This window comes from Thalia democratica, chromosome 3, assembly GCF_965202585.1.
Source record: "Thalia democratica chromosome 3, ktThaDemo2.hap1.1, whole genome shotgun sequence".
NCBI lineage: Eukaryota > Metazoa > Chordata > Thaliacea > Salpida > Salpidae > Thalia > Thalia democratica.
Window position 1 is genome coordinate 21238141 of NC_139167.1, and position 72089 is coordinate 21310229.

At 24.7% G+C, this 72089-nt stretch overlaps 3 protein-coding genes across 3 annotated transcripts; all 3 read left to right on the forward strand.

Annotated features, from left to right (window-relative positions):
• The first annotated feature begins 1986 nt into the window (after nt 1–1986).
• On the forward strand, nt 1987–6579 carry LOC145832113 (FAS-associated factor 1-like). Its single transcript, XM_082939469.1, has 9 exons — nt 1987–1999; nt 2674–2835; nt 3119–3260; nt 3763–3896; nt 4399–4487; nt 4790–4870; nt 5242–5388; nt 6125–6280; nt 6472–6579. The coding sequence occupies exons 1-9, from the start codon at nt 1987–1989 to the stop codon at nt 6577–6579; spliced, it is 1032 nt and encodes a 343-aa protein (XP_082795595.1).
• Nucleotides 6580–13670: 7091 nt separating this feature from the next.
• Nucleotides 13671–15585, forward strand: LOC145831667 (ubiquitin-conjugating enzyme E2 E1-like). The gene has a single exon (XM_082938978.1). It carries the CDS (start codon nt 13694–13696, stop codon nt 14381–14383), a length of 690 nt encoding a protein of 229 aa, XP_082795104.1. The 5' UTR covers nt 13671–13693; the 3' UTR covers nt 14384–15585.
• A 10881-nt stretch (nt 15586–26466) lies between these two features.
• LOC145831617 (uncharacterized) lies at nt 26467–36868 on the forward strand. The gene is made up of 5 exons (XM_082938922.1): nt 26467–26648; nt 27763–27991; nt 34438–34578; nt 34933–35829; nt 36355–36868. The coding sequence occupies exons 1-5, from the start codon at nt 26488–26490 to the stop codon at nt 36544–36546; spliced, it is 1620 nt and encodes a 539-aa protein (XP_082795048.1). The 5' UTR covers nt 26467–26487; the 3' UTR covers nt 36547–36868.
• Nucleotides 36869–72089: the final 35221 nt, after the last annotated feature.

The following is a 72089-nucleotide window of genomic DNA, read 5'->3' on the forward strand; positions in this document are numbered from 1 at the left end:
CTGCAAGTAGTTAATAATACAATCTTAAAGTTTATTCCTTTGGATCTAAATCTTTTAAAAGTCTTGACAACATTTAAAGCACTTTAAAAAGTATGATGTTCTTTACATATTTATTGGTGCTTGCATCTGTTCTTTGATAAAATATACATCTACTTGTCATACCTAGCTTATATTGTCATACCTAGCAGGGTTTCCCAAAGGGGGCCATGAGTAGCAAAGGGGCCAAAGGATGAAGTCCTAAGTGATTTTAATGCTAGTTTTTAAACTTACTAGATATTCTTAAGTTGTTGATGTAGAGGAATAAAAAAAGTATCAAGTGTTTTGAATGAAATTTTTTGAACAATCTTGTTGGTGGAGACCATAGCTTTTTTAATTTCTATAAAGAAGGCCATTTGAAAAAAGAAACCCTTAATATAGACTAGCCCTAAGTATTATTCATTATTAGTATTAGTGAGGTTTAAGTTATCAATTAATTGTTATGGTTATTACTGTGGAAGTTAAGTTTACTATAATCACATAAGTTTATCTCTGAAGTAACCCTCATTCTATGTAAGTTATAACAGGCGTCTTTTCACCAGTCTTTTAGATAACAATTAAATAATACCAAAACAGTATTTTACCCAAAAAAAATTACTTGTATATTACGTTTTACTTTTAAGGCAGAATTCATCATATTTTAATCTAACATTCTAATTTTTTTTGTTTCATACTGCATTTTGTTTAACATTAGAATTAGAAGACTTTACCATTAAAGCTGGCATATTATTTTTAAATTTAACAGTCATGTTTATTATGTGCCTCTTTTAAAAAACCTTCGGGTTTAACAAAAACCAAAAAGACATAAGCATGAACCAACACCAATAGAGGTGCATATTGAACAAATTACCATAGAGAAATTAAATAAGTCACAAAGATGTTATTAGATTTTTAGTTCCAACAAGTCACAGAAAGTTGGCGACAAACTAAAAGTCAAATAAGTCACAAAGAGTATTGGCCCAGTGTAAGTCCTAATAATTCACAAAAAGTTTTAAAAAGTTAAAGTCCACAAAATCACATTAGAACTGACAAAGTATAAGTCCGAAAAGTCACAATAGAACTAACAAAATATAAGTCCACGTAGTCACATTAGAGCTGACAAAGTGTAAGTCCAAATAAGTTCTAAGAGTATTAACTAAGTATGTGTAAAAATAAGCACAAAAAATAGTGAGCAATTTTAAGTCACTGTGAATCATGTTTAGTTCTATGTAAGGCTCTTAAATTTTAATAGCACATCAGAATAAAGCAATATTTATTAGTAAACAAGACAGTAAAGACCAATAACATGCTGAAAATTTTAAGGAATCTGTATTATAGGGGTTTGCATAGGCATGACAGTTGAGTGATACTTTTATATTAAAAAGTTATTTCCATTTTAATGTTGGTTTTATTTTTTTGCCTCTTTATTGAAAATCCTTGATTGTTAATCATTCTGAAATTTTTTTAGACAATTTTCAGTAGTAATAATTTTTTTTTAACTCAGAACTTTAAAACCATTACTTAAAAAGATTTTCTTTTCTTATTAATATCTACTTAATTACTTCATCTTAAAAAAGTTTAACAAAAAATTAAATTTTTTGTATGTACTTATAAACTGCTGTTCCACTTAGTTGAACATCAAATACTATATAATCAGTCAACTAGAAAGCAAGTTGATGTAGCTATATAAACCAGCCGCAGACTTAATAGATAGAGTTCCATAACTGAACTTATTTTTATGTTATTTTTTGTTGTAAAGTTCTTTTTAAAATAATGTTTATTACTGTATAATGCTTTTTTGATTAGAACTCCTAGTAGTTAATTATACATTCTTAAAGTGTATTCCTGTTAGATTTAATTGTTGTGTAAAAGTTTTAACCTCATTTTAAGTATTTTATAATGTATGATGTTCTTTACATATCTATTAGTGTTTGTATCTGTTCTTTGATACAATTCATTCAATTATTTGTCATGCCAATTATTTGTCAGTTTATATAGAATAGCCTTTAATTTTAATTTTTATCTGTATTATAAGAAATATGTTATAGAAATATGTTATAATTTATATTCTATGGTTAACACTGTAGGTGTAAAACCAAATAAGTTTATTTTCTGAAGTAACCTACAATCATCGTAGGTTATAACGCAATAAAATGTATAATAAATAAAAGTTTAACTTATTTACAGAAGAAAGAAAACTTATATAACAAAATGAAACTAAAATTTGAAAAGCTCAGAAAATTTTTTAGAAGGAAAAAACCTTTTAAAAAGTCCGATAATGACGTCATAAAGAAACAAAAACTAAGTAAGTAAAAGTTACATAATTGCATTCGACGAAGTTATATAAAATTGTTTCTCGATAAAATAAGATTTATATTAACTTTTACCATTTAATCAAAGATATTTTTTTTTGTAAAATATATTTTTTTTTAATTTTATTCTTAAAGTTAAATCTGTCTTCTTTCTCTAATTTTATTAATAAAATATAGTGTAAGATGAACCAACTAATCTAAGTAACAAATGTTTTATAAAAAACATGTTTTTTAGTTTTACCTCTAAAATTAAATTATTTTCATTTTTTTTATTTTTACTAATTAATAACTTAATACTAATTCTTAGTTTAATTTCTTTTTTTTTATTTCTATAAACAAATCACAGTGCCAGATGTAGTAGAAGATGAAAGTTCTGCGTTGAACCAGTTCAAAACAGAGTTCACACGCAGGTATTGCCAAGATTGTGAACCCAATTTCACTACCAATTCGTTCAGAGATACTTTAGTTGAAGCATTTCGCGGGGCAACCTCAACTAGAAAAGCATTAGGTGAAAATTATTCAAACATACCAGTAATAAAGTTAAATAAAACACTTAATTTTATTTACTTTATTTTTTTTTTGTTTTGCCGATAAATATCTCTGAATTATATTTTATTTGTTTAAACCAAAAATGACTTAACAACAACATTTGCCAAAAAAAAAAGTGTTTCTTAAACACAAAAATGATATAAGCATTTAATTTTCCTCTACACTATTGACGAAACTTTGTGTTGTTATTACTTTATATTATTTCTAATTAATTTTGTTTAAATTGTATGTTTTTATAACAGCAATTTACCTGCATTATGAAAAAAGCACCATTTCTGATGAATTCTGTTCCAAGGTTTTGTGCGATGAAAGAGTATCTGAAGTTTTAAATGACAACTTCATTTGTTTCGGATGGGATGTGACTACCTTTGATAATAAAAACAAGTTTGAACTGTTTATGAAGTTTTGTAGAGTGTAGTAAAATAAACGGAATATTTAATAAAAGATAACAATATTATGAATGATTAATAAACGGAAAAAGGTAATACACACATGTATTATTGTAAAAAAGCTCTTTACTTTACAGCACATTGAGCTATATTTTTTAATTAAGATAAATAACTAAATAACATATAGTCTGTAAACAATTATGGAGTTTTGATTTACATTAATCTAGTTATTTTGTATTATTATTATACTAAGGTTGTTGTTATAAAAGTGTGACAAAAAAATAAAAAGATAATTTTGTTTTAACTTTTAATAAATAAAATTTATAGAGCATAGTTATTAAGTAACAAAAAAATAATGAACTTTATTATACTTGACAAACTTAAACTCATTAATCCCTTCTATACAGTAAGACATATACTTGATTAATTTTACAATACTTGAAAAACTTGTTAAACTTCTTTAGACATAACAAGTTCTAATACAAATAACAAAATAGATTTTTGGAGATGTGTTATGAACACTGTGAAGACATGTTTAACCAAGTATCAACTACAAAACATAAAAAGAAACCCATTCTTATTTTGCTCTCTGGTAAAGGGTCAAATATTAGAGTTCATGAACTCATTGAAGGTACTGTGTTTATGTATGTTTAGTAAAAATAACATACTAAAACATAAATTTATTATAAGGTAAAAGCTCTAATTAAAACTTTTGGGTGTACTTTTATTTGTTTAGCTATTTTTAATATTAAGAAAGGGTAATTTGTCACTCAAAACATAAAATATTTTACTCAATTAATATCTCAAAACCTGTGCTAAAACATATACATTTTCTTAGCAAAATCGATTTAACTTTTAATTTCTTTGTAATTTTAACATAATAAATATATATATAAGTTGTTTAAGTTGATAATTTAAATCTTTCACACTGAGCCCACCTTAAGGGCTTTAATAATAAAAAGGTTTTTTACAAGATGTAAAACTCAAAGGACTCGAGTTTCGTTCCTATGCACTCATCAGCTTCAAAACAAGTTTAAAATCTAAATTATAAATAAATAATTTAAATAGTAATTTATGTTATAAGTAAGCACAAAACTTTTTAGAAATGTTAATATTTTTGTGAACATTTACAGGTAGTTTGGATGCAGATACTGTGTACGAGTTAATAAAGGAAGTTAAAGAAACCGTAGACAAAGAGCGGAATGATGACATTAAAATAAAGGTAAAAGACTAAGTTTTTGTAAAATATTACTTAAAATTTAAGTTTTTGTCATAATCGTTTGGTTTAAAAAAAGTATTTATAAAAGTTATAAACTATAACATTGAATATAACTCATTTTAATATTAACCCTTTCCAATTTTAAACTCCGCAATTACAATTACACAATTACACTTAGAATAAAAGATTGATTATAAAATAAATTTCTCAGAAAAAATATCTTTTTTAATCTTAGCGTTTTTCAAAAAACTGTTTGTAAAATGGTATAATACTGTTTTGGTTAATAAAGTTTTTTTATATTGCAGATAGAAAGAATGGAACGTGAAATGATCATAAAAGAGCAAAACGGAGAATACGAAAGATCTCTTGCAATTGATAGAGCAAAAGTTCTTTTTAATAAAAATAATTAATTATACTTGTTTATTAAAATTTGGTTCACATAAATTGTTGTCTAAAACATTATTTTTGGTATTACCTCTTAGACTACTATTAATTTTTAATTAAATTTTTAGTACTTTTTTTACGAAACTTTACCTGGTTTTGAACTATAAAAATCAATTTATTTATTTTGATATGTTAACTAAAGCAAATATTATTTACTCATATCCGTCTTTTTATGTCTAAACTTTTTATTTATGGCATCTCATGAAAAAGCAACGGGTTGAAAAATTTAGTTTAAGTATAATTCTTTTATAACAACTAAGATCTTATCAAAATAATCTGTTAGCTAGCTTGTGTTCTATTTTATCTTTCACAGAAACTCGAAAAAGAAAAGAAGAAACAAGAAGAACTTGAACGAAAATTGGAAACGGAAAAATTAAAAAAAGAGATTGAAAACAAAAGAGTAGAAGAAATTTCTAAATTTAAATTACTTCTAAAACCTGAACCTTCTAAAGACAAAGATGTTTGTTTCATAACATGTTTAATTAATGAGTATTCTAATTTAATTAGTCTTTTTTATTTTAATTTTAAACACTAGCTGGTGACAAAATATTAACACATTATAAATCAGAACTAATAACCTCTTAAAAATATAAGTACCGAATAATAATGAATTCTATTACTAAAATAAAATAAAAAGAGTTACGATTAGTTAAACATTTTTACTTTAACAGAAAATAAAACTAAAAGAGTATTTCATAACTTTTTTTATTGATTATTACAAATTTATTTGTTATGCCTTGGGTGTTATAAAGTTAAATACACTTGTCAAATGTTTTTTTAGGGCCCCTTCTTTATCTTGTACAAAGAAATTATTTTTATAAGAACAAACAAAAACAAAACATGTTTTTTACTAGAGTAAAACAAGTTTTCTAAATTTTCAGTTCAGCAATTTGAATAATAATACTATAGGAAATACTAGCTAAACTGCTATTAACTTAGTTTTTTCTCAATGTACATCGTAAATCAATAAAAAGTATTGCTTTCATTTTTGACAAAACTATACTTTATCACATTGATTTAAAGACTAAAAGTTACGTGGTATTTATTATATAATTAAAGCTGGATGTAAGTTGTATAGATGATAGATAAGTTTTATTTAAAGTACTGTATCAAACTTTTTTTCTCTAGTTATTGTTCGATGAAAAAAATAAATTAAAATATGAATTAACTAACTCAATCAAATTTACTTTTCACAGACTTGCACAATAAGATTTCGCCTGCCAACAGGAGAAATGATCACAAGAAAATTTCTTCATTCTACAGACACCTTGCAGTCAATTGTCAATTTCGTCGCATCTTTGGGGTACCTTCCGAACGATTATGCCGTCATAAGATGTTTTCCAAAACAAAACGTGAGTAAAACTCGCTGTTAATCCAATTTGTTTTGTTGTTATTTACTAAAGGCATTGTAAAACATTTTATACACTAAAAATAAGTCGTAAAATTACAAAAAATCCTAGCGTTTATAAAGTTGTGTAAACAAATACAAAAGTACTTTTTTAATTCTTTTTACTATTGCTAAAATTAACAACACTTTATTTAGGTGTCGCATCAGGATTTGAGGCAGTCAATTAAAGAAAGTGGAATATCATTGAGAGAACAACTGATTGTCGAAGAAGTGTTTAGCGTAACTGGTGATGAAGAATTTTAGCCTAAAACTTCTAAACTTATTTCTATTTCGATCATTTGTAATGTCGTTTGTCTGCTAAAAGCATAGGTGTTTTTTTAAGCGTCATAGAAATATAATAAATTTCTTATGTATAATATTCTAATAAAACGCTATAGTATAATACGTCACAATTCATTTTTAAAAATTCATGTATATACATAATGTAAAACATATAAATTTAACGAATATTATCCGAATTTAGTTTGGTAAAAGTTTTAATTTCAACTTTTCTCAAAGATTTTGAAAGTTATTTAAAACAATGTTAAGAATGCACAAAGTTCATATTTAGAATATATATAGATAGTTCTAGAAAAACTCATAATCTAGAAAAGTTTATTTTTACTTTTTAGTTATAAGTAAGATTAAAAAAAGTTTTTTTTTTCATTTTAGCTTTGTTATGATTAACTAAAATAAGATCTAAAATGTGTTTTTTACTTTGTTTTCATTGGTTTAGAATATAGAGTAATTTAGTTGCTTAGTAATTTATACAACTAATTTGTTTTTTGAACGACAAAAAGCGCTCGAAAAATTTAGTCAAAGGACAGGACAGTAGGAAAGGTGTATAAAAAAACTTTCGGTTATCGAGTCACGGATACAACTTAAATTTTTGTCTAGTAAAATTTGCTGTAAACAATATTCTAAGCAACAATAAAAATTTTTTATAAATAATTTTAATATTACGATGAGTTTTTATATTTTATCCAATGCTTCCCGTGATTTATTGTTTAATATAAATTTAACTACAATTTATACAATAGTACTCTGCACAAAAACATTTAAGTATTGGCCTTTAAAATTTTTTTTAAGACCATTTTTACTCTTTAAGTTGGTTGACTAAATAGATATTTGTTTTATTTCAACAAGTTAAATCGTGAAATGTGCTACATTTTATTAAAAATTTTGATTTATAAGTAAAAATGTATAAAAGTACATTTTATTAACCAAATTGTAAACTATATTTTCCCAAAAATATTAAAAACTTTCTAATATAGAATTTTAAGTCATACACATAAACAATTACAACACTAACAACAGGAGCACATTGAAAGTTTTTATAACATTAAAAACTATAAACTTTCAGTGTTCAGGTTTGACTGCATTCCACATAAAAAAGGTAACTTTATTTATTGAATTGAAACAAAGTTCTCTAAATATCTAAAGATTTAACAGATTTTTTTGTTATCATGTATTCCCCCTCTTAGCAACTACAAGTTTACATACAGCTTTACCATAATTATTTTGCAGACTGTATTTTTTGTACTTTGTCTTTTATATTTCTTCATACTATTTCAAAGGTAATTTTTTATTAAACCATAAAGCTTTTACCATTTAATAAATGTTTGCATTCAGCTTTAGTTTAGTTTTTTAACTTTTAGTTAGTTTCCTGACCGCAATTATAAAGATAAAATTCTAAACTAAGCAGTATAGCACACTTGCTTACAGTTTCGCGGTCGAATATAAGTTTGTTTTCAAAAACTAGTCCTTAACTACGAAGCATCTTTACACATAGCGGTCATAAAATACATGCATTTTTGCACTTAATTCTTGCAGACTAACAATTTAAAGAGATAGCTAGATATAGGAAAAGTAAAATAATGGTAGTTATACTCTGCTCACTCTAACACGGCTGTTTCTATGAAAAATTTAAAACTAAGTTCACTTGCAGAAGGTTAAGAGAAAAAAGGCTACTTTAGCCAAACCGAAAAGTATATGTAAAAATTTTATAAAGCCAGTTATAAGAATTAATAAACACCACTAAAAATAAAATGTTAAAAGAAGTAAATTAAATTAAAAATAAAATATGACGTATTTTAAAAGTTATTTGTGCATAAAAATAAGTAATAATAAGATTATGTAAACTCATATTAAATGATATTTACACAAAATAAAAGTAAACATTCTATTTTTTTGAAAGATATAACAATGCTTGGTTTTATTATAAAAAACTAAGTATTGAATTTATGACTAAAAAAATTTATAAATTCAGCTTTAGTATTAAACAATAAGCTGTCTTTTTTTGTATAACTGTATTAAATGTACTTTATTTCGTACTATTAAAGTTAACATTAATAAAACTATTAAATTATACAATTAAAAAGTGACAAAATTTTGTCGAAAAAATTATACCGATGTTATAAAAAGCTCAGTTCTTTAGATATATTTTAAAAAAAGTATTACGGTTTTAAATCAAAGAGTTTTTGTAAATTTTTTAAAGTGATTTTTGCATTTACAAACTTTTTATTCTGAAATTAATCTGAGATTTTTTTACCGGAACCTGATAAAATTATTTCAACAATTTGTACTTTGATAAGTTTTGTTGTGGTTTTGACTATCTTGCAAATTTCAACTCAAAACTGACTTTTGCTGTATGCAAATGAAAGTGAAATTGAAATTGATAGAAAGTTGCAATATAATTGAAAATATATTTTTGAAATACACAAAAAAATATACAAGCAAGCTGTTGTTTAAAACTTTATAAGTAGATTATAATATTTAATATTTTAATTTCAATCTACCATAAAAAAATCCATATTCAACTATTATTACAATAATTCAATTATTAATTGGAATATTTATATTTAAACTAATAATTTTTATTACTAATAAATACCTATTTGTCAAAGAGAGCTGATTTATATATTGATTGAGTCAAATTACACATTTTTATGTTAAGTGGTAGTTTTATAAAGGATAAATGAAAAACAAAAATTGAAAAAAATATGTTGTAATCACTATTTAGCCCTAAGCTAATATATTAAAGAAAGTCATTATTCAATTATGACCTCAATATAATTATTTTTAACATAGTATGTTGCTCATTTTTTCTCCTGCTACTTTCTTATTTATTACAGCTGGACAGGGTTGCCAAAAATCTTGAAACCTGAAATGACCTGGAATTTGACAATTTAGGCTTAAATGCCTAGAATTTTGATCAAAAGACACTTAAAAACCAGGAAAAACCTGGAAATTTTAACAATTTTAACTTGTTAATAAGTAAAATTTTGATTTGAGCCAAAAAATCTATCATACAAATCAGTTTTTTTGTCCTTATCAAAAACTTTTTCTATTAAAAAACACATTAAAAGTAGCTTTAGAGTATCTATTCAATGTTTTTATACTATTTAACACAGTTTCTTGCCTTAAACTTAACTTTATACTAAATTTATACCCAAAAAAGTGTACTTTAGAAAACCTGGAGGAAATTTTGAAAACCTAGAAAAAATTTGCCAAAAACATTTGGCAACCCTAAAATGGAGATGCATAACATGTTGATTATGCTTTCCTTTTAATTTAAAAATGCATATAATCAGAAGGTAAAAAGAGAGATTTAAAATGTGTTGGAATTAAACATTTCCTTAGCATGTTTTGTTTTAAATTTTGTTGTTTTAATTTTGAGTTTGAACTCAGATCATTTAGGGCAGTTTGATATTTATAAACATCTCAGGATAGTTTTAAGATTTTAAAAAAATCTCAGGGCATATTTTTTCTAGATCTAGAATGAGATTTAGTTGATCAAGGTTAAATATTTTATTATTATATAACCAATTTTGATCAAGAATATGATTTAAAATGCTCAAATATTTTTTTTTTAGCCTTAACAACATTTTAGTTTTTTTCTTTTAAATCTGAAATTAATATTTGTCATGATTTGAATTTATACAACAAACAATTCAGAGCAGGGTTTCCAAAACTGTTTTTTCAAATGGCCCCCTTTAAAGAAATAGAAAAAGCTATGACCCTTTTCAACAAGATTACTCAAAAAACTACCATTAAAAATACCTGAGGCCTTTTTTTGCACTTTATCATCAACTCCAGAATACCTAGTGTAAGTTTCAAATTCTGACCTCTGTGTCTCCTTTACTGCTCTTTCCCCCTCATTTGCTACTTATGGCCCACTTGGGAAACCCTGATTTATAGATACATAAGTTAAACTACACACTAAAAAGTTTAATATATTTTTTAGTTTAAATTTTAGTTTACTTAAACTATATAGCTTTATACTTCCTTAATTCTTAGATAAAGTTCTTAATTAAAATTTTTAAATAGTTGTTTTTAATAAAAAAAGAAACTAAAAATGAGTATAGGCTAGTTTTGTCTAATCTTCAAATACAACCTTAAAAGTTTTAGTATAGCTTATTGTTGTATACTGGAACTAGAAATTGTAAAATTGGAATTCTAAAAAGGTATTCCAAGTCAATGATTTGGTTATCCATAATTCATTCCATGCAATATAAGAATTTTTAATTAATTGATTTATGTAAACAACATATCCAATGCATTTATTAACATCAACAAGTTATTACAATTAGAAGTCAAACATAAAAAAATAGGGCTACTTCATTGCCAAAAACATACATGCATTAGTAATTATCTCAGTGAATCACAGGCTTTATCTCTATGAATTAGATAAGCTAAAATATTCAACCTTTAAGTTCATGTTTTAGCTAGAAAGAAAATAAATTTCAAAAACATCACAAAAATACATTTGAAAAAATGAGTGGCAACCCTGTATGTAGCACTAAAGTTTTTATGTTTGACTTCTAATTATAAATATCAATGTGATTTTTTAGATATCCACAAACACTTTTCCAATAACATTTTTCCATTAATTTGTATGAAAACATTTTGCTAAAATCTTTTCATATACAAAAAGAGCTAAACAACAATACAGAACAATGAAAAAAAACTAAATAAATTATAGGATAAAGTAAATTTATTATTTGCATCTGTCTCATTTACTTTTACATGAAATATCAACTTTTCATAAGCACCTTAACCCTATTTTAACAATTTGTTTAAGATATATATTCTATAACTTTTGCAAAATGCTCAAGTTTTGTAAGTTGTATTAAGCCTCTTTTTGAAAACTGTTTTTTTTGTTTATTTTTTGTATAAAATTTTTATATTTTAATTTTTTAAAAATTCCTTTTGACAGAATTTTCTAAATATATCAAGGAACATTTCCTGAAAGTTTGAGGTAGTTATTTCAAAAAACGTAGGAGAAGATAGATTTTTAGTGAAATAGTCTATTTTTGCTGTTTTAGTTTGCGCCTCCCATAAGGATCCTATTGTTGACTTCAACTTTGACCGGCTTTATCTCAAAAACTATTTTGATTTTTTTAAATCTGTAAAAAGCATCTTGTAGCTTAGTAAAAACTATATAAAATAAGATCAAAAACCAAAAAAGGGTGTTTACCCCCCTCCCCCCCTATGCCCTTAAAGAACTCATCTGTCAGATGAACAATTTGTTTACTAATTGTTAAAATTGTATTTAGTTAAGTATTTTGTTAAGAAGTCCATAAAAATTTTTGCGATGCAGTGGGTACAGACTTAATGGATATTGTTTCAAGGCTCACAAAATTTTCTGCTAAACAACTTGGAAAACTGTGTAATTAAAATGAGACAACAATATCAGGGTTACTACTACTTTAAAAAACTCTGTAGTAGGTAATTTTTATTAAAAGAACTAGATAAACTTGGAAAATTGTTAAAACACAAGAAATACAGAATTTTACTTTGTCTTTCAGAGGTGGACTTTTTTATTAATTTTATACAGTCGATTATACAAAAAAATATGTAATCAAATGTACTTTTAAGTTTATGTTTAAAATATTAGGTTATCACTATCAACTTGGATAAACTAAGGAGATAGTTTACAAGAACTCAAGATTTTAAAACAGGCTTTTTGTTATAGAATTAAACTTTACATTTTTGATAATAACAGAATGATAATATCCTTTAATGGTCTGGGTGCACCACTATTAAAATTTGGACAATTAAAATTCCTACAAATCAAATTCTTGAAAAATATCTGAGAGGCCATATCTCAAAAATTATATTTATTTCTAAAAAACAAAAAGTGTGGTTGTAACCTTTACTTAATACCTATAAACTTTTATTTTGTAAGACGTTTAATATTTTTCAAGATATGACTAAAATAAGTTTTAAAGTACATTGTTTTTACAAATTAAAAATATTTCTCTTTTTTTTGCAAAAAAAATAGTTTGTTGATAATAAATAAGGCTACAAAACTTGTTTTATTAAATTTAGAAAATATATATATTGCTTTTTGAATTAAATAGGGTTACCACTTATTTGGAAGCCTGGAAAAACCTGAGATTTGACATTTTAAGCAAAAAAAAAACTTATAATTTTAAAATATTATAATTTTTTTTCTTTAAATATTGTATTTTATTTTACAGCTGTTTGAATCATTGAAAATGTCAATAAATGATAAAAGCCTTGAACACTAGTTTGGTTTATTGTTTCATTGGTCAACTATGCTTTGTGCTCTAATAGCAATTATGAATTTTTCAAATTTTGTTTTATATAAGTTGTCTGACAATATATTCTTCATTGTACATAAAAGCTAACCTAGTTTAGAAAAGGCATCAAATAAAATTGAACATTCATTTATTAGTTTATGAAGTACAGCATAGTTATAGCTTCTAGCAAAAATTAAACTTGGTACTATTATTATTAACTATAATGCTAAATTAAAAAAAAACTAATGTTTTTTTTTTGTTTAAAATTACAGAAAGAAAACTTAAACAGCTACTATATAATAGATCATAATTTCTTAAACTCATTGTCAATTTTTCTTTGATGGCAAAAAAATCACTCCTTTACTAGTTTAATACTTAATTGCATTTTTACTTCTTTACTAGTTATTACCCTTTGGTAGTCAAAATCGGTCACTTTGAGAAACCTTGTATTGGATTTTCTTATATAAATAAACAATTTTATAAACATTGTTGCGTTTACAATTTTACATATTACTTTTTCTTTGACTTGTAACAGATCAAAAAACTAACTTTAAAAAAAATTTTTATTTTAAATGTGTACAATCAAATTAAAAGATATTAAAACAATTTTTCTGTACTGACACTGTTCTTTATTTACATTTTCAAGTTTCCAAACAATAAAAATGATTTATTTCACAGTTTACATTTGTTTAAGCACAAAAATGTCATCAGCTTCCAGCAATTATTTTTATTTTTTTAATCTTAGCTTTTCTCAAACAATTGTAATGTAGTCAAACAACAACTAAATCAGTTTTATTTTGCAGTTTACATTTATTTGAATAAATACAAAAATGTCATCAGCTTCTGCAAGCAAACCAGAGGCTCAGAACCCGCCAACAGCGGACATCCAGGCCACCTCTTCATCAGCCTCAAAATCACCAACAAAACCTGCTGAGGCTCCCATCAAAAAACCCCAGGAGCCCAAAAAGGAGGCGGAGAAGCCGCAGCAGTCAAGGAAGAGACCGGCGCCTTCTTCAAGCACCCAACAGGCCCAGGCTTCAAAGCTCTGGTTGTCAAAATCACCCAGGGGGCTTTCGTCCAGCGCCAAAAGGCTCCAGAAAGAGCTGGCAGAGATCACTCTTGACCCGCCGCCAAACTGCAGTGCGGGTCCCAAGGGTGACAACTTGTACGAGTGGGTCTCAACCATACTGGGCCCCCCAGGGTCGGTGTACGAGGGCGGGGTGTTCTTCTTGGACATCCACTTCACCCCCGAGTACCCCTTTAAGCCCCCCAAAGTGACTTTCAAGACCCGCATCTACCACTGCAACATCAACTCCCAGGGAATGATCTGCCTTGACATCTTGAAGGACAACTGGTCGCCCGCGTTGACAGTGTCAAAAGTGCTGCTGAGCATTTCGTCGTTGCTGGCTGATTGCAACCCCGCTGACCCGCTGGTTGCTTCCATAGCGACGCAGTACGTCAGCAACAGGGAAGAGCATGACAGGATGTCAAAGTTGTGGACCAAGAAGTACGCCACATGAAGTATGATGTCATAGTTGATTGTGACGTCATTGTTGTGTAGTCACAAAGATGTCTGTGGATATTTTTAGGGACTTCTCATGAGATTTAGTGTTTTTAAATGTAAATTAGTTCACTTTCAATATTTATCAGTCTTTTCTTAATTTAACTAATACTTGTATAGTTTGGTATATTATTCTATCATAAAACTGTTATCTTAGGGCTTTTTGGGGACTTTTTGTTAAAAAAAACTGTAAAAAATGATACATGATTTTGTTTTGTTTTTGTGATAATAATCCATTAAAAAAACTTTATAATTGCTAGCTTGAATAACTTCAAACTTATAAATAAAACTCATAACTTTAATTTACATCCTTTTAATCCATGTTTCCAAGTTACTTTTCTAGTAATTTATTTTTAGTGCAGTTGCTGTCAATATGTGTGTTATTAATCCAACTAATTTCTCTTGTTAATATTACTAAGTAGTTATGATATTAATTTTTGAAATGTGTTTTTATGTCTGTTTTAAGGTTAGCAGTTTTGTGGTAGTTGTTATGAGTAATTAGTAATGTTTTCATTGGTTTTATTTAAAGTAATGAGTTTTTCTATCAGGAATAAAGTAATAGGGTTTTAAATTGTTTTAGGATTTTTTTTCAATATTTTCACAGATTTTCACATTAGATATATAGTTCAATATTTTAGACGTGGTTTAAAAGTTGCATTCCTTCGGGTTAAGAGTTAAAAATTAGTTGCATAAGGTATTTGGAAAAGATTGGCAATTTTCTAAAAATTGTTTAAAATAAAGTTTTTATTTAGGGGAAAATGAACTTAAGATTTTTGTGCTAAAAAGTTTTCAGAAGTTAACTTTTATACAGCTTGGGTGTAACAAATACTATTAAATAGATCAGTAGATAAATTAAACAAAAATTATTCATACATTATAAATATTATTAACACTTACTTTATCAATAATACCTTGATGGAAAACTGTATCATGAAAAGTAATAAGAAACAAACTACTATCTTTACATGTTTTGATTATTGTTGTTTTTTTTTAAAAGAGTCAACAAACTGTTTTGCACCACGGTATTTTAAAACATTTCTAAACTTGATCAGTTTTTTTGAATTATCTTTGATAACTTATATTTGTTTCTAACTTATTGCTAATGAACTGTTTTCTTGATGAAATTTTAACACTTTCTACATTGTACATTAAAATAGTTGTTGAACTCACAGTGTTGTTTTTCTACTAATAATAATTATACATTTGTTTTTTTTTCACAGGTTTTAAACAACTTAAATTTAATTTTCAATTAAAAGTTCAATGCATTTCAGTACCTTACCGTTTGGAGAAAAAATAAAGGTAAAAATTAATATTTAAATTATTTTAAATAATAGTTACTAGTTGAGTGAAACTGAAATATATATTAACTCGATTTATTCAATATGTTGCAACATTTACGATAGAAATTCAATATTTGTATGTTATTATGTTACACCAGAAGCGATTTGGTAATAAAGTTTAGTGAAGCTGTTTTTAAGTTTTTTAGAGAAAAAAATAGGTCCGACGCTTTCTTGGATTGATTTTTGCCACTTTTTGAAAACTCAATGTATGCACTATGAGACCCATTTCACAAAAAATGAGTTAAATTTTTGAGATATATTTAGTTTTGTGAAAAGTTTATTATACAAAAGTAATGTTTTTTTTTGAATTATTTTCTTAAAATTTATAAAACTTAACCAAAGATTTATCTCTCCCTTCATTTTTGTCGTATTTCAGGAAATCATCCTTGCAACGTTTTATTAATTGTATTGAGATAAAAAAAAAACGGAGTAGAATTAAAACGTTTTTTGGCAAAATAATTTAAAGCTTTAAAACAATAACTCAAAAATGTAGGGGAAACTGGTTTTAAATGAAATATTTATTTATATTTTACTTTGTTCTTTAAAGTTCTAAAAAATCTCTTAATTTTATTGCTTAGATTTCAAAAGTCACTAAAAAATAAGAAGTGAGCAGAAACTGATATTTTTATTACATTTGTTAATGAAAACAGGGATGCCAAAAAGTCTTGAATTCTGGAAAATTGTGGAATTTGAGGAAAAAAACCTGAAATTTTGAAAAAGAATCACTAAAGAACCTGGAAAAAACTGGAACTTTAAACAATTGTTACATATTAAGTAGTAAAATGTTAATATTACACGAAAAATCTATCATATTGATAAGTTTTTTGTCATGATCGAAGTTGTTTTATATATATTATTTATATGTTTAAAAACTTAATTAAAGTAGCTTTACAATATCTTTACAATGTTGTTATACTACTTAACACAGCTTTCAACCTTAATCTTAGCTTTAAAATAAAAATAAAGCGGATACTTTCAAAAAACCTATAACAAAGTTATCAAAAAAAATTGGCTACCCTGTGTAAAGTATAGGACCGTATATAAAAGTGATTTGCCCCTAATGGTTCTAACACCATATGACCGATAAGTTAACGAAAGTATAAACTTTTCAAATGACTGTTTGTTAGCAAATTAACCTTGGTTTACAACCTACAACATAAGTATGCAGCAATTGTCCTATTGTTCAAGTAAAAATAAATATGGAGATAGTAGGAGTAGGCAGTACTTGGGCGATGTTTGCTGGACTTATGAGTACATATGATTTGGATGTGTTTTTGCTTTATTTAGAAGAATCTGAAAAAAAAAAAAAACTTTCAAAAAAAAGTTTGCCGCCCAAAAACCAATTTCAACCCCAAAATTCACATACTTTTTGAGTTTTTTACTTTAACAGTAATAAAATCACTTATACATGTGCTAGACTTATAATTTATGTCTTAAATGAAAGCTTATACTTTTGACATATATTAAAATACATATTAACTGCTTTAGATATATTATGACGCCATATTCACCCTAAATTTAAAAAGTTGTCTGTAAAATGTAGGGGTAGGGAGTACATCACATTTTTTTGGTCATATTGTATAATTCGAATAAGTACATATGACTCGAATGTGTTTTAGCTTACTCAAAAAGAATCTAAAAAAATTTTATAGTTTTTCAAAAAAAAAATTTGCTGCCCAAAAAACTGATTTCAACCCAAAAAATTACATACTTTTTGAATTTTTGACTTCAACAGTAATCAAATTACTTTTACATGTTCTAGACTTATAATTTATATCTTAAATAAAAGCTTATAATTGTAGGCATATATTAATGAAATTTCAACTAATTTTATTGTTTTATGACGTCATTATTACACTAAATATGCAAACTTTGTCTTTAAAGTTGTACTAAATTTTCTAATACAAAAAGCAAATTCTTCTGCTTTTTTACTTAAAGTTTTTTGATTTAGAATACAAAATGTGTTGGAGCTAGGCAGAAAGATATTAGTGATGTAATGTCATTTCAATTGCATGTTAATATATATATAAAATACATTTTAAATCACTTTCCTTTATTAGAAATTATGATTATTGAGAGCATTTTATATAAGTAAATACAATAACAATTAACTGCTATGAATTTAAAATTAAAATGTATTTGATAAAAAGCTTTTTAATTAGAGAATTAAAACATTTAAACAAAATAACAAGTTAAGTTTTAATTTATTTAGATGTACAATACTTTATAAAATTTAATTAATAGTATTTTGAAAACAATAACATACTTAAAGCTACATAAAATTAATACAGATAAACATTTATTGTTTAATATAATAAACATTCTTAAATTTAAAGAACAAAATTACACTAATTTTAATAAATTTACATGTGTTTACTATGGTATATAAGTCTAGATCTTTTACTCTTAAACAGGTGCTCTCAAAGTGATTTAAAATGTATTATATATATATATATATCAACATGCAATTGAAATGACATTACATCACTAATATCTTTCTGCCTAGCTCCAACACATTTTATATTCTATATCAAAAATCTTAAAACAAAACGGCAGAAGAATTTGCTTTTTGTAGTAGAAAAAACAAAGTACAATTTTACTGACAAAATTTGCTGTTTAGTGTAATAATGACATCATAATACAGCAAAATCAGTTGAAATATCTATAATTTATGCCTAGAATTATAAACTTTCATTTAAAATATAAATTATAAGTCTAGGACATGTATCAGTAACTTTGTTACTGTTGAAGTAGAAAAATCAATAAGTATGTAATTTTTGGGGCTGAAATCAGTTTTTTGGGCAGCAACTTTTTTTTTTGCAAAATTATAACTTTTTTAGATTCTTTTTAAGTAAGCAAAAACACATTTAGATCATATGTATTTATTTTAATTTTACAATATGACCAAAAAAATGTACTGTACTCCCTACCCCTACATTTTACAGACAAATTTTGCACATTTAGGGTGATTATGACATCATAATTTATTAAAAGCAGTTAATATGTCTTTAAATATATGTCAATAAGTATAAGCTTTTGTTTAAGACATAAATTATAAGTCTAGGACATGTATAAGTGATTTTATTACTGTTAAAATAAAAAAATCGAAAAGTATGTGATTTTTGGGATTGAAATTGGTTTTTTGGGCGGCAACTTTTTTTTTTTAAATAACATTTTTTTTTTTCAGATTCAGCAAAAACACATCCAAATCATATGTAGTTGAATGAATATTACAATATGACCAAAAAAACGTGCTGTACTTCCTTAGAATTAGATAATAATGTGTTTTCTAACAGAGATCTATACAAGAAACTAACCATAGATAAAGTATTTTTCGAATGAAAACAACTAAGACAATACATATGTAGTACATCACGGCAAGCCCATATTTAATTTTTTTATTAAGTTTTTTTTTTCAGTCCTACGACCCTTTTTTGACAAGCTTTCATTTATTTCAACAGTTAAGTATAAGTTGTGCAAATTTCTTAAAATTTTATAGTGGTGTTTTGGATTTTGGTCATGTTATTAAGCTTTAGTTATTTTACAAAATATATTTTGGAAAAATCAGACATTTAGTGTCAAATTGTCTACTCTCTACATTTTTTTCTATTTTTTTTGATTTTTTACTTTTAATCATAAAGAAAACAAGCAACTATTATTGGTCATAAGGTTTTAATATTTTCAAAGAATTTTGTTTCACTTAGTTTTTTAAGTATTGCAAGTAAATATTTTTGGAAAGTTTGAGGTTAATTGCTTAGAAAAGGTAGGATGAAATAGAATTTCAGTGCTTTTATTTAAATTTAGGGAAAACTGGCTAAGAAAAATTTCTCTCCCATAGGTTTTGTAAAACTAACTATGTCTCAAAAGTTAATTATAACTTTATGTTCTAATAAAAAAAGTCTTATAATATATGCAGGGTGGCCACATAATCTTGAATTCTGGAATAACCAGGAATTTGACAATTTGTGCTAAAAAACCTGGAGTTAAAGAAATTTTAAAGAGACCAGTAATTTTGAACAAAAATCACTGAAAAACCTGGTAAAACATATAATTTTAAACTATTTTTACATTTTTAATAGTAAAATATTGATTTAACATTAATAATCTATCATAACAATAAATTTTTGTGTCATCATAATTTTTTTTTCATTAAAATCGTATTAAAAGCAGCTTTACTACTTAGCTTTACTATTTTCAATGTTATAATACTTTTTAACACTGTTTTTTACCTCAAACTAAATTTTAAACTAAAAATAGATCCAAAAACGTGTACTTTTAAAAACTCAGAAAAATTTTTGAAAATCTTGGAAAAACTTCTCAAAAACAGTTGGCCACCTTGTATATATTTGAAGCTAAATGCATTCTAATGTTAATTTTGTATAGAAGACTTTGTAATCTTAATTTGGGTATACTGTTAAACAAAAATAAAGTTATTTAGTTTCAAGTACATTATACTTGAGTTTAAACATAAAATAAGTAAAAAAAAGGTGTAGAAAATAAAAATAAAAATACATTTAATACACTATCATTACAATTAATGAAATATTTACAAGATAATTGAAAGTTTAATATTTTTCAACAGTGTTTGAAGATAAACAATATTCCAGATATTTTTTAAAGAAAGGTAGTTGAATTAAGTAAAGTAAAACATATATTATTTACAATAACCAGTAGTATTTAAAAGTTATCTACTGAGATGGTTACATTTTAGCCATTTTTTATTTATTTTGAAAATGGTTAGAGTTATATAAATAATTTATAAAGTTGTATAACTTTATATGGTTTATACATGTTTAGAAAATGATTCAAATTTTCAAATATTAAGTAAAACAATAATAACTAGTTGTTGTAATTTTGCTAAATATAAATTAGAAATTGTTGGATGTAGGTCTTACAATAATAGTTGTGTTATTAAGGTTTTTTTGTAATTAAATTACTATGTACTTGAAAAAAAAAGTTTTAAAATAACTTTGGATATAAATAAATTTTGATTAGAACAATTAAAAAGTTAGCTACAAATCTGATTTAAAACTTTTAAGTTCATTTACAAAATGTGATTATTAATTTTTGATAATTTATAGTATTTATAATTTATTGTTGATGGTTTTTTTAAACGATATATTTGAAAGAATTAGGAAATAGTTTAGTCTTAAATAAATCAATTAAAAAAATGTTTTATTTTAACCAATTTATTCAAAAGCACCCTTTTTATTAAAAGAAAAAATTGAATTAATTTAAAACAAAAAATATTACAATTTTTTAATTAAGTCTGATTGAATTAGTTTGCTACTATTTTTTTGTACACTTTTGAGTTTAAGCTTTCCTTTTTTAATATATAATTTAATCTAAACTGTTTTGTACCCGATCGTAAAACAAGTTTTTGTGTTTTTATCATTAAATTTTTTGGCAAAAGTTGACTGTACAAAGTTAGTTAGGTTGATAATAGTTTCTAACATTTATTCCACAAAAGTTTGTCTTAAAACATAAAACTAAAAACCAAATAATGGGTTTTATTATTATTATTTACAGTATTTATTTTCTAGTTATATCTTGATATTTATATAAACATATTTTGAATTTTGTTTCAATGTTTTATAAAAAGAAATTGCAAAATCTTGTGTATACAATTTTTTATATGTAAAACTAATTTTCACATGTGTATTGTACAAATTTTTGTTTATGTTTATTTGAATAGTACATATTGTTTTTAATCTAAAACTAAAAACCAAATGATGGGTTTTATTATTATTATTATTAACATTATTTATTTGTTCTAGTTTCATCTTAATATTTATTTAAACATAGTTTGAATTTCGTTTCAATGTATGACTTGAAAACAATTAGCAAAACATTTCGTATACAATTTTTGTTGTAAAAAAGTTTACACATATGTATTACAAATTTTATGTTGTACAATTTTTTTTAAATATTTATTTGAACAGTACATATTGTTTATATTTTTTGCAAGCTTCAGCATTTTAAGGCTTTGAATAGAAGAAGTTATACTGTTCATATAAAAGAGGTTTTGCATAAGCATAAAAGTAAATAAAACTTTTAAACCACAATTTTACATATTTTTTCAATTACACAAACTTATGTTTAAAAAGAACAAAATACTAAAAATATAAACAATGGGCTTTACATAATTGATGGTTTTTACCAATTAATTTGTTTGAAATAATAAGTAGTTTCATTCCATTACATAAATAATCAAAACTGACATTTCAATTTCTAAAAAGGATGCAGCAACAACTAGGTTCTCAAAGTTTAAATATAGTTATAATTTTGTTACATTCGTTTTTGAAATAGAATGCTTCACAAAAATTAGTTGCAATATTTTCTCATAAAATAATTGAATCTGCCAATTATTATGCCTTCATTTTAATCAATAAACACTAAAAAGTTATGTAAATCGAAAATTTTTTTATTGTTTTCAATTTTTTTTGTTGTGGATTTGTTACATTTGTTCTCGAAATAGGATGTTAATAAAAAAAAATTAAACTTATGTTCTCACTCTAAATATTTTGTCCTGTTAGTTTTAATTTTGCTTGAATTACAAACACAAAAAGTACAATTTAAAAAGTACACTTGGTTACATAAAACATTTTTTAATTTGTATTTGTTGTAAGATTTTTACATTAATTTTTGAAATTAACTACTGAACTTAAATTAAATAAAAACGCTAAAATAAAATGTTTAAGTCAAGTAGTCTCATTGCCAAATTTTAAACAAAAAAAAATAATGATTACATAAAGCCTGTTACTTAAACAGTGTTGTGATAATAAAATGAATTTGATATGTTTAATCCGTGGAGTTTAAAAACTTGCTTTGTTATATAAAGCAATTCTGTTTGACTAGCTTTGATTTCAACTTGTATTTTATTTGTAAGCTTGTAGCTTAGAGCAAAGAAGGTTATTGAAACTAAATATTAAGCCAATAATTTTTTATTTAAAAGTGTTCTCTGTGTTCATTTCTTTAAAAAAAACGTTAATTTACAGTTTATATCTAATACTATTGCAAAAAATGAAGCATAGAAAAAAAAAGATAATTCTCACTTCAATCAATATTGAAAGCAAACACTTAGTGTCAATCTCAATACTTTACAAACTTTATCAATTACGTAAAAAGCTTAGTTTTTCAACAAAGTAGATACCCTTCGACACAATAGATGAATTATAACAATAAATTTAACACTTTTTTTCGTTACATAACCCAGAAAAAACCAGCATTCACTTTTGCTTTAGAATTTTCTTTTTATTGTTTCTGTTAAATTTAAAATTGAATTTTATCTTACATAAAGCGCTTTGTTAAATTTCTTCCTGGCCAGTTAGTAATAAATACTTTATTTACGCAGATTTTTGGTTACATAAAGCATTTTTTTGATCAGTTTTTAAAATTATCAAATAGTATTTTGTTTATAGTGAAAATGAAGATTACTTTTAGAGTTTAAAATACTATATTATTATTTTCTAATTCTTAATTTCGATACAAAAAACCTAATAATGACTAAAATAAAATAAATTTTTGGTTGCAAAAAACTCTTTACTGAACTATTTTAAACTAACATTTATTATAATAGTAAACATCATTTGTAAATAATTTTAACAACTTTTTTGTTACATAAAAGTTTATACTGTATTGGTTTTACTCATAAGGTTTTTCTTCAAAACAAGTTGACTATCTAATATATTTTATAAGTTTTACAGTTGCATAAAAATATAATTTTATACAAAATTCAATTACATACTCTAAATTTAAAACATAGCAAAGAATCTTTTTTATTTAGCTTTATGTACATACTTGAGAAGTTTTATTTAATTCATTTTCACTAAGAAGCTTTTTCTTTAAAATAGATTGCCTATCTAATATATGTTTTAAGTTTTATAGATGCATAAAAATTTGATTTTATACAATATTCAATTACACACTATAACTTAAAAATATATCAAAGAAACTTTTAGTAACATATTATATGAATGCACAAAAAGTTTTATTTAATTCATTTTACATTGTACTTTGATTTGTTTGATGTAGTGTAATTTATTGAATATTTGGATGAAATATTTTCCTTGATGTATTTATGCAATGTTAAAAAAAACATTTGAATAAAATCTTAACAAATATGTTTTTAAAGTGTTTTGTTTTTTGGAACTGTTTAAGGGTAATTAAAACTATATCTATATATATATACTATATATATATATAAACTACAGTAAATGTTTTATGTAGTATCTACGTGATTATATCTAATGTACTTGCTTTTGAAAGTTAAAGTTAATAAAAAGTTAAATAATTAATGCTTAGAACCACATTTGGAAAAATAAGAAGTAAAAAATATCCAATTTTTTACATGCATGTTCATGTTTAACACACTTATTAGTCTGGCGTAAGTTGCTTATCTTTAATTTTTTTTATTATTTTTTTTAACTTTTTACACAGTTTATAAGAAACTAATTAGTTTTTTAGTTATCGAGAAGTTTCTTTATTGCCATGAATTTTTTTGAAGAAGGTTTTAAATAAAGTTTTAGATCAGAGTTTCTCAAACGTTTTTCAAAAGGCCCCCTTGAAAGAAATTAAACAAGCTATGGTCCTCCCCAACAGAATTTCTCAAAAGTCTACCTTTAAAACAGTTAAGACCTTTTTTTTGTTCTATATCATCAACTCCAGAATATTTAGTGTATGTTTCAATCAATGACCTCATGGCCCCCCTGTGGCTCCTTTACTGCGTCAACAAATATATGTTTTTTTGTATTTGTAATAATGTCATAAACTTTTATTTTATTTTTCATTAAGTTTTTATTATTTAATTTTATTAGTTGACTTATTAAATAAATAAATTTAATTAATTTTTTTTTGTATGTTTGTTCAACGAAAATGATTAAAAACTTTTAAAAATCATTGTTTTATTCATGATGTGGTAATTTTACTGTATATTTCAAAAGTTACTACTTTATAACTTGATATATGATTTTAAAATTCAATTCATTCAAAGCATACTTGGTCATTCTTTCTGTATGTATAGTTTTTTTCACATAATTTTAATCATATGTACCAAAAAGCTGCAGTAAGGTTTTAACTTCTATTTTTAGTAGAACTTGTAAAAGCTTTTATAGAGCTTGTTAACAAATTTTATAATACTAACAAGTTTATTCAGTAATATAATATAAATAAATTTTGATAATATATTATTATGGTATGTTATAAAAACTACTACTAAGTTTTGTTGTGTTTAGAAGAGTAAAATAAATCTTGAAGTTTTTTAAGATAAAACATGTATTTTTATAGCACATAAATAATTGTTTGATGGTTTAAAATTGTAAACAAAAGATTGAAATATTTAAATTATTTTTGTGTACAGTAACCTCTCGCTTATTTACGCACATTGTGTCCACAGAAAAAGTGCGTAAAGATATGAGAGATCGTAAAGAAACAAGAGGTACCAAATATACTCACTAAAATGGCTGTTTTTTAATATTACTTCTAGTTAAAAGCAGACTGGGAACTTTCCCACTTTTAACAATTTGATTACTTTATTTATAAATATGAAAACAACAGATAAAACTATACATATATTAAAAAAAAGGATTGGAATTTCTATAAAATAATAATACGAGTAGAAATAATTTTACTATTTTAATAATAAGCAGAAATTATCTTTATCTTTATTCATATGTGACATTTATATTCTATTCTACTTAGCAAATTCAATTTATAATTAAGCATTTCTTTACAATTATAAAATGGTGTTTATTAATATATAATGCAAGACTGCTGTATTATTTCTTTGTGTTTTAAACTCTCATTATTTCATTATACTTTCATTATTAAAAACAGTCATGTTTATTTCAGAATTTTGATTTAATCTCTTATTGTTTACAAAATTTCTGATATACTGAGGTATAACTAAATGTTTATCAATTAGTCAAGGAACATAAATTTACAAAGTCTAAAGATATAGAGAGGTGTGTTAACATTCAAAAACATATTTTAATTTAAAAATATATATTAAACCTAATTTGTGCAATAATAAAAAAAAAATATTTTTATTTTCTGAATTTTATAGAATTCTGAAATGCGTAACTAAACGAGAGTGCGTAACGTCACGAGTGCGTAAAGATCCGAGAGGTTACTGTACTATAGAGCTATAAGTTCGTAGAACTATATAAATATATTTTTCAATGCATTGTAAATACAAATTTTTAATAGTAATATATTATATAGTATATTTCAAAGTATTTATTTTACTTATTTAATATTTTGTTGTTTTTACTTACATTAATACTTTTAAAAACATTTTTAACATAAAGTAAAACTGCTATTGGAAAAAAAAATTACAGATAGTTATATTAAATAATGTGGAAGTACACAGAGTAGTAATATAAAGTTATCCAAAACAACAATAGCTGTATGAAACTTGCTGAAAGTAATCTAGCAAGTTTATCAGCGTGTAATTATTATATTAATTTAAGTTTTCCATGAACAAATTTCTCAAAAACCTTAGGAACCATGTAATAACTAGCTAATAACTATATTGAAGTAGTTTAGTTTTAATTATTAGTTTTTACTTTCAAATAGAATTTATTAACAAATAATAATTAAAAGGATTAATTTTGGCCATAAAGTATTGGGTGGCTTATAACAATAACTAAAAATCACATTTAAATTTTATGTTTATATTAATTACTTTTGCTTACCAGACAGATATATTTATTAATAATGTAAAATGCCTGAAGTGGCAATAGAAGATCTTTCAATATACTCTGACGAACCGAAGAAGATAGAGAAAGATGTGAAAGTCAGGAGTCACAAAATCATAACATTTCTGAGGGAGTCCAGAGACTGGGTTGTAGAATTGCCACAGAGACCCACTGATGAGAAATTAAGGTTAATTGAGTTTATATGTAAGTTTGTTTATACTAACTACAGGGTTGTCACATATTGAAGCTACACAGGATAACTTGATATAGAATGAATAAAAAAAATCAGGCTTACTTACGGTGTTGAAGATTTTTGCAAAACATAGACTAGTTTTTGACTTAAAATATTTTTTCTTGTAAAGATTATTTTCTATTGTTTTAAAATAAATAGGTAAAGCTTGATTGACATAATTTTTTTTCAGTTTTAATTTTTTTTTAGGAATGAAGTCAGGGTTTCATTTTTAGGAAGCTTGTTAATTCGATTGAAAGCTTGCCAGCTGATGGCATGATCAAAGTTTTATGAAAACTTCTTTATATATAAATATATATATTTGAAACTTGCTAATTTTACTTAAAATTCTTTTTAAAAAGTTTATCAAACTGTATATAAAATTAATTAAGGTATATAGTTTGGTGTTTTTGTTATGGTTTCTTGAAAGTTTGATTGTGTCAATTTATAGTTGTATATTTTAAAAGTTTTGGAAATATGATGGTCTCCCACAAAGAATAACAAAGCAAAATCCTAGTATGTTATAGAAATTAATACTACTGACTTAATTAAGGATATAATTAAAATAAATTGCTAATCATTTCCAAGCCCAATTAAAACGTTTCATAATTAAAAAACTTTATATCACGGTTTTCAAAAGTAGCAATTACAGAAACTTAAAGGGCCATGAGCAGCTAAGGGGCCAAAAGCTGTAAAAGGGGGAGCCTAGAAGCCATAATTCGAAACTTACACTTGATTTTCTGAATTTGTTTTGTAGAGCAAAAATAAAAGGTCTTATGTGTTTTTAATGGTAGTGTTGGAGGCCATAGCTTTTTTAATTTCTATAAAGGGGGCCTTTTGAAAAAAGTTTGGGAAACCCTGCTTTATATCTACTGTAAAAGTTACTAAAAATTCAGGAAATTATTTAAAAGCAACAACTTTAATAGACCCACAGCATAATAACAAAATACTTATGTATAAACAAATAAAAAAAAGCATTTTATCCTAAAACATAGCTCCAAGTTTTAACATTTTATATTAATTGTCTGATCTGCTTGAAATTTTAAGAGGTTGTGAATAAAATTTCCAACAGACTCACAGCTCTCGTAATCTCCCCGCTAGCTGGTGCACTTGCAGTCCGCAACAACCCGAATCTGGCAATAAAGTACCTCACCCCCTTGGTTGCAACGACTACCGTCTCCCTAGCAACGTTCCCCTCCGCAACCATGGCAACGTTGGGTTCATATGTGAAATTGGTAGGTGACGGTTACGATAAGATGGCTCAGAATCAGCAGAGACTTTTGAAAGAGTTGGAAATCATGGTTAGTATAAAAAATAATAAAATAAATTTTTAATGAATTTAGACCAAAAATATATAGTTGTGGTAGCTTCTATTTTTTTATATGTTGTTTAAATGAAGAATTTGAAAATTAAAGCAATAAAATGAAAATTTTTTGTTGTTTACTTGTTAAATGTTTAGTAGGAAATTGTGGTTGGTAGAGTTTTTTGTTTTTAAATAAAATGACTAAAAAAGTTACTGTATAAAGTGACTGATAATTTTTAATTTAGGAATTGGAAGTTGTAGTTAGTTTAAAAATATATTTATTGAAATTTGTTTAGTATAGGTTATTTCGTGGTAATTTAGAATTTATCACTTGTTAGTTTTTATATTGTTGAAGTAATTGTTTACTAGCCGAGTGATTGAAAAATTAATTTCATATTGGCAAATGTTTGTTTAAAAAAAGCTATTAAAGATAGGAAACTATTGTTGGCTTTCTAAAATAATATGTCATATGGTAAATAAGTTGTGTGAATTGTATGCAATGTAAATGAAATGTGTTACGTAAACACCTAAAATAAACTTTTTAAGAACTATGTTTAAATTAATATAATTTATCTTTGACTTTTCACATTTATATTATCAATTTCTGCTTTCATTCGTCTTATAAGTTTTTTTATGAATGACAGTTTCAGACGGTTTAATCTACACGATAGGAATTAAATATACATTTCAGTGAAAAGTTTTTTTAATCATATGATCTGTTTTCTCTTTCGTTCGTCTCACAAGATTTTTTGACGGTTTAGTCCACGCGATGAGAATTTGATATGTCATTCAGTGGCGAGTGTTTTAATTATTAAAAATAGTTGTAGTAGAACCAACTAAATAGTTTATAATCGCATCTTCATTAATTTCTAAATATTTTCAACACTGACTTAAAACTTGAACTTAAAAATTTAAACTTTGTACTAGATGTTTATGATATTTTTTGAGCTTTATTTTTTTATTGAAGACGTTACGTAAGTTAAGGCCATAGGGGGGGGGTCCAACATTTTTTTTACAAAAATTAACTTTGGCTTTTATATAAAAGCTTTAAGTACAAACTACAAGCCAGTTTAATAGAATTCAAAAACGTCATTTAAATTTTAAGATATTTAATTTTTTGTAAAAATGTTCCGATATAAAGGTATGGACCGCAAATTTTTTGGGGTCAATTTTTCTCGGAAATTTTAAAATTCACTAAAAATCTATCTCCTCCTTCATTTTTCAAGCAATCTTCTTCAAATTTTCAGAAAACGTTGCTTATAATAAAGGGAAAAAACGTTACTTTAGAATTTTAGTAATTTAAAACAATAAAAATTTTATCACAAAAATTAAAAAAAAAAGTGTTTTTTTTTTCAAAAAAAACTTTTTACAATTTTTTTTTAAATTCCAAAGTAACGTTTTTTTTGTTATTGTATAATTAGATTAGATTGAAAGTTTAAAGAAGATTGCTTGAAAAATGTAGGAGAAGATAGATTTTAAACTGCTTTTGTTCAGTTTTTGAATTGATTCACAATGAACATAACGCTCAAAACATATCAATATTGAGAAAACGCATGTTAAAGAAGAATAACTGTTTATTAAAAAAAAAATTTTGGATTTAAAAGGCCAGTAAGACTTTTGTTTAATGCTAAACCCGAGTTAAGTTAAATTACATCAAGCTAGTATTGAACGTTTTTGTAAACAAGTTACGTAAATACCCTAAGTAAACTCTCAAGAACTATGCTTAAATTAAGTGTAATTTACTTGTGACTTTTTTTTAAATTATATGATTTATTTTTGCTTTCATTCATCTGATAAGTATTTTACTTAAAATTTAATTTCAAACTAAAAATAGACGAAAAAACATTTCAAAAACCTGGAAGAAGTTCAAAAAACCTGGAAGAAATTTCACAAAAATCAATGGCAACTCTGGTAATTTATGTGTAACTTTTTGAAATTATATGATCAAGTTTTGTTTTATTCGTCTCATGATTTTTTTTTATGAATGACAGTTTCAGACGGTTTAATGATAAGAATTTAACATACCATTTGGTGACAAGCTATTAAATTGTTACAATTAGTTTTACTGGAGCTAACTCAATAATTTTCCATCACATCTTCATCAGTTTCAAAACATTTTCAACATTGACTTTTAAGTCAAACCATGAAATCTATTTTTTTTTGAGCTTTATTGCACTATTTCGCCACAGTCAAGTAAAAAAGTTACGTAAGTGTAATGTTTTGTGCAAAACTGATTTTGTTTAGTTTTTGAATTAGTTTACGATGAATTTAAAGAACATATCAGTATTGAGTAAACACATGTTAAAGGAGAAAAACTGTTTAATTAAAAAATAAATAGTTTTATATGGATATAAAATATAAGTAAGACTTTTGTTTAAGATAAAAGCTGAGTTAAATTGAATTACATTAAGCTGGTATTGAGTCTTCTTGTAAACAAGTTACGTAAAAAAAATGTTTAAAACAGCTTGACTGTAGTTTGAGAAAAGTAAAAAATTCAATATGAATGCGTTATAATTTTTAAACAAAATATTCAAATCAAACATACAAATAAAATGTAAAAGTATGGCTTTAGAGTTTTACAAAGTTGTAAATCAAGTTAGTGCTTTTCTAAAACTGAGTTGTTGTCAGTAACAGTTGAACTAATTCATATATTTTTCTTTAGATTTATTGTTTTTATCAATATTCTGTAAAAAAAGAGAGTGAAACTTACATAATATTTTTTAGTGTACAAATTGAAAACCACAATTGTGGCTTGTTGAAGCATTTTTGACTCTTTCTCTTTTTGACTTCTATCAATATTGCTAGTAAATTTATTTGATAAAATATAAAAAGTTATGATATGTCTAATTTTAATGCTGAGATATCAAATGAAATACTTCTATAATTTTATAAACTTTTTGATTTTTTTTAAATAGCTATCTAAAAACAAAAAAAAACTTCAACATTTATGTAGTTTCTAAAGGAGTATCTTATTATTAATAAGTTGCTAGTTATTTTTTTATTTTAATGAACGAAATTTAACAAGTATAGATTTCATAGTTGTTCAAAAATAAGAGTACATTGTAGGATTTATTTAAAACTTCTATTGAAAATTCAATTGAATATATTTCAAATTAGTTGTTTACAGCATCATGAATTTATAAAAATAGTTTAGAACTTATAGAAATAAAACGCGCTTTGAAAAAGGTCATACGATTTAAGTTTTGTACTGTTCAGGTTTAATAAGAAGTTTGCTAGCTGTACATTCTTTTAACACCAGGGGTGGCAGGTCAAAAAGGAACGTTTTTTTTATGTGCTTTAAAAAACATATTTCAAGACAATTTTTTTGAACAAAAAAAATGTAGGCGATAGAATACCCTTTAAATATAACACTAAAATTTTATTTTTGTGTTTTCGATAGTGTTAGTATATTAAACTAGTTAAATAAAAAATTTATGTGGCCCGCGGGCCGCAGTTTGCCGACCTCTGTTTTAACAGTTGTAAAGTACTAACTAAAATAAAAATTAAAAATACCCTAAGATGGGTGTCAGATGAGGACTGAGTGTCTATTTTGATCAAAGTTTGGTCAACAAATTCAATTTTTATAATAAAGTATTTTTTCATTGAAACAACGTTTTAAAGAAAAAAAGTTTTTAATTTAGAACAGTTAAAGCTCGTGCAAAAGTGACGCTCCGACTCCTATCTATAAAAGTTTTTTTGATAATGATTGTTATGTTGTATTTTTATTTCTGGAAAAACATGTTACTTTTTTTAATTTTTTATATGACTACAAAATAGAGTATAAGGTCAATCAAACACAACTTTTTACTACAAATTGAATTTGATAAAGAAATTTATATGATGTGGAATGTCTACTAAAGTTTACTGAACAACACAATAAAATATAATATTAAATGTACAAATTAAAAAAAAAAACTTTTACTTTAAATACCGAATACTATTACTTTGCGATTTTATTCGATATATATCTCTAAATGCGATTCTACTGTGTGGATAAATCATGTTGTGATATCTAAAAAATGTTCATTCAATAAGTACTTGTTTTTAAGTTTAGAAAAATAGTATTAAGGTTGAATGTTATTGAATATTATATTTATTTTATGGTCGAATTTATAACCTGTAAACTGCTACAAATGTTTTGTTACATTAATTATGTTAAAGTGTTAACAACACTTATGCTATGTTAAACATAACATTATCAACCCATCTAGTTACCAATTTATTTGTAATTGTAAATAGTAATTATTTTTTTTACATATATAATTGTCCAAATTATTTAATAAAATATGCTTAAAACATATTAATTGTAGGTTTATAAACTTTTTACATATTAATTTATTTTGTAGTCATGTTTGTAGCATATTAGTACAAGCGCTGTTTGTATATGTTTATTAATACTTATTTACTTGCTAACTAAAGAAAAGTAATTTTATTTTTTCAAAATATGATTAAATACCTTAAATTAAAATGTTACCAAGCACACAACTTTTTTTTGATAATTATATTTGTGTTTCTTTAATTTAAATTATTTCTAACTCTAGTTTAATTAAATAAAACGTAATTTTTCCAGTTTAAATTAAAACAGACACTGTTTAAAATTGTAGACATGTTATCTAAACATATTAAACAAACATTAAAATTGTTGTTATTAAATGTATGCCAAATGTTAATATAGCCATTGATATATAAGTAACACCAAATATTGATTAATTTAGTTTATGTAAGAAATTATATATATTTTTTTCCTTTTTATTAAATTAAAATACAAGTGTATTTTTTGTTTAATAATTTATAAAGTATTTTTTATTTCTGAGAACTCGTTTAAAGTATTAACTTATAAAAAAATCTCATTAACTCTGCTTTTTTTAGTAACTGTGAGAAAAAAGAACGAAAAAAACTTGTAGAAATTTTAATTCTTTAAACGTGTATAGATACAAAATTCATTCATTTCGTATAACTTTGTTAAATTGAATCAAATGAATAAGGTTTACTTAAGCAAGTTGTTAAACAAAGTTTAAATATATATAATGGTTGTTATACAAAGTTAGAAAAAAATCAAATGTTATTTATTTCTAAGAAAATTAAAATTCTATGTGAAATTTTTTCAATACAAAAGTTTTAAAATAATCTAGAGTAGTTTTTAATTATTATTGCAATAGATCCAAGTTGAAAAACTAATTTCAACATTTTTAAAGTTTGTATCCGGTTAACCTCAATACAATTTTATTATAAACATAACTTTTTTATTAAAAAAAAAACATTTTAGATAGTTTTTAGTCTACCAACTTTATACAGAATAATGCAGTTTTATTTACAAAACATTCCAAGTGATAATATAGCAGTAACTTAATAAGCTGAGATAATTGATTTAAACGGTCTGATGCCTTTCAAAAGAGAAAAAAAAAGTGAACTTTAAACTAAATAATGTAAAAGAAGTACTGTTTAGTTTTCTATATGTTTTTTGATATAATTTGTATTAAATCAATTATGACTTGTTATTTTTGTTTCCAAATTTATATATATAATTATCTTTTTATTTGATAGAAAATATGTTGTAATACTTTTTAGTAGTTAAATTAACTTTTTTTCACTATTAATGAAATTTTACCTGCTTTAGCATTTTCAAAAAAAATATATTGCGAAGTATTAAAAGCCTTTACTAAAGTACTCAAGTAAAAATCAGTAACTACTTAAGTTTTATATAATTCTTTGTAAAATTCTTAAAAAAAAAAAAAAATAAATAAATATTTTTTTTAAGTAATAACAAAGTTTATAACTAAGTAATAATAATAACAATAAATAAAGTTTTAATAAAAGTAATAACTAAAATTTAACTGTGTGCTGATAGAAGATAGCAGTATATTTAAAAGTTGGTTTATTTTCAAACCTACTAAACACATTGAAAAAACTGTACAAACAACAAAAAATTCTAAAGCTGGACAAAAAAAAATTATAAAAATGTTAATTTGTTTAACCAAGAAAGCAATTAGTATTTGAGAATTGTTTAGATTAATTGACAAACGTCAATTAATTTTTTAAAAGGTTTCAAATATTCTAGGAATGTTATATGTTCCAAAGCACTTAGAATTTTAAATTTTTGTACTTATTTAGCTCAAACTTAATTTTCCTTCGACAAAGGTTTAAACTTCTACATAGGTAATTCAAGTTCATAACTTTATTTTATTTTTCTTATTTATAATGATATAAAAAATTCGTTATAATTTTTGAAACTTTTTTTTTTGAGTTGCATTAAAAATTAATCAAAAAGAGTTGATACAAAGTAAACTTTTTATACAACTCTTTTTTTCATTGAAAAAAGTGTATATATGTTAATAATACTTGTACTTAAACAAATTTTTATGCTACCCACATAAATTGTAAAGTGTTTAGATTTGTTTGTTAATTATATTTCTTTTAAATATTTTATAACTTAATATTTTTCAGAAACAAAAACAGTTGGAGCTTCAGCGAGAATTTCAGAGGATTCAGGATGAAATCAATGAGAAGGCAGCCATCGCTGAAGCTGAAAGAGCCGCTAAGGAGGCCGAAATATTGAGAATTGAAGCAGAAAAAGCTGCAGTTGAGGTAGAAATTTTATTTTTAAACGTTGTTTATATACCTAGTTGGAAAAATTTGGAAATTAAATAAATTTTTAAGATAAGTATGTCAATAAAACTTTTTTTTTGAAGCAGAATAAACTGCAGTCATGATAAAAAAAATATAAACCTAAATGACAACTTTGATTTAAAATGTTTTTAGTAAGAAATTATTGATAGTAAACAATTAACAAGAATAACTTTTCAACTTTACACCTTTTAAATATTTCACAAGAAAAAATAGCTAGTAATTCTTTAAGAAAAGTTGCGGCTAAAGTTGTTAAAGTTTTATAGTAAGTTTAAAAACACTATTCAAATGTATAAAAAAATTAAAAACAAACAGGAACAAAAGCAATTGGAATTGCAGAGAATAGCCGAAGCAGAACTTGAAAGAATTCAAGCAGAAAAAGAATTAGCTGAAAAACTTGCTTTAGAAGCAGAGTTAGCTGAAAAAGCTCTCTTGGAACAAGAAACTCTTCAAGAAACTCCTGCTTTAGAAGAACAAACTTCAGAAGCCTTAGAAGTTCAGAATGTTGCGTTTGAAAGGCAAGAACCAAGCGAAGTAGAAGAAGAAGTGATACCCGTCGAAGAACCAACGTCAATAAAGCAAGAAGTAGCAGAAGAGACTGTTTGTGAAACACCTGTACAAGTGGAAAGTTTTGAAGAAACTGCACAAGCTACTGATCATACTGTGAATGAGGTAATTGCAGATGGGGTTGATGAAGAACCACAGTGTCTTTTCATGCAGGAAATTTCAGAAGAAATGTTGTTACAAGATGTATTAGATCAACAAGAAGATGTTGAACTAGACGAATCTTCGTTCGAAACTGTAGAAGCTACACCATTACCTCTGGAAGAACAAGTTGTACAAGATGAAACTCAAACTGCGTCAGAAGAACCACAAATTGATCAGTGCCCTTTCATGCAGGAGGTTTCAGAAGAAAAGCTGTTAGAAGACGTCCTTGAGTTAGACGAGGCTTTGTTCGAGACCGTAGAAGCAACTGACTGTCCCGTAGAAGAAGAAGCCGTGCAAGATGAAACTGCAGTAGTTGCCACACCTGACACTCCAGCAGACTCTCCAGTTGGGGAAATTCCCGATGATGAAAGTAAGAAAGCAGCGGTGGAGCAGCTGAAAATGGATTTGAGGGAAGTGGTGGCCGAGTTTGAGAGGAAAAATTTCGGAGAAGAAACTAAAGTGGCCGAAGTGGCTGCTGCCAGCGAAACTGTAGAAGAAAATGAGGTTTGTAGTTTAAAAGTTTAAATATGTAGTAAAAATAGGTTGTGCTCCAAAATGTTTGAAAAATCATTATTTAATCTAAAACACATTTATAAACTCAAGATATTTTGTATTACAAAAAAACACTTACAAATTTTAGTAAATGAATTAATTTTGTTATAAGTAGTTAAGATAATAAAGCTTATTTTAAGTTAAGTACACTGTTTAAGCTTTGTGGCTTTATTTGCACATTTTTAAAACCAAAAGTAGTAGGAATAAATTTTCTTGAATACTTAATACTTTTTTTTTGCCGTCTAGTAATTTTATAAGCACGTATTTTACTTATAAGTTTTTGTTCAAAGCTTTTTAGAATACATAATACATATTTAAATCACATTTTAATTATACTTTTGTTAGTACATAAGTTCAAAAATTATCTTCAATCAAAATTTTATAGATAAGTTCATAAAGTACAGCATCATGTTATGTACGATTTTAATTCTCACTCAATTAATTTTAATTGAAAAATTATTTTCCTACTTTTATTAGGAGCCTCTAGTTTTAGACGAATCCTTGTTCGAGCAAATACCCCCATCTAGTGACGAAAATGTTTCAACTGAAAATGTTTCGAACGTCTTAGAACAGTTAGTCACACCATCTAGCGGACAGATTTCAAACGTCGACTTCGGACAATCTCTGAGAGAGGACGAAGAACTGTTCCCTGAGAGGTCAAGAGATTAAAAATTAATGTATTGATAAAATATAAACTAATTTTAGTTAAAAGATAATTAGAGTGTTTTAAAATAGTACTATTTTGAAAGTTAAACAATATAAAATTTCTAACTGATTCAGTTTTTTTTATTTATTCAAAAATTTTTCTTTTTTATCTAAACCAAAGAAAACAATTTTGTTCAAGTAAATTATTAATTTTTATTGTAATTTTTTTTGGAAGCATGACACTTAATGCCTTTTATTATTTTAACATTTGTGTTTTTTGATTGTAATTTTTTATTTATTTATTCATGTTTCTTAGACAATTGAAATAAAACACTTTGGATGATGATGTTAAAATAAATTTTGTTTTTATGAAATGCTGTTAATACGTATTTATTATACGGTTTCGTACTCTAAACCAATATTTTGTATTATTAATTTTCAGAGCTGTTTAGTCTAATCTAATTATCAAATGAAGACATAGGTTATGATTACGATAAATACTTTATTCACAATAAAAAATGACTATGTGCTAAAGCAAAATTTATTATTAAGTATCTTAAATATTTTTAAGACACTTACAGGGTTGCCACTCGGTCAGGAAAAGTCAGGAAATCAGAAAAAGTCAGGAAAAGTCAGGAAAAAATTGGGGGTTTTGAAAAAAACTCAGGAAAAATCAGGAAATTTGATGAAATAAAAAAAAAGTCAGATTTTGTCAGTTTAAATTTACAAAATTCCTTGTTTTCCAAAGCCTTCAAATGGTAAAAACTAATCAAAAGTCAGAAAAAAATTCCAAAATTTTCCTAGAAGTTTACAAAAATATTTTATTTTATTTCCAATGCCTTCATCTGGTATATATTAGTAAAATATCCTTTATAAAACTGCACAACTTTTCTATTAACATATTGAACAACTACCCTACTTGAACAAGCAGATTTTGTAAGCTTTTTAGTATTGATGATCTATAGCAAGGACAATATAACTGTGATATATACACAAAAGTTTATCTAGCATAATTTTAGAATCAAAGTGTTTTTTGTTTAAGTAAATAATTGAGTTCTTTATAACTAAGCAGTTAGTTTAGTATTTTATGTAACAAGTTAATGTGTACACTTAACCTCTTTATAATTTTTTCAAAATTGTTAAAATTTATAAAATAAAATATAGTTAAAAATTATAAAATGAGAGGTATATGCCAAGATTAAGTTTACTTATTATTTGTATTTTTTGTAGAGTAACTTAAGTTTTTAAAGTAAATAAGAGTATATTTATTTGTTACAAATTTTATACTAAACGATAGTAAATATAAATGAGTGCCTAAAGAAAAGAAATGAAGCCCACAAGTTGTGGCTTGATTTAGAGAAAAGATTCTCTTCAACAAGTGTAGGGGCAGCGGATGAGAGCAATTTAAATAAAATGAGGCAAATGATTTTAACTGCCAAGAAAATGAAGCCGAATGCAGTTCAGATGAAGGAAACCATATCTTTATTAGATGAAGAAGTTGAAGTGCTAATAAAAAAACGGAGAAAATAAATTTTAGTACATACATTTAAAAAAACAGTATCTGATTAAGTTCTTTTATTGTTTTAAGGTTTCAATTGTAAAATTTTGTTATTTTTTAAGATTTTAGTTGTGAAAGTTCGTTATTAATTCAATGTTTTAATTGCAAAAGTTCCTTATATGTCTTTTGTTTATCTATATACATTTATGCAAGGAAATGCTAAAAAAATTGTGTCTTTTTTCAGACAAGCTGTGTTTATAAGGTAATAATACAAGTACTTTGCTGATAGAGCTGTTTATTACAAACATCATTCATACACAGAATGTTTAAGTGATGTACTGGAAGTTTGATGATACAATTCAGCAAAAAACCTGTATTAAAATTAGATTTAAAGATTTATATAGTTTCAAGTGTTAGATTATGTATTTTAGAATAAGTTTAATTTAAGAGTTTGATTTAGAAAAGTCAGGAAAATTTTGTAAAAAGTCAGGAAAAAGTCAGGGAATTTTTCTCAGCTTGAACAGTGGCAACCATGCTGACTTAAAAGTTACTTAAAATAACTATGTGTTTTACTTTATTTAAGCCATATCTCAAAGGAAAAAAAATGGCTTGTAGATATTAAAAAAACCTTCATATGTATTTCTTATATTTGACAAATATGCATTACTTTTTTACTTGTGGCCCTTTCAATTTATTTTAAGAATTTGAATTGTCCGAATTTGAATAGTCGTGCACCTAAAATAAGCAACAGTAACTAATAATTATTAAGTTAAGAGCCTTATTGTAAGTTTTTTACCATAAATCAATATTTAAACTGTTTTTAAAAGAATGTTTTTGCTTATAAGCACATTGCAGGATAGTCTTTTTTTGTGTGTGGTCGAGAATTTAGCCCGCGTGCTGCAGTTTGCCGATCCTTGCTCTAAATCAGCGGTTCTTGACTTTTTTTCATGTTTTAACCTTTATATAAAGGGTTTGATAATGATACCAAATTTACCCCCAATATACAAAATAGTGTTTAATTTTGAAGAAAAAACTAGATTTTTTGACTTTTATGCTGATTAAATATAAAAAATCTTCAGATTTAAAGAGTTTAATTAACTTTAAAAAACTGAAATGCAGATACTTATAAATAACTTAAAAATTGAAAATATGATTAATTTGCATAACTACTAATAATGAACAATAGTGGTAATTATTAATAGAAAATTATTATTATTTAATTAATTATTCAAAAAGGAGTTTCCTAAAAAGGAAAGTGACATTGCCCTTATTGTTTGGAAAATTTATTTGACCTTGATGCAGTTTGAAACTTTTCATTAAACTTGTAGACAACCAATACATTTTTGGGTTAATAAGGAAAAAAAAGTTTGAAAAATGTTTGAAACTTACAAACTAGATCAGGGATTCCCAGTAATAAATGAGTTAAATCCTATAGGTTTTATATATTAGGGACGTTAGGTAGTAAAGTTAGCTGGTTTGCAAAAAGGGAAGCTATTATTTATGGTTTTTCTGCAAATGCGACTGTAGAAATGTGTTTGTAAATTCTTACTTGAACTATTTTTTAAATCAATACTTAAATTTAAGTTTTTTTAATTCAATAATTTTAATTTCTCTGAAAATTAGATTCTGGTAATTAAAATGTTTAAAATTTTATTTTTAAATTACTAAAAAAATCATTTCAAATTTGTTTAACGGTTGAGTTTAGTGCTTATTATAAGACGAAAACATATCAGCTTGCAAATATGTAGTCTGAATACTGCTACTAGATTTATATATATAATACTGTTGTTTTATTAAACATTTATTCAGCAAGAAACTTCAGTTTGTTCGAAAATTCTGTATACGCACAAAATGACTTTTATAAAAATAGAGACAAAATAATAAAAAAAAACATAAGTTCATACGTGGCTTGTAACACTGTTATTTTACTGTTGTCCTAGATATGATATTACACTGTATGCTTAATGTATGACTCGTAAACCAGAGGGTTTTTCGTACTTCAAATCCTTGGACAAAATTTGTTAAGCGCTTTTTTTCGTTCAACAAAAGATTACTCAGCATAATAAAAAATTTTTTCAAAAAGCCTGTAAAAGCGCCAAATGATATTTATTAAAACAAAATAATCAAAAAAGCATATATACTTACACGGTTTGTTTTCGTCAATTCAAATAAATATTAAATTTATTTTCGAACTTGAACAGAAGTATGAAGTCATTCAAGATCTTTGTTAATCAGAGTTTTATTTACTATATTTAGTTTTTTAGAGTTGAAATGTGTTATACAAGCATTACAAGTCGTGTAAAATATGATTAACATATTTCTATAACATAATACCTTAAACTAGCAATAAAAATGTTTTAAGTATCAAGTGTAACAAATGTTAAGTAATTGTAATATTCACTACCCATAAATGAACACAACAAGAATGTCATAAGAAATAAAACATATTAAAAATAAAAAACTTATTGTAAAATTTAGTGACTTCACAAAAAAAATTACAAATTTCATCTCGAGAAATGTTCTATTTTGTTGTTAAAAATTATTAATACCTGTTAAACTTTAAATAGAGGTTGCAATTAACGATTATACTCTATAAAACTAGATAAAGAACCTAACTCTAGTATAAGATGTTACCAATTTAAATTTAAAAAACAATGAACTTCACCGCACGATTAACAACAACAGCATCCGAGACAATCCTACGACCGGTTTTGTCCTAATTAGAACAACAATGCAAGTTTCTATTTGAACTGCTTTTAAATCTTCTAAAATAAAAATCGCATCCAAACGGTCTGTCTGCAGAGTGAATTCTAATGAGTCTTGTCGTAGTGTAACGGTAATTCCCCTAATACTTGCTGAGTTGGCAAAAAAATTCTTTTTTTTTTACATAATTGTTTTATTTTGAGTTATCAAAAATTTATTTTTTATAAGTACTTTATGTATTTGGGTGAGGATGGTCAGGGATAAGGGTATAAAAAATATTATTATTGAAAATAATAATTTTGCTGACTCAGCTAATGTTAGGGGAAACACTACATTACAATCTGACCCGATTCTGTTTATTTAGGCTGAATTTAGAAGAAAAATTATTTTTGCAAACTTTACATTCATTCAGTCTTATAATCACTTGTTTGTGTTTTTTAAAGCTTTCTTGTAACTTTTTTTCTATGCCTTTTTCTAATTTTGCTTAAAACTAAAATCCCTACTTGATTAAACTATGTATCGTAATAAAAAGATATTGTATAACTATTTACTTGTTACCTAATTTCGTAAATTTAATTTACTTTATTTTCTTTATCTATAATTTAAAATTAATTATCTTTTCATACTTTAAGACTTTTATGTGTGTGTCTAAAAAAAAATTCTTTATTAGAAGTTTATGTTAGGTGTAAAAAAAAACTCGTTATTTGTTCTGTCCTCACATTTATTGTGTTTGTTAATTATTATTAGGTCGAATAATTTACTTAATCTTCAATGAATCAAGTAGTGGAATACTAGTTTAACTATTTTTTTCCACTTTTACACTAAACCAGTGTCATATTCAGTAATTTTGCTGCTAAATAAAACAACAAAAATTAAAATATCAAATGTTTAAAAAATATTTGAACTCTTTACATTTGTCAACATTCAAGATGCTACCTAAAACTGCAATTAAGTTTTAGATTGATTTCAAAAGTCCATTTAAAAAATTAAACTTGGACGTACTTGTATTGAGTTTAAATTAAAACTTACAGTATTTAGAAAAAAACAATTTAAACTACTCCTGAACTAAACAATTTGACTTTACTTTGAAAATATTTAATCTCATATTCTTAATGTTAAAGCATAATAATTTACTTGTAGAAAAATTATGTGCAGTAAAATTATATATGTATGACTTAAATATTAGTTAAGATCAATCAGTTTCTATCTTAAACCTATCTTTAAGAAAATATTTTGTAATAAACTCTAAAATATTAATAACATAAATATTATGCACAAGCCGTTTAGCATGATTTTTGAAAGTTTCAAAATTACGTCATAATCTAGTTATGCTTAAATTTAAACTTTTAAACAAAATTCTGTTTTGTGCTTTATTTTGAACTATTCAGTTGAGGAGTGCATACGCACAAAACTCGAGTCTTGCACGTTTTGCATCTTGAAAAAAATTATATACATATATATATATATATATATATAAATAAAATAAATATATATATTAATGTATATAATAAATAAATATATATATAATAAGAAAATGCTTATAAATCACACTAAAACAGTAATTTTCATTTTCTTTTATTACACCGTACCACTTACTTAATTCAAAATAGTCAACTTTATCTTTGGCTAATTATTAAGAATTACAGTTAAAGAGTTCTCAAAATAAAAATTCTTTGAAAAAAGTAAAAATGTGTAAGGAGAAAATAAAACAATCTATAATAAGTATTTTTAAGCCTTTATTAGACATTTTTTTTATATTTAGTTGTAAATTTTGGAAAATGTACTATATACTCTATAAAATTAGCTTAACATACTTGACTTTATCAAATAATTGAAAACAAAGAAAAAAACAAGAGACCTGAGTTTTAAATAATTTTTACAAAAAATTGTTATAGTATAAGAAACTTGTAATAAACTTTATCTGCAAGCATGTACAGTGGTACAAATGTTAGAGTTAAGAAGTTCTCTAAAACTTGTGGCGACAGATTGGACAGGTCATGTGATATAATCCGCAGTTATCAAACCATCCTTCGATGCAAACTTGACAGAAAGTGTGCTGACCATCACAATCGAGACGCATCATGTTTCTACCGATTTCAATGTCTCCCATGCATATTGCACACTGATTACCAACAAATGACTCATCAGCTGTGAATTGTTCAAACCGCTGAATTATTTGCAGCAAGTCATAAAAATCCCAGAAATCTAGAAATTTTTTGTTAAATTGATCATAAAACTGACAGAAATCTTCTCTTAACAATTTTTTATCACTGTGCCATTTAAACTCGTCTAATGCCTTGGAATGCTCTATAATTTTGGTTTCAAAAACATTTTTTTTCATAAAAGCCAAATCAAAATCCGATGAACTAATATCCCTGGCTTCAATTTTTTCCCGCCAATTTTCGCACAGTTTCCCGAGTTCTTTTTTCAATTCAAAGTAAATAACCTAAATTTGAGTAAAATTAACAACCTTTAAATAGTTAAAATGTACACTTTAATTAAACAGTATTTTACTTTACTATTATTATTACTTTATTATTATTATTACTTCATTACTATAGCTAGTTCGACTAGCTGTCAAACTTGCACGAGCGTACAAAATTGCACAAGGGGAAAAAATTGCACGAGTGCAGAAAATTACATGAATATACTTTTGCACAAAAACACTTTTGCACGAGTGAATAAAATTGCACGAAGATAAAATTGAACGGAGATGTTTTTGCAAGAGTCAATTTTCATTTATTTTTTATTTATTTATTTCCTATTTCTTTTTTTTTTATTTTTTTTTACTATTACTGTAACCCCAAACCCTTACCTTCGGTTGGTGAGTTATTTTCTTAATTAGTCTTTTTTTTTTTTTTTTTAATAATTTTTATTAGTATTTTCTTCTTTCTTATCACTGTTACCCCTAACCCTTACCCTCGGTCAGTATTTTTTATTATTAAATTATCATTTAGTTTTTGTTTTTCTGTTTTTTTACTTTTATTTTTTATTTATTTTTATGAACTTTTTAATCCCGTGAAATATGTAATTCGTGCAAATTCGGTATTATGCAAATTTGGTTCCGTGCAATTTTGTGCACTCGTGCAATTTAGTCCCCTCGTGCAGTTTAGTAACGTGCAATTTTGTCTTCGTGCAATTTAGATCCGTCCATAAACAGTTCACAGAACGACAAGAAATAATTTTTAAATTGTAAAACACTTACTTTTGTCAACTTGGCACATTAAGACACAGGGACGAGTCACTTTTGCATGAGCGTCACTTTAACACGAGGTGACACTTTTGCACGGCGTAATTTTGCACACAAGATCACTTTTGTACGAGTGGACAATTTCGCCTGACAACTCTTTTGCACGACGTCACGTTATTACAGCTACATTTTTGCACGATTATTTTTTTTGCACGGAACATAACTTTTGCTTGCACACCGATAAAATGGTTTTTGCTAATATCGTTTCTGTAACATATAAAAAAACAAAAACTAAATCTTTTTAACAGACTCATATCAAACACAAAAAAACAAAGATCAACAAACGTAAATAATAATAAAAAATGATAGAAATAAAAAATAAACTAAAAGTTAAATTTTTTTTTAATTATCATATCAGGAACAAAAGCTTAAAATTAAAGTATTCAATCTGTTTAAAAAATAAAATCTATAAAATACTAAAAGTTTAAGTAACTTTTTTTAGTTTGTTTTGAATTCTAATTTATCAAATAACGATTTTGCTTTTTTATACATTATAGTTTATTATTACAAGTTTATTGCCCATATGATGTACCTAGGCATCAAAATTTAAGCCACTTAAATCAAAAGACACATAAGAAAAAAATGAAAATAACACAAAAAGTTCATTTTGCATAAAACAAAGATAAAACATATTTAACATTATAATATATATAATTATACATAAAATTTATAAATTATTAACAGCAAAAAACTTAAGCACAAATTTTTACTCATTTACGCTTTGATATAGAACGATCAACGTTAAATATTTTAATGCATTGACTAGCAATAAAAATATAAACCTAAAGCCCCAAGCACATTAACAATAGACTGATTAGGTAAATAATCATTAACATATTGAAAAATGAATCATCATTAATAGATTAAAGGCGATGCTAATAAAATTGAACTATAAGCTAAACGATATTTTAAAGTTAAATAAACGGTGGATAAAAAAATAATTATAAATTATACTAACAAACATTTTATTTCAACCAAACGTTTTTAGCTTTACTCGTAATTTTTCAAATTTTTGCATGAAACTAAGTCACTTGGAAGTTTGTTCTATATTTCAACTGACCGATAAAAAAGTATTGTGCCAATCCTCATTATTGAAAAGATGTTTGCATTTTTTTTTTTCTGCTATATTCTCTCAGTAAGTAATTAGTTCTATAAGGTTCAAAAATTGATTGTAAATTAAAGTAGTTACACCACTAGCTAGTTAAAAAAGTAGTGAGGTAAAAATACCTTTACACTTCATAAATTTTTTTTTTTTTGAAATTTAACCACTTTTTAAAACTATAACAAATTAAAAAACTTTTTTTAAAGAACTATTTAATGCTAATTTTAGCATCAAGATATATAAATAAAAAAAAGTCTCAAGATTCATGTTTTAAAGTCCAAGTAGATTAAATTTATATTTCTGTTTAAAATTTAAATCTTTTTTTTTATTCAAAGTATTCAAAATAGTTTTAATTTAAAATTTAAAAAAATATTAATCCACTTCAACCTTAAAATACATTAAAGTGAAGTTATAAATATGATTAAAGTATCGTAGTACGTTTTTTTATTGTTTTAGCTAAAACTTTACATTAAAATCTAATTTAAAAATCATCACATTTTATTTTAAAATAACTTGTGTTTAAAAGCATATTTCAATTAAGTTGTTAAAAATACAATTTATATTGATTTTATTTAAATTTAATTTAGAACTAGTGATGGACCGGACCCGTATCCGGAATTTTTCAAATTATGATCCAACCGGACCCGGATCCGGACCTTTTTTTCAAATTAAAATCCGGCCGAATCCGGAACCGGATTCTTAATACTCAAAGTTTTAAGTAATGTAAGTAGTATAAAAACTACTATGTACGATAATGCAGTTTTATAAACTAACTACTTACTAAGTATAATTGTGTGAAGTTTATCTTTCATTATTATATCTAACTATATACTTTTGAATTTTTAAAAACTATAGTTTAAAAAAAAGTTAGACTAAAAACTATTAATGTGCTGCTAAAATAATTAAATAATAAGAAAGTTTATGATATGTTATTTAGGTGTGGGCAAGATTAACAGCTAAAAATTGTAGCTTGTATGTTTGCTAATTTTCTGAACTTATTTACATTTAAGTTTTATTAAAATTGAATGAACAAAAGAAAAACTTAAAATTGAAAGAACAGTAAAAACACTTCAAATTTAAAGAACAATAAAAAATACTAAAATATCTTTTTTGCTAAACAAATAAACTTTTCATGATTTTTGGCAACCAGAATATCACCTAATTTTAGCTAATATCAGGGTTGCCACTCTTTGATTCAAAAAAACTAACTTAAGTGGTTATAAACTTTCCTTAGTCAGAATGAGGTTTTGGAAAACCAAAAAAATAATCACTTTAAGCTAATAATCAATAGAACAGCTAGCCACAAGGTTGAACATTTAAGTAATGTTTACAATTAAGGCAATAGGGGATTTGAATACTTTTTTACGAGTTGATCTTATTAAATAGAATACTATCTTAACTACCACATGCTTTTTATAGTTTTACAAAATTCAAAGAAGTTTTTGAGATATAAGCGGTCAAAGCAGGGGAGTTACATAGGGACCTAATGGAAAGTGCAAGCTAAAAACGCGGAAATATCCATTTCACTAAAATCTATTTCCTCCTAGGTATTTTAAGCTAGATACCTCAAACTTTCAAAAAAATATTCCTTACATAGTTTAAAAGCTTTTGAGTGTTGGAATTTTAAATAATTTAAATTTACAAATTTAAGGTCTAAAATTCAAAAAAAAAACCTTTTTTGAAAAAGGGGAATTTTACTCAACATGAAACAAATTCCTACTTTCAAATGATTTAAAATTTATTAAAGAGTAAAAGTTTAATTTAATTTGAATAAGATTGCTTAAAAACTATAAAATGAGATAAATTTTGAAGCAATGGTTTTTTTTTCGCTTTTTTAGTTTGCATCTTCTATAAGGAAGCTATTGAGCTGGCCGGCTTTGACCCCTTGTATCTCGAAAACGATTTTGAAATTTGTTAAGCTGTAAAAAGTATCTGGTGGCTTAGATTAAAATCTATCAAATAAGATTAACTTGTAAAAATCAAGGTGGACACCCCTATAGCCTTACAAATCTAAAATCAGGTAAAATCAAGTTCTTGAACAAAATAAACTAGAAAATCACAAAATATTGAAAACTGGATCATCTCAAACTCATTAAAAATCTTAAAGAAACCTACCCTGAGTTTTTAAAAAATCTTTAAACTAGATTGAGTTTTTAAAAGAATACTAAACTGGCGTGAGGCAGCCTTAGATTTTCAAAAATTCCCAAACATTTTCAAACTAGCAGGGTGCCACTGTTAAAGTCAAAAGAAAACTAGCTAGATTGAGTATAAAATTACTTTAACCTAATAATCATTAGAACAGCTAGCCATAAGGTTGACAATTTGGTAGTAAAGTTTCTAATTTTACAACATAGGTAAAAAGTTGCATTTCTGAAATGTTTTTTTCATTACTTAAACAAATGTAAATTAGTCACTTGTACAAACTGAGCCAATCACGGTAGGTGTTTAATTTTCGAACTTATTTTCTGACGTAAATTAAAGCTATTTAATTTACACAGGGTTTGTTTTTAAAAAAATACTTTTCTGTATGCTCTTTCAACTAACTAGATCTGAATCGGCCGGATCTCTGTTAGGACTTTTTTCTCAATTTAGAAACCGGCCGGAACCGGATCCAGATTTTTTTTTAATCAAGATTCGTCCGGATTCGGACCCGGATAGTGAGTCCGGTACATCACTATTTAAAACATAAAAATCAGAAGCATGCAAAAGTGAAGCTACTTTCAAAATTGATCGATTGTTTGAAATTTTTCCAAAATTTAAATTTTCCCTTGAAATATAATGCCATAAAAGAGTAAAGCATTTCAAAAATGTCGATGTACAAAAATGAAGCAGTGCACAAATGACCCTGCGTGCAAAGGAGTCGCCGTGCAAATGTGACGCCATGCAAAAGTGTTCACTCGTGCAAAAGTGATCCTCCGTGTAAAAGTGTCCTCTTGTGCTATAATGATGCTCGTGCAAAAAAAGTCGCCGTGATAAATTGTCAACTAGTGCAAAAGTGCCCCATCGCGCTAAAGTGTCTGCAAAAGTATCCCCTTATTTAAAAGTGAGTCCACCCCTAGGATTTAAACGTTTATAACATATGAAAATTTTAAACCTTTTTTTTAAACCATAACCTCTGTAAACTTAGGACTAAAAAAACTTTAAAAGTATTATGTAAATTAAGGTCGTTTTAGTCTAAAAATTTGATCTTTATTCTAAGTATCATGCTAATTGTATATTTAAAAATCTAGTTAATATACCATTTAACTTACCTTGTAACTTTTGAGTAGTCTTTTGGCATCTCTTCGTTTTTTGAAATTTTTAAACATTTTCTTTATAGACATATTTATTTTTACTTATGCTGCAAGTTTAAAGATAATTAAAATACTTTTAATTAAACTTATAGTATAGTTATTTTTAATTTTTACTAAAAAAGGAGTAAGTCTAAGTTTACTAAAACTACAAATAGTAATACATTTGGTTCTATTTTTGTTTTGTTTTAAATTTATAAGACATAAGCTTTGACTAGAGTTTCAAACTTTTCTGGTCCATATTTTGCAATCAGCTGAAAAATAGTTGAAATTAAATTTTGATTATGATGTCATAATAAATTCATGAGTTTTATGTTTATTAAACTGAGGAAAAAACGAAAAGTTGCTCAAAAATTTTTGGTTTTAGGACCAGGGTACACAAAAAGACTTATTGGTCATCGAGTTGAACACCCAATTTTAATCAAAAATATAAAAAAATAAAGATGTGAATGCTTACAACTATGGTCAATGGATTGGTATGGTGAATGACTTTTCGGTTAACTAGCTTTACTCCATAAACTTTATAATTTTTTTGAGCAGTTCTACTTAAAAACAATAAAAAAGAAATAAAAGTTCAATGAAATATCAATATCAGTTAAATTATTTGTTCTTCTTTTTTAAATTAAAATTATTTAAATGAACTCAAAACAAAATTGTTTAAAAAAATAAAAATTGGTGTGCACTATTTTTAATATCTATCTGTCAATACTGATTATGGAAACCTAGTCTACCATGGGCATCACACCGTCTCCTCCCTTTAGATTTCAATTTTTACAATTTTGTACGTTCACATATATCTTGTTGTTCTTTTTACAAGACCAAGCGCGAAAAATGCAACAAAAAATTCTATAACAACATAAAAAGGGAGAAGTGGTAGAAATGCTCTGAAAAATAAAAATATATACCTCATCTTTAAATATATAAGTAATAATAAACATGTGTATAAAAAAAAAGTAATTCATACTATACTTTAATAAAATCTGTAAAATTTCTTTAAATGTGCTTAAATTTATTTGAAAAAAAAAATAAAAAAATAGTAGTTCTAAAATATGTTATGACTCAATTATGATGGCTAATTCTTATAGCTATAACTGTTGTAAAAACTTAAGGCAATGTAAATATCTTTATAAGAAGAAATCATATTATTTTAAACAAATAGATTTTGAAGAAAACTTAATAAATATATTATAAATTTTACATCAAAACAAGTTAAAAGTTAAAACTTAATTTATAGAATTAACTTAATAATTGATCAAGTAGAAAAAATATTAATCAAAGAGAATCACAATCAAAATAAATTATGCCATTAAATAATACTGTACATACTTAAAAACTTTTTTTTTGTATAGTGGACTCATCAGCTGTATTTTTTTATATAATATTAATAATCAAACAAGTAAATTTCAAAATATTAAAGATAGTCAAATATAATATTGTATGTCTGTAAAAAAAAACTCTATTCTTATAACTCATGAATGGATATTAGAATTAAGTTAAGTAAAATAAAACTCTATCAAACCTATCTTTAGCTACAATGTCAATGGAGACAAAACAATAACACAAAAAATCTAAAGGTTAAAAAACCAAAACCAAGCCATTTCTGCCCACACCCAGTCAAACCACCATCAACCAGCCCTAAAATAGATTACAAATATACCAATACCAAAAATTTATCTCAATTTTTAAAAAAATATAGAAAATTAAGTTTGACTTCTATCTGATTGATTTTTAAGTTTAGATTTAAAGTTAATAATTTTTTTTTTTAAATATAATTTAAAATAATTTTCAGTTCAAATTGAAAAGCTCCGAGGTAGCTCTGAAATGTTTGGGGTTTTTTGAATTTTTTACCATACTTTACATACAAGATAGGATAATATTTTAGAACCATAAAGACTATTTACTTTAGGGATATAATAATTTGACTCTGAATATCTTGTTGATTGATTATGAATTTTATTAACTCTTGTAAAGTAAGGCTTAAAGTTAACTGACAAAGTATCTTTTTTAAATTTGTGCATAAAAATTCTAACTCATATTTGAATACTCTCGATATACATTCATAATACTCTAACTTGTTTAACAATATATTTATGTCTACACAGTTATATGCCTAACTCAGATCTAACAAAACTACACAAACAGCATTATCTGCATCAAAAGAGGACATGATATAAACATGAAAAAAAAACTTAACAGTTAAAATTAAACTCTAAAACGAATAAGTCTATGAAAAATGAGACTACTAAACTTTACAACATTAAATAAGTTCCTAAACAAAATATAGAAAACAAAGTTTATAACATTAAACACTTACTAACGATATATTGAACTCTTCATTAGAAGGTAAGTATTAATCTGAAATGTTTTCAAATTTAAATTTCTCATTATGTTCACTATATGATTTAGCCTTTTATACATTTTATATGATTAATAAAAATGTTTTAAGGTTTAAAAAGTATGTTTAAGAAGTTATATTTTACCATGAATTTATTTTAACTTATCAAACTATAAAAAACAATAAAACAAAGCTTTAAATTAAAAAAAAAAAAGTTGCTTTAAAACATATATAGTATAACTTTGTTATTTCCAAAAACGTACTATGCTTAAACTAAATAAAAAGGAATAAAATAAATATACCTTTCTAATTGAAACTATTAGTTTTTACAAATTTGAATAAATATATTTTTATAAGAGTTTGACCAAGCCAAAATAATAATGTAAACAAGCACAAAAAACACTTAAAATAGTAAATTAATTTTATTTGTAAGAATAAACAAAAAAATATATTAATCATAAAAATTTCAACCTATTACTAATTTCAAAAGTTGTCAGTAATTTAAGCTTATGATCTAAACATATAACTTTTACTTGGCTAAAATTATATAGAGATAAATAAGTTTATTTACACAGATAAAATGTAGACTATTTAAAAAAAAATTGTTTACTAATGCACTAACAAAGTATAAAAAAAATATACAGGTTACCACTTTCTATAAACTAGACTGGACCAACTCCATTGAAATCCAATTGATATACTCAAAATAATATAAATACCTCAGATTTTATAATATAAAATGAAAAATGAATGTAAACTCTATTTAACTAGTTAATCATGTAATAAATTATCTTTTAATTAAAATGAAATCTTTCAAGATGACTTTGGTCTTGAAAACTAATAAGTAGGTCTGTCAAAGCTTTCTACCTTTGTAACATGGATTATGAGAGCTATACATTGTAGAAGTAAGCTTTCAAATAAAAATATAAACTTTTATAATGAAAGTAGATTTATGTTATAAGTAGTTCAATGATGTTATAATTTTCTTTGAAATTATAAATAAAACTTTAATCTTATATTCAGATATTCTGACATTGATGTTCTTTGATATTATTTTACCTTTAAGTTTTGATTCTTATGGTTAACTAAAAGTTTGTAAGGTTATAGATTACAACCAAACCCAAAACAATATTTAAATTTAAAATTGATTTAGAACTAAATGATACTAAAAGGTATCATATACTACTTATAAAAAGCAGGAATAACTTTTGTTGGTTTTTTAATAATATAAATCATTTCAAAAACCAAAAAAAAAAAGAAAATAACAGTTAAGAAAATACTTTAATATGGTCAAAACTTTTACACAAGAGTTAAATTTAACTGGTAGTTACTAACTATGTATAACTAAACTAAGAAACTTCGAGTTAAAGTGAAAAAATGAACTATAAGTGATAGACATTATATAAAAAAATGTTTACAATATACAATGATTTAACAAATAATTTCAGTTCTGTAATTCCATCTGAAAGGTCTTGGCTAGAATATCATTGCTGGTTAAAAATTTAAACTTGTTCTTTTTATCTAAAATTTAAGTTTTAGTTCTTGTAGTTCACCAGGATTGCCACTCTTTGAGCCAAAAAATCTTCCCTGAGTGACCAAAAATTTCCCTGAGTAACCTTAAATTTCCCTGAGTTTCCCTGAGTATTTTTCAAATCTTAAAAAAAATTTTTCTCTTCTAACACAAATTATTAATACTTCATTCTCATTTTTCTTCTTTAATAATAAAAGGAAGGTTGTATGTGTATGCTTCTGCATTAAACTTATGAAAAAAACTGTTTTCAAAAACTCAATCTTAAAAGGTTTAAACCAATTTTTGCACAACTTTGTGTAAACTTGTTAGTTAACTTTCTACATAAAAGAATAAAGTTTAATTTGTTTGACATTTTAATTGACAAAATTTAATTATACTATAAAAATAATTTCACATGAAGAACTCACTTAAATGCATACATAATAATTTCATTATGACTTGTATGTCTTTCCTAGCAACAATTCTGAATGCAGTAAATAAAACTTAAAAGCTTAACATTATTGTAAAAAAACCTGCAAAAAGAAAGTTTAAAGAAATAGCTAAAGAAATATCTCATATCAAAGTACAACTTAATACCTAACAACTGATACAAAATAATCTAAGATTAAAATTTTTTTTATGTCTTTTAGATGTTCATACACAATCTATTTTAAATAACTGAAAACATAATTTTGATTTTTAAACAATTTCACATTACCTAATAAAAAAATCTTAATACTGTTTTTTTAAGTATGCAATTTCTAAATCAATAGTTTTAATTTTATTTTCAAGTTTATTTGCGTTGTCCTTAGCAACTATTCCTCTTGCTAATAATTCTTTTATTGCTTCTAAATCAGACTGTTTGTTGGCATCTGCAGTATATTTGTCATAGTCTTCATTCAAACATTTGAGTTGCTTTGTAAGTTTACTTTTTTGTTCTCCTAACTTGCTCAAAGCATTACCTTTATTTGGAACATTTTTAGCAAAGCGCTGTTGCTCAAGATATGCCAAATATTGGGCATATCTTGTACAACATAGTGTTTTTTAAACTACATAAGTAACTAAAAACAAAAAGTTTATTAGAACTTTTCAATGAATAGTTAACAACAACTTTCATTTCTCTAAACTGTTTGATTTTACTTAAGTAAATATAAATTTAAAACTTAAAAAAAACTACAATGTTAATACTAAGAATATTGAAGAACTAGCCGCAAGGATAAAAAATTCTAAATAACCACTTAAATAATAAAAATTACTACTTTTGAACAAAATATTAAAACTGGATTAACTAAACCTCATTATAGATCTAGAAAAAAATTTCCCTGAGATTTTCAAAAACTTCCCTGAAATTTAGAGAAAAAATCAAAACTTCCCTGAGTTTCCCTGAGTTAAAAGAAAAATGCCAAAATTCCCTGAGTTTCCCTGAGATTTTCTAAAGTTTGAAAATTCCCTGAGATTCCCTGAGTTCCCTGAGTGCACAGTTACCATAAGTAGCTATAAAGCTATAAATCTTAGTAAAAAAATTGCTTTTTTGGAAGGTGGTAATAAATTAGCTTTTAGCCCTTAAAAAATTGCGATAATTGATTTTACACTATAAGCTTATGGAAAAAAATATTGCCGTTTTGATAAAAAAATTGCTTTTAGAATAAATAAAACCCCCTTTTTTAAAAGATTTAAAATTTTTAAATTCTGGTGACTCAAACATTTAGCTCATCTAGTAATAGCTTCTTGCTCTAAAGTAACCTTTAATAAAGAGTAAAACAGCATAAATAATTAGTAAACTGAAATTAATGTATGAAAATGAAATTTTTTGTCAAAATAAGTTTTAAATTAACTTAAATTTTAGCTTTAAGCTTGTTGAATGATAAAAGTAAAATTATTACAATCAGTTCTTTCCTTAAAAAATATTTAGAAATCTTATTAAAAACTGTCATTAAAAAGGTTAAGTTGATAATAATCTTGTTTGTTAGTTTAAGATAATTAAAATAATTTCATTGTTTGAATAAAATAAGGAGTAGAGTTTGAGACTGATATTTATTCACCATATAGAAAAAATCAAACAGCTCAATTCATAGTATATTAGTTAAAAAAATGTCTATTCCTTTTGATAGAAAGTATTTTATCATTTCATTTTATACATATTATATCTTAAAAATTAACTTTATAAACTTCAAACTAAAATTTCTAGAATATTGTTCTATAAGTAAACATAGCAATGTAAAAAAGCAAATTTTTTTAATTTTTTTTTGCACTCTACATTTTTTTACGTTTTTCATTTAATTTACTTAAATTAAAACAAACTTTATGCTGGTTGGACATGTTAATTGTTTTATTCAATAAAACAAGTTTACAAATCAAGAAAACAGTTAAGCAAATATTTAAAAATTTTACCTACATACATATACAAAATTTTTCTAGACAATATTTGAAATACATGGTGCTCTTAAGTATTATGATTATACTAAACATTTTATTGTAGTGAATTTACTAATTCTTTCCTTTTATTTATTTTTGAGTTATTTATTGCATTTTTTGGTTGCTCTTGTAGAAAGGGAAAAGTAAAATTTAAATGATGTAAAAATCAAAATTTAGGGTAGGAGACAGTTTGGGCGGAGCCCATGGTAGACTATAGTTTCCATGGTCAATATTGGCAGTAATAGGTTAAAAAAAGTGCTTTCCATTTTTTTTATTGTATGTATAAATAGTTGTTAAGTTTTTTGGTTATTTTTTACTTATTATTATTGTTTTTAAATTTAGCTCATAGTATTAGTCACAAGCAAATGGTGCGCAGCCCATTACTGAAAGGTCCTTCTGCACACCAATCCATTGACCTTAGTTGTGAGCTTCACATGTTTTCTTTTTCTATTTTTAATAAATTTTAAGTTATAAATTGAAAATGTGCTTTTTCTCTGGTTGCTAATGGACTTATATTTAAGACAAAATTTGTATGAAGTTTGTGAAGTTGAATTTTTGGTAGATATATTAGTTTAAGATTATAAAATACTAACTGTTTCAAAAGGATAATCTTTAAAGGATATTTTTATAAAAAAAATAGAAAGGATCTGTTTTGATACAGAAGTGGTAAATTTGTTTTTTAAATTCTACCTGTAGATACAATATTGCACATTTTAGTTTTTATAATCAAAGTTAAATGTGTTTAGTGTATACAAGGTTCTCTCTGGCCCAGACTTTTAAAATACCTAATCTCAAAAAACGGAGGAGAAGATAAATTTTTAGTGAAATAATCTATTTTTGCAGTTTTAGTCTGCAACTCCTGTAAGGAACCTATTTTTGCCTCTTACTTTGACTGGCTGTATCTCAAAAATTATTTTGAATTTTTAAAAGCTGTAAAAAGCATTTTGTAGCTTAGTAAAAATATATAAAATAAGATCAAATTGTGAAAAAAGTGTTTTATGATTATATGCCCCATGCCCTTAAATTATTTTCAAAATAATTACAAAAATCACTTCTTGATTTTTTAATGTCATTTTGAAACATTTGCAACTGTTTTGTTCCGTTTGTTGTTTTATATGGTGATTGGAAAATATTGATAAAACAATAGATTTAATTTTGCATAGTGTTGGACTAGTTGTTATATTTTTATATATACAATTTACTTTGATGATTTTTTAAATAGTTCCAGACTAAAAATAAGTTTGATCTGTTTTAGGAGGCTACTAACACTTTGTCATATTATATTGGTTTTCTATATTTGTGCTCCTGCACTTAATTTTACACTGTTTTTTGAAATACTTTTCAATTTGATTATAAACAGGGTTGCCACTATACCTGGAATAACCTGGAATTGGACACTTTAGGCAAAAATAACCTGGAAAAACCTGGAATTTGAGAAATTTTGAAAAAAACCTGGAATTTTGATCAAAAAACCTGGAAAAACCTGGAATTTTTCATAATTTTGATATATTCAGTAGTAAAATTTCAGTTTGACACAAAAAATCTATCATATAAGTAAATTTTTTTTGTCATCATCAAAATTTTTTTTATTAAAATACACATTTGGAGTAACTTTACAGTTTTTTTTCAAAGTTTTTATACTATTTAACACAGTTTCTTATATAAAAATTAACTTAAACTAAAAGTAAGTACTTTTAAAAATCTGGAAGAAATTTGGAAAACCTGGAAAAAAAATTTAAAAACAAGTGGCAACCCTGTATAAAGGTACAACACACTTTATAAAATTTTCTCAAAAACTTTTAAAAGAAAACTTATTTAGTTCCCCATTTTACCTTGAATTTTAAACTAAAAATTTAAACAAGTTCTTTATAAAATGAACTATTATATACTGATAATATGTTTAAATATTTTTCATATTTTTGTTTAATAAAAAAACCATTATATCAAGTAGCTGTATAGTATCTTTTCATTATTTTTTACCTTTAGTTTAATTTTATACTTAAAAAAACATCTAAACTTGTACTTAAAAACTAAAATGTAGAACGAAATCAGATAACCAGAAAGATTTTTTTTTTTAAATCACTGGTTACCCTGTTTATTAAAAATATTTTAACAAGTGGTATGGAATGTAAAACAGACCCAACTAATGAATTATTATAGAAATTATGTAAAACATAAAGATAAACTTTTGACAGAGTGGTAAAAAAATCTAGAATCCTGGAAAAACCTTGAATATTCAAAACAAATTACTAGAAAACCTGTAATTGTTAACAATTTTTACATATTAAGTAGTAAAATTTTAGTTTGACATGAATGATCTCTCATAAATTTTTTTAACACATTTAAAGTAGCTTAACTGTATCTTTTTAATGTTGTTATACTACTTAACACAGTTTTTAACCTTAACTTTAGTCTTAAACTAGATTGTGTACTTTCAATATCTGTACTCAGAACGGATATCAAATATGTCAATATTCAGCTTCCCTGTTAAATTTGTTTATGAATTACATGTTGTTTTTTGTTGTTCTACTTGTTTAAATTCTTTAAAAAAAAAACTAAATTTTTTTAAAGAAAAAATAATTGATACATTAAAAGCAAGCAGGTTGATTTGAAACAAATGTTATGCTATGAAATGTTACAATTTGTTTAAATTCTTAAAATATTTTTTTAATCTTGATTGTTACATCAAAAGCAAGCAGGTTTATATGAAATAAATGTTGATAAAAGAGAAATGCATGAGCATGAATGTTTTGTTTTAGTTTTTATAACTGCATGCATATTTTTCACCAGATAATTGTGTAGTTTGATAAATTTCTAGATGCATTTTAGTTTGTTCACTTATTTTTCTAAGTAAAAGTTATAGAATATAATAAACATAACAATAAACTGTACAGACATAAACTAAACCTATAAATAGTATATACAGATTATATATGTAATTTATTTATTTTTTCAAAATAATTGATGGGTTTTAAATGTTACCGAAATACTAAAAGTTTTACTCTAATGCACCATGCTATAAGTAGCCAGCATTTAACAAATGGTAGTTTTAATTAATTTGAGCTAAAAACATTTCATAAAAATATAGCTATTATTTAAAGTTATTTTTTGTACATTTGTAAAACTGCGTTAGTTGAATGCGCCTTCTGTAATATGGTGTTATTAACTATGAGTGTTCAGTCGACACATATGAATTTTTATTTATTAAAAGTTTATTAAATGTGAATCAAACCTCACCCTACAGAAACTTTGAAGTACTCTAAAAATATTTTTGTAAATTAATTATGTAACAGTGTTGTAATTGTTGCTAAATTTGTAAACACAAAAATAATTAAACTTAGAATATAAAAACTAAATTCAAAAAAGTAAGTTAAATTTAAATTAACTAAATTATAAGTATACTTGGAAAAAGAGCAAAGATCAATTTTTAAACTTACTGATTTTTTTTTGGCCTCTAAGACTTTTTCACAAAAGTTTTTGTAGTATGACTTTTTTTAATTTTAATAAAGAGAATTTAAGTAGATCTCTGAAATTATAATTACTATTAAGTTACAATCAATTATTTGTAGTGGAGGCTTAAAAACAAATCTACTTCAGGCTCCCTCATCATTCACAATAGCTGTAATACATGTTAAAACTCGAGCTAAGATGCTTGAGGCAATACTGGGCATAAGCAGCTGCTTGCTTAAATGTTTGATTATAAAGTACAAGCTTCTTGTTGGAGGCGTACCGAGTGCACAGCTGTAATAAAACATGACATTTGGCCCATGTGCAAGGATTACTCAAAAAGAAAATTGGAGATGACTTATAATTTCCTTTTTGTTGACAAGGCTACTATTAATGATGGCGAAATCAGCTATTTTGGTAAGCATCCAAAAGTTGTAACTATTTTTTATATACCAAATTTATTAACATTATGTAATATTGGTTCTGCTTGTAAAGAGTTTTTTTTTTTAGAATTTAATTAAGTTCTTCTAGTTATTTAGTAGAAAGGTTTTAATTTCATATTTAATTTTTCAGTTTTTAATTTATAAATTTGTAATAATATTATATATAATTATTATTTATTTGTAATCATTTTAAAAATTATTTTTAGAGTCTTTTGTAATATGAATGGGTTTAACCAAGTAACAGTTTTTTTTACAAAAAACGCTTGTTATTATAAATTGTAAATTTACCCAAAATTAAAAAGCAGTAAAAGTTGTTTAAAGCAAATTAAGTAAAACAAGCTACAAAAATTGTACATATAAATTGTAACGCTTTTCTTATGAAATAATTTTAGAAAATAGTCAATTCTAGTTCTGTTGATCATCTCGAACATTTAAACATTATTATCAAAATCTCTTTAATCACAAGTTCAAAAATTATATGAATAAATTGTATATAGCTTGACTTTTATTTTTGACTTTGGTTGGTCTACTTGAATGCCCTTGTTCATGCACTTTTCATAACCAGTATATATATATATTAAAGGGAGCATAACTACTTTTTATATTCTGTAGGTTGATATGAAAAATACTACCAATGAAAGTGGTTGGATAGAAACCTCAAATTAGCTTCTTTGTCCGAAATTAAAAAGTTCAATTCAAAAAACAGCAGACCCACATTAGATGCTTTAACTACCTAATAATATAATTCAAAAGGTTTGAAACTTGTTTTTTTAGAATATGTTTTAATGCTAAAAGCATTTTTAAATGGTTAAGCTGAAATTTTAAACTCTGTAAAAATTTTTAAATTACCTTTATACATGTCTTGTAATTTAAGATAACAGTATGTATTACTATGAACAAGTTGTTGTGTTTCCTAGAGGTTTTGCAATCTTTATTAAGATTTAAGTGTAAAATCACAAACTTCAGAGCTAGGTATGCTTGATATATTGAAATAGTTTGTTCTTAGTGTTTTATTTCATCTGAGTTTTTAGGAAATGAAAACTTTTTAGAGATGTTTTTTATTTATTAGTTTAGTACATATTTGTAGTTTTATCACTCACAGTTTTTTTTTTTCTAAAAAGTTAAACTTAATTTATTTTTAAACAAAGAACATGTTCCTCTATTGTTTTATCATTTTATTAGAATTATAGTTTTATCAATCACTGATTTGTGTAAAAGTCTTAACAATTAGATAAAGTATTGTTTTTTAACTTAAAATGTGCTTAAAATCTCCTGTTTAATTCTATTTTTTTGTTGTATTAAACTATAAGAGTGTGTTAATCTACTTTAAATTGAACAAAAAGATATATTTTTGCTGTTTTTGTTTTCTACATGTTAATAACAAATCAAACATATAACATTTTAACGAACATTTTTATATAATTTTATGTTGAAAAGGTAAAATTTTCAAAAGAAAGTTCCTTCTTGTGTGAATTTTCTTTTAACTTTGATGCTACTTTAAGCTTTTTTAAAGAAGTAGGTGACTCTAAAAAAAAGTAACTGTTTAAAGCAATTTAGTTTTTGATTGCATTAAAAGTTTCTTTACTTTTTAAGTCAACTTAAATATCGACAAAAAGGTTATTATTTAGTGTTTTTTTATACTTATTTTTATTAAACTACATTTAAATAAGTTTATGTTTAAAAATTGATTTCAAAATGTTTTGTTTTAATTGATTTTCATATTTATGTAGAACAAACAAAATTACTCAAGCTTGCAATATAAAATGCATTTTAAAGCTTAGTTATTTAAAACTTATTTGAAAGTTGTATTGTAGTAAGTTATTTGAAACATGTAGTTTAATTTTTTTAATCTCAGAAAAAAACTTCTAAAACGAAATTCATATATACTAAATGATCAAAAATGTTGTGTAGTAAATTTTAAATTAACTAGATTAAAGGAACATAGCTTATTGTTAATTATTGTATATAAGTAAGCTCATGTAATGTTTTAAAACATTTAATATTAAATTTGTTTTTTTTTCAGTCTCTGTTTTTTGTTACATCATTGGTAATATATGAATGCTTTAAATTAATTATTTTTTTTACCTTGTACATTGGAGGTTAAGTGTGTAATCTTTCAATTAATGTTGTAGTTTTTGATATTCAATTTTATATGAGTGTAAAAAGTATTTTAAGCCATATCTTCCCATCGATTTTATTTATTTTTAAAAGTATGGATAAAAGTTAGTTTTTTTATTACACACTGAAAGTTTTTAATTCAATTTTTAAAACTATAATTTTAAGCTCTACATTTTGATTAAAATTAAATTATTATGAATACCAGTGTAGATACTATTCTTAATCAACTTTTTTACATTTCAAAGTATATTTACTGATGTTGTTTGATCTTTTTTTCATTTTCACTTAGCTAATGACATAAAACTATTAGAACAAGAATGTAAATAGCATAATAATTTTAATAAATACCAATGTAAGTAATTTCTAAAATAGCTTTAATCCATATGTTTTCTCATTTTTATGATGAACATAAAGGATTATAAGACCAGCTTCAAATTAAAAATAAAGCTTATATGTATCTTTCATTAATAAATAGATTTTACTGTTTTTAGGGTGTATTCACACTTTTAGTTTTGCTAAGTTACAAATAATAAACTGTTTATTAACTTTTTCAGTTTATATATTGACATTTATTTTTTCTTTGATTTTTATTTGTAAAAAAGCTTTAGTTTTTATTATTCTTTTTAAAGCGTTTTTTGTAGATTAACTTATACCATTTGAATTTTTTTTTCAAATCTAAAAAATAATCAATAAAAAATAACCGTTAATCGGAAATTCTATTTTCTATGATTCAGTTTTAATAAGTACCAATAAAAGTATCTATTTTCTTTTCAATAGCTTTAATCCTTATATTTTTCATTGTTATGATGAACAAAAAATATTATAAGACCAGCTTAAATTTAAATAAAAATTCTTCTATGTATACTGTTGTTGTTAAATATATTTTACTGTCTATAGGGTTAATTTACAATTTTTTTAAAAGTTAACCATTTAAAACTTTTACATGACTTTCACATGTTATAAAAATGTTAATTATGAAAAAGCCTTAATTTTTTTTACTGAGAGCTTATAAATGTTAAAGGTAATGTAAAATAGTTTAGGTATTGATAAAAATGTAAACATTGAATGCAATATTTATAACAAATAAGGTAAGTTTTTAATAAAGAAACAAAAGTATTTAGGGAATTTTTTGTTTTTAAAAGCATAAGTATTGATTACTTATATAAATTTAGTTTTAAAATATCGCTAAAACTGCAAACTAGCGAATGGTTTTTGTTGATTAGACCATTTAATGTTAATGTAGTTTTTGCATTATATCATAATATTTTTTAATATATTTCGTTCAAGTATATTAAATAGAAGTTAATGAATTAAAAATAACTACATTTAAAAAAAGTTTTCAAGTTTAATTTACTTAGCAAAAAATAGAAAAAATACTATTAACACAATTTCTTAAAATGCAAACTTAAGCAGAAGTGCAAACTCATAACTTGCACATTTAACCGAATGTGCGAACTCACAAAATTCTCCATTTAGAAATAATTATTAGTTTTATAAACAAAAAATTATAATTTTTGAAAGTAGCTTTTCAATAATTATAAAAAACAGTATAGGAATTTGCTCTGCTCTGATGCACAAAGGCTTTAGTTTAAGTATTTAGTCATGAAAAAGTTTACTTTCATAAACTTTAAATTTGTGAGAAAAGCACTATACTATAACTTTTTAATAGTAAGCTAAGCATTCATTGATATTCAAAGTAAGTCAAACTTAGCTCTTGTGAGATACCAAACGGTTAAAATATTTTGTATGTCAAGTTTTCATTGAAAATTATATAAGGGCAAAAATAGCTATAAAATTCTGGCAACTGTGCCTGAGTGTGTGGCAACCCTGTTCATTAAAAACTAGCCATTTCTATTACTCTACCGAAAAATTAATAGAACAAAGTTTAAATATTTATTTTGAACTGTTATTTAACTAAGTTTATTTTATGTCTGTTTGTTATAAAAAAAAGTAGTTGATAAATTAATAAAAAAGCCTAATTTCTTATAATTGCATTTAAATATTTATAAAAAAATTTAATTTACATGATAACATAATAATACATCTAATAATATATACTTAGATAAAAAGGTTTCAATATGAAAAAAGAATAGAAATAATACTTCAGAAACATTTTAAAACATTAAATCTTTAGCTTTTAGCTTAAAGTTTTTAGTTTTAAGTTTTATTTCAATGTAATTTACTACTAGTTTCTTAAAAAAAGTATTAGTTAGTAAACAAAAGTAACAAAATTTAAAAATAAATATTTTTTGAACTTTAAAAAATAGTCCTTCTTTTTCTCAGCTTATTTAAAAACATTTAAAATAGGATTAAAAATGAACAAAAAAACTTACTTTAATCATAGTTAAACTTGTTTCTAATTTCTGATTAAATTATAATATTTTTATAAAAAAATCTAAAACTTAGAAGCACAAAATAATAACAATAACATATATTTTTACTTATTAAACGTATTATAACACTAATGGTGAAAATAAAAATTTTATTAGTTGAAAAAAACTTATGAAGTTAACAAATTGCATTGTGCTTGATGTGGGCCCTACCTTTTAAAATATTAATAAATACTACAAAGTATTTTGTATTGGGAAAATTTTTTTTTATGTGATTTTAAACATTCAAAACACAAATGCCCACTTTAAGTAATTTTTTAAAATTGGACAAAATGGCTCTATTCTACTAAAGGTCGAAGTAAAATTACACTATTTGTAGCTAATAAGTAAAAAAAAAAGTTATTATGTTGGCTTTCAATTAATAATAGCTCAGTTTTACGTTAGGAGTTTATATTGAAACTAATTAAAAAGTTCTTTTTAGCAACTACATACTTAATAGCCAGCATTTCAATTCTAAATTAATATAAAAATGTTTAGTTGAAAACTACTTAGAACATTAATGAGTTAATGTTATTAGTGGAAGCTTAATAATAAATCAAGCAAAATGAAATAAGGTTAGTTACAGAATTAATGGTTAAACACTAATTAAAAATAAGATAAAAAGTTTGAAGAAGTTTTAATAAGTTATAATTTAGTTTATAATACTTATTCGCCATTTATTAACTCAAATACTAGTAATAACTTAATTTATTATTTTAATTTAATTACTTAGAATTAATATCGATATTTAAATCCAACAAAAGTAAATTCTCAATTCAATTTAATGAGACTTCATAAAGTAATCTTTACATTGAAGTAAAAATTAGATGAAAAAAAAGTTTAAATAATTTTTAGAAACTTTTTTTTAAGTATTACAACCAAAGCTGAAAATAATAACTTTCGGTTATAATGAAGAAACTTAGTTAGTTTTTAAACTATTAACATCTCAAAGTAAAAAGAACTTGGATACCTAGAGTTTTATTGACATAAAATAAACAAGTGTAAATAATATGATCCAAACAAAAAAAAAAGTTTCAGTAAAGCTCTTGAGACAAACAACAAACATGTTATAAAATGCATAGAAATATAAATTTTACGCATAATGTAATTATAAAGGGTAAAAATCAAAAATATTTCAAATTAGTATTTTAAAGTTAAATATAATGTGGAAATATTAATACTTAAATCTCACACAAAATTGATTTACTTTTATACTTTATATTTATACAACCTCAATACTTTTGTAACTTCAAAGTATTTTATTTATCAGTTTGTTCTTTTTACAACTCAGTTTATTGTCGTTGAAATCTTCAGTAGTAATTTCTTCCTGAAATTTGTCTGAACTTTCTATCACAAAAGTCACAACAAAAAGGTCGACCTTCAGTGTAAATTCTTAGATGACAGTTCAAACCTTGTTTACAAGCAAACTCATTAGTGCAAATTTCACATGCAAACTTCACATATTAAAGAGATTACCTTTTTATTACTTAATATTTTTTATTCACTCAATAGAGGTTTTAGCTAATACTTAACAACAAAGAATTTATTTAAATAATGTTATATTATTAACTACAAATTATTACAAGATCATTTTTTTAAAACACTTTTAAACGATTGTTCTTTCATGGGTAATTTTTTTGAAGGAGAGTCAATTTTGCAAGAGTTACAGTTTTGCACAAGAGTAAAATAGATAAAAGTTAAAAGAAAACCCATTTATTACCAAGGGTAAGGCTTAATAGTGAAAAAAGTAAATTAAAAAGTTACGACTACGGGTAAGGCTTAGGGGTAAAATAAATAAAAAAAGTCTAAAAACAAATAAAGATAAAACAAAAACAATCAATCCGTGCAAAGCTGACCCTTTGTGCACATTTTATACCTAAGGTTAGTAAACAACGAACTAAAATTTTGTTCTAACTAAAAAAATAATTTAAAATAACTACAAAAATCCACAAATATATAAATTCTAACTTTGTTTGTGTATTATTTTGGTGTCAGCTGATCAAGTTCAGATTGCAATGCTTCTGAAAGAAAAAAACATCTTTTTTAAGTCTCTATATTTACATTGTTTAAAAAATTTAATAAGTATTACGGGAGCTGATCATTTCTAACCCGCTTTCATTTCTAACCCGATCACTTCTAACCCGATCATTTCTAACACGATCATTTCTAAACCGATCACTTCTAATCCGATCACTTCTAACCCGATCATTTCTAACCCGATTATTTCTAACCCGATTACTTCTAACCCGATTACTTCTAACTCGATCATTCTTAACCCGATCACTTCTAACACGATCAGTTCTAATCCGATCATTTCTAACAAGATCAATTCTAACACGATAATTTCTAACCTAGTTTAGCCCGATCATTTCTAACCCAGTTTAGCCCGATTATTTTAAACCCGATCATTTCTAACTCGATCACTTCCAACCCGATCACTTCTGACCTGATCACTTCTAGCCTGATCGTTTCTAATCCGATCGTTTCTAATCTATTTTATTGTTTATTTACGTTTATTTGTTTTAAGGATTTAATGCAATAACTAACAAACTTAATAAAGTAATTAAACTAATTAATAAAAAATTCAATTTCAAATTTTTATTTAAACATAATGATTTAATGTGTTACGTAAAAAAAATTTTTTGTATAATTTTCTATTTTAGTATTAACTTAACATAATATTAATTTACTTTTTTTACCTCATTTTTTGAGTTTTATAAACGAATTTAATAACTTATATTTATAATTCATCTAAATTTCAGTATTGTAGAAACAATGTATGTTAGATATTAGGTTTTGTATGTATCTAGACAACTTTTGAAATAAAAAGTGCAGGATTTTAGGTTTTCAAAGCTTTTCTTTAAAATAAAATAATATACTAGTTGCTTTTTGTCTATATTTTTAATTTTAAGCTTCCAAGGTTTTTTAGCCACCCTAATACTGATCAAACTTAAACTTAAAACACTTTGAATTATCACACGTTAACAATACCAAAGTTTTCATTAGAATTAAATTTACTATATTAAAACTTCAGCGGCCAAACTAAGATTTAGCCTTCATTTACTGTTTGTTCTACTATTGTATAACTTCTTATCAGCACTAAACAGTTTGGCCACTGTTTTTTGAGAATTTTTTTCTAGGTTTTCAAATATACACAGTTTTGTTTTATTTCTAGTTTTAAAGTTACATAAAAGGTTAAAAACTGTTTTAAGTAACATAACAACATTGATAATATCCTGTTTATCTACGTTGAATGTTTTTTTTTACTAAAATTAAATTGATAATGACAAAATTTTTTATTTTTTGAAAGATTATTTGTGCCAAATCAAAGTTTTACTAGCATGTGCAAATTGTCTAAAATTCAAGGTTCATTCATAATTCTCAAAATTTAGATTTTTATAACAGTTTTATGTTTTGTGGCCACCCTGAAAAAAGTAAGTAGTGTAAAATTTACATCTTAAACAAGAAAAATCTATTTAAAAATTATTATTTTGAATTTTTAAACTTTTTTAAACAATAGTTAAAGTAAAAATGTCAATATTTTTTTAGTGGTAAAAGTTTCACTAACCAACAATCTGTCATTATCTACTCAATAAACATGAGAAATAAAATTAAATCAAGTTTTGCAAAAAAAGAAAAGTTTGCTAGAAAAAAAATTCTATAAAAGTTTTTTTCAAAAACAAAATTTTAATAATACTATTTTTAATTTAAAGTTTTAATTTTTAAATTTAAAATGTCAACATTTAATATTGAAAGAACTTATACCTTTCCATGAATAGAAGATGTAAATTTCCTTAAATAATGTTTACTGCCTTTTTATACTAATTTAGTTTTAAGAAATAAATTTATGTGAAGTAAAATTGGACATGCTTATATTAGATCTTAGTTAAAGTTTTAAAAATGTTTTAGTAACTGTAAGATCAAACTTGTTCTACATAAAACATATCGTTTTAATACAAAATATGTTAAAATATAAAGAAGTTAAATCAAAGAAATTTTCATATATCACATTAATTATTTTTGCTTAATTACACCTTCATAAACATTTAAGTGGTTTTCGGTAAATATTTATAATTAAAATTAAACAGTTTTCAAAAAAGTTATCTTAGAAATATAAAAATCCGCAAAGAGAAAATCAATTACATATTTTTTAAGATTTCAATAAATATTTTTAATGTTTTAGTGTAAAATTTAGAAAATGTACTATATACTATGTAGAGTTTGTTAAACATAATTACTATATGTACTAGTAACCAACAATATTAGAAAACACAAAAGATCTAACTTAAAAATTTATTACTGTACAATATTCACAGAAAGTTTTTAGACAAAAGAAATTGTTAATGTCTGTAAATAAATCAAAAGTCATAGTAAAGCTCTAAAAAGTTTGGCGACAAATCGGACAGGTCTTCTTGTTATCAAACCATCCTTCAATACAAACTTGACAGAAAGTATGCTGACCATCACAATCGAGACGCATCATATTTCTACCGATTTCAATGTTTCCCATGCATATCACACACTGATTACCAACAAATTGCTCATCAGCTGTGAATTGTTCAAACTGTTGAATTCTTTCAGAAGTCAAACCTTGTTGTTCATCATTATATATGCCGTTAAAATCATTAACTAAGTTGAGAAAGTTCTGAAGTTTTTCATCTAGTTGAATAGTTTTCTTATGGAGTTCTTCAATTAAGAGTTTAAGCTCTTGTTTTACTTTTTCATCGGTGGTTTTTAATTCTATCGTCTCTAAGTTACGAAGGTGCTCTTCTATTTGCATACTAAAAATAATTTCTTCAGTAAAAGCTGAAATACCATTTTCGTAACCAAAATCCCGGTTGTTAATTTGTTCCTGCCATGTTTGGTACACATTGTCAAGATCTACGTTCAGTTTCATATTGATATCCTAATTTAAAGTAAAAACTTATGTTTAATGTATTATTTAAGTTTAATTAACTAATTTTAAAATGTTTTTCATTTATGATAATTATCATTTAAGTTAGTAGAACACACATTTTATCAAAAAAAAGAACAAGTTATTATATATTTGTAAAACTATAAGTATATATGTTCTCCAATATACTATATACTTAATTGTTTAAATTAAAATAGATTTTTATGACGAAACTCATTTATTAATTCTATTATAACTAGTATAACAAATTTTATTTTTTTTATTTGCATATTATTTATAAAAAATTCTAAATGGCGTTTTAATTTAACTAACCTTGTATTTTTTGAGCATTTCTTGAGTAGACATATCAGCTGGTATTTTGAATATTTTTAAAATTTTTTGTAACAATACTATCTGCAAATTAAAAAGTAAATTTTTTGTCATATAACTTCTATTTGAAAAATTACATAATTAAAAGCTAATCTGAGTTTAGTAAAACTTCAAACTAAAATACATTTTGTTTTCTTTTTTTTAAATTTCTTAATAAAGGGTTGCCACTCGTTGATTGAAAATTTTTAAAAGTTTTCTAGTTTTTTTTTCCAGGTTTGGAAAGTGTGTATTTTTGGGTCTATTTTTAGTTTAAAGTTAAAGTTAAAATAAGAAATTGGGTTAAATAGTATAAACATTGAAAAGATACAGTAAAGCTAGTTTAAATATGTTTTTAAATAAATAAAAAAATTGATGTAACAAAATATTTTTGCTTACATGACAGATTTTTAGAGTCAAATCGAAATTTTACTATATAAAATGGGAACATTATTAAAGTTCTAGGTTATTCCAGATTTCTTTTAATGATATCTGTTATTATAAATTTCTAAATTCCAGGTTGTTTTTGCCTAAATTGTCGAATTCCATGTTTACACGTGACAACCCTGTAAATAGAAAATGTAAAATTTATAAGATACAAACAGGTATATAAAGTGAAATTAGAGTATGTAACTTATATATAAAACAAGTAATTTTGAGATATGATAAAATAAATTCTGTTTTGCCGTGTTGCAAAAATTAACGAAAGTAGTTATGAATACTATAAAAACTTTGCTTGTTAAAATTAAAAATTACATGTTCGAGTAACTGTGAGATCATTTACATGAATTTTAAATTCCTATACGTAAAATGGTGAAACTTGAACAAGATAATAAAAATCTAACCTACAAAAAATGTGTAATTATCTTAAAACACTAAAATAGTTGCAATACAGTATAGATTTGTATTTTTACCAATCTTTTTTTATTAAAATCAGTTATATAATATTTTTGAAACTTAGACTAAAAAAGGACCAAAAACTTGCACTTAAAAGTAGTTTAAAAACCTTGGGCAACTAAAAATAAAATTGCCTTTTTTGAAGTAAACTTTCAGGCTTTTGAAAGTACAAGCCTTATTATCTCTTATCTGTTTTAAAACACTAAACAAATATATTAAAAAATATAAAGTTATTTAAAAATACTCTAGAGTAACTTTGCATTTTTAAATAATTAATTTAAAATAAATATAATTTTTAGAATTAAATGGTAATTTATTTAATCTAAATTTCATTAAAGTTGAAGTAAACGTTTTTTTTTATTTAGGCCTTCCAAGTTTTTTGATGATACTTAATTAAAATATCAGGATTTGCAGTTTTCACACTTTTCTTTCTAAAGTGTGATACACCAGTTTTTATTTGTCTAGAATTTCAAATTTAGCATCCAGGATTAAAGGCCACCCTAGTACAGATCAAATTTAAAGACATTTTCAGTTATCACATAATAAATAATATTAAAAATTTCATTACAAGTAAATTTAATGTGTTAATATTGGTAATGAAGTCATTAGTTGAACTTAAACCTTAATCTATTTTTTGTTAACTACTATATAACTTGTGATCAGCACAAAACAGGGTAGACACTAGTTTTTGAGAAATTACTTTAAGGTTTTCTGATTTTCTTCCAAATTTTTCAAAGTTAATATTTTCAGTCTATTTTCGGTCTAAAGTAAAGTTTAAGGTTTTAAACTGTGTAACTAAGATAACAACATTGATAAAATATTGCTTAGGTACTTTAAATGTATTAAAAAACTTGAAGATGTCAAAAAATTGCATCTATATAATATATTTTTGTGTCAAATCATTTATTTACCACTAAAAATGTAAAAACTGTTTAATATTCAAATTTTTTCCATGTTTTTAAATTTCTGTTCAAAATTCAGGATTTCCAATTTTTTTTTCTTAAATCAAGGTTTTTATCAGAATTCGAGGTTTTGTGGGCACTATGACAAAAACATTTAGTGAAACACTTTGAGTTTGAACAAAATAAAAAAACTACTTGGAAAATATTATTTTGAATTCTGTAATTAAATCAAGTTTAGAAAAAAATAAAAGCTTTCTAAAAAAAAAAAAGACCATAAAAACATTTTGATAGGACAAATTTATTGATAATAGAGGGCCTTTTCTTCAAGTAAAAATTATACATATGCTTAAATATAACTGTTAATGTTCAATTTAAATGTAAAAACTCTCAATTGTTAGTTTAGAGAAAACAAAATGACAAATATAGCAACAATAAAGCAAACATTTTAAATAAAAAAAAATAAGATCAATAATTGTACTTAAATGAATTTAATGATTTTTTAGTTCTTAAATTTTACATAAAATCTAATAAAAAAAAGAGAGTTGGCTTTTTTTTTAAACAGCAGTCATGTTTACTAAAGTTTTGTTGGCCTTTATTATCTTGAAAAAAAAACATTTTTAAGGTGGATATTATAAAAAAGTACAAAATTTATTTAAAATAACTTTATTGAAGTATAATTAATTAAGTTCTATTTAGCGGAGTTACAAAAATTTAAGAAGATAAAAATAAGATATTAAAAAAACTGCATGATACACAGGGTTGCCACTCTTTGAATCAAAAATCTTCCCTGAGTGACCAGAAACTTCCCTGAGTTTTTCGAAATCCTTAAAAATTAATTTATTTAACAAAAAATTACAATTTTAAATCTAAGAAAATTGAAGAACTAGCCGCAAGGCTAAAACATAATCTAAGTAATCACTTAAAAATTAATAAAATTAACTTTTTTGAACAAAATAATGAAACTTGTTTAACTAAATCTCATTCTAGGTTTAGAAAAATTTTCCCTGAATTTTTTTTAAACCATAAGTGCTTTGAGATTCTCTGAGTTAATAAAAAAGAATCAAATTTCCCTGAGTTTCCCTGAGATTTTCTATAACTTGTAAACTCCCTGAGTTTCTTTAAATTCCCTCAGTTATTTGAGTGTGTGTCAACCCTGGATACAACTAGAAATTTCACGCTTGAACTACTGAGTAATAACTTTGTTGAATTTAAAATATTTAACATAAAATATTGAAAATAAGACTAAATAAAAAAAGATTCAAAGAAATGTGTACTTATTTTAAAATACTTACTTTACAGTATATTTTAACAATATTTTAATATTATAATCATTAATTTTTTTTTACTAAACTTACAGTAAAAATTACCAAAAACTTAGACTTAAAAATATCAGAAAACCTAGAAAAATTAAAAGATAAACCAATGAGCACCATTTTCAAACTAAAATTTCAGGATTTTAAAAGTACATACAAGGTTTTATGTCTCTTTGATTTCTAACATTATATCAAAAATATTTTTACAAAAAAAAAATATAACTACTATAATGTGACCTTGTATATAAAAAAAAAATAAAATGTTTAAGAGTAGAAACTTTTATGTTACTAGAACCTTCTTATTCAAACTTTCATTATATGGAAGAAATAAAAGTTATCAAAATTTCAGGCTTTTTAAGTATTTTAATGAATTTTGATAAAAATTTCAGAATTTTATTTTTCAAAGTTTTCTTTCAGAAAGTATGATACACCAGTAGTTTTTTGTCTAGGTTTTCAAGTTTAGGCATCTAGGGTTTAATAGTTATCCTAATAATGATCACATTTAATTTTAAAACATTTTTGAATTATCACATATTATATACTTTTAAAATTTTCAATAGAAGTAAATTTAGTTTATAAAACTTTGTTGTGAGTTCAGTGGTGAAACTAAGATTTAATCTTTATTCACTTTTTGTTCAACTAATGTATATTTTCTGATCAACACAAAACAGGTTGGCCACTGGTTTTTGAGTAATTTCTTATAAGTTTTTCAAAG

Bases quoted from the DNA above. Each gene is read 5' to 3' on its own strand.
- LOC145832113 (XM_082939469.1), top strand. The intron at 2,836-3,118 runs GTGAAAATTATT...TTTTTATAACAG, and splicing joins CTCAACTAGAAAAGCATTAG to CAATTTACCTGCATTATGAA. The intron at 4,871-5,241 runs GTTCTTTTTAAT...TATCTTTCACAG, and splicing joins TTGCAATTGATAGAGCAAAA to AAACTCGAAAAAGAAAAGAA.
- LOC145831667 (XM_082938978.1), top strand. From the start codon at position 13,694: ATGTCATCAGCTTCTGCAAGCAAACCAGAGGCTCAGAACCCGCCAACA.
- LOC145831617 (XM_082938922.1), top strand. From the start codon at position 26,488: ATGCCTGAAGTGGCAATAGAAGATCTTTCAATATACTCTGACGAACCG. The intron at 27,992-34,437 runs GTTAGTATAAAA...AATATTTTTCAG, and splicing joins TGAAAGAGTTGGAAATCATG to AAACAAAAACAGTTGGAGCT. The intron at 34,579-34,932 runs GTAGAAATTTTA...AAAAACAAACAG, and splicing joins CAGAAAAAGCTGCAGTTGAG to GAACAAAAGCAATTGGAATT.